Source organism: Mytilus californianus, unplaced genomic scaffold (genome assembly GCF_021869535.1).
Source record: "Mytilus californianus isolate M0D057914Y unplaced genomic scaffold, xbMytCali1.0.p SCAF_1, whole genome shotgun sequence".
Lineage (NCBI taxonomy): Eukaryota > Metazoa > Mollusca > Bivalvia > Mytilida > Mytilidae > Mytilus > Mytilus californianus.
The window spans coordinates 120,262,967-120,326,925 of NW_026262581.1; the positions used below are offsets into that span (position 1 = coordinate 120,262,967).

Consider the following 63,959-nt stretch of genomic DNA (forward strand, 5'->3'; position numbering starts at 1 on the left):
TATGTCGCCTCAACATAAAAATGTGGCTTTATTAGATTTAATCAAATTTATATTTTTCGTGTCTCCTTGAACCGTTGCTCAAGTTTTTTTTCTTCATGAACATGATAATTTAGTCAAGTTCTGATTTGTGATTGACAATAAACTATACAAACAAAAGTTACTACCCAAATGTGATTTCATTTCCGTTGACTGAAATTGGCATTTGCATTTGACTCGTTCTGCATAATGATGATATTTTGAGAGATATTTTTTTAGTAAAAGTAATAAATCAAAGACATAACATGAAACGTTTGACTTCCACCAATGTTTTGTCAACAATACGCTTATCTTAAATACGTTGAAAAGGTTATTTATTTCTCAGCAAAAATGCGTTTTTGTGTGTATAGTGTGGTCGCCTTGAAAGATTGCCACGCACGATTCTCGTGAAATGATCATGCCATTTCCAATTGTTCATTGGCGCGTAAAATCATTGCGTAAATTACCCGAAATTTTCGGAAAATCGTATGTAGCACAAGTTAAAATACCACCGAAGCTTTTGTTATCGGAATCTAGTTACAGATAAATATGTCTCTGTAGTTCAATGTACGAGTGTTTATTTCATACACACACGGCCATTTCCGCGCATCCGACAAACAGACGCATATGTGACAATTATTCATTCATGCCGGGCACTTTAAGGATTATAATTTAAATGACCTATAGTACCAAACAGAAGTTTTCATTCCCAAATCTGAGGATGAATTTAATATAAAAAGAGGATATAGAGTAGATATTGTAAGGGGCGGATCCAGGATTTTTGAAAGGGGGGGCGTAATTCCATAAAACGCCGGGATTATATACCAAAAGATTTTTGATTTTTGTGAAAAATATGACATAATAATTTTGTTTGGCGATCAAATGGAAAAAAATATATAAAAAGTGTAAAAATTAAAAGTTAAGTAAAAATTGTAAATTTCATTAATAGAAGAAAAAATTGTTATTAACTTAAAGCAACCTCATACAGGCATGCACCAGAAAGTAATCCTCAAATAGTTGATGGTATTCCGTATCTATAAAGAAGAGCTCCCTTCATCTGCCACTGACTGCTACCGATGATCCGAACGAGATTATCTTTACTTGAAAGCATCTGGAAAGACACATATTTCAGATGTCGAAAGTAAAGAGGCTCTCATTTTCTAAAAGGTACTGAAATCTAAAAATAAACTCAGTAACAATCAAAGACCGAGCATACCAAGCCCTTATCAGGCCAAAACTAGAATACTGCTGCACTGTCTGGGACCTTTACACAACAGAGAACATTAACTCCATAGAAAAAGTCCAAAGACGTGCAGCAAGATACGCCGGTATGCTCTAAATACCAATATACTGAAAGTGTAACAAACATGCTTGTAACTTGGATGGAGAATTGTCTCATTGGCACTCATACCACATCTTCCTATATCTATTAACACACTTCACTGGCCATCATTACAAGAAAGAAGACTTAAAAGCCGATTAGATATGTTCCGTAGAATTACCAACAACAAAATTGCCATACCATATACTGACATACTAATTAAAAGCAAATCAAACACCAGGACTAACCACGAACAAACATACCGACAAATTCGATGCAGCAAAGACAGTTTCAAATTTTCTTTTTTCTGCCAAACTATTAAAGACTGAAACAAATTACCTGAACCAATAGCCTGCAGCACCACTACTGAGTTCTTCAGGGAGAACTCACCAGAGAAATTCTCCTTGACACTTACAAATACCTACATGTTTAATCTGTACTTTGTTTTCATCTTATACCAAAAATAAAAAATAAAAATGGAAAAATATTACTAACATATATATATAAAAAATTGAAAACTATTATGAAATTAGAAACTTGAAATAGATTTTTAATTATTAACAATACTGTTAAACCAGGAATGCGCCAGAAAGTAATCATCAACCAGTTGATGTTCTTCTGTATATGAAGAAGAAAGAAGAAGAAATTATTTGCGAACTGTACTTTGAAGAATTGCAGTGTAAGGCGTGTTGATGAAATTTAAATACGTTTGACGACGGAAACTTTCCCATAGGATACCGGGCCGCTGATTAGTTTGCAATAATTAAAAACATTTGACAGTGACAAATATGTAACATGCATACTTTTTAAGATTATGAATAAAAAAGGTTTATATAAACAATAAATATTAGTTTAAACAGCCAAACAAAAATGCTGTCATTCGTTTAGGTCAAGGATTTGTGTAGTGAGATTTAACTTTTAAAACTATTCAACTATCTAATTTAACTACCTCTAAGGAATATCAGAGACATATATACACGGTCTCTGGGAATATCCAGTGCATGGTAGGTAACCTATTTTGCATGTTGTTGTCATATCTTTTAGAAAAAAAATCTTAACGAGAATATTATGCCCCACATTGAACAACAGTTACATGAATAATCCATGTCTTATTTTAAAAAAAGAGGTACAAAATCGGATGCATCTTTATCTCAAAACAATTATCAGATTGTTCAAACCTACCTGGCATTTAGGTTCACGATAGCATTTCTCTTTGTTTTAAAGAAAGCAACTGGTTCATATGTTATATTCGTGTGAATTACTTATCAGTTCTGGCCAAGTTTGAAACTGCACAATTTGCATAATATTTGCGGAAAAATAGATTTCATCACCAGCCAATCAGATTTAAAGGAACAAGTACACCCCTTGTTTTTCCCACAGCTAATGCGTTACTTCCCTTGTTACATTGTATTTGGTTTCCTGTAAAAAACCTATGTAAACGACAAAAAAATCAGCACACATAAAGCAATGTAGGTAACTAATTATGAAGAGGAGGAATTGAAGCAGCCAAGGTAATTTAAAATTTCATACCAGATTATGTCCCTGTTGCATTAGCGAATATTGATTAAGCAGCGGAGACACATGATACATTATACAATGAACGTTTATCTGCTCGGCTAGGAAGGTGGAACCACTTACCCCCCCCAAAAACTATATCCAGTATAAATTTTTATTTTTGAAAGAAAATATGTAGAAGTTCGAATAATTGGATTTCCTTTACCTGGGTGATCGCGATACTGTACAATACTTGAATATAATTGTGTTCCAGTGTTGTAAACATTTAAAAAAAAAAACGACTGCAACTACTGGTATACCAGTATGATTTCCAGTATTGTATACAATACTAATCAGATATTTCCTCAGCTGTGCAATACTGGACATTATGATGAATCAAGGTAGTATGGGTGTCTTTCGCCATCTTGGACTGTAAAATAGCAGAACACAATAGATCTTAGCCTTAGGCCAAAAAAAATAATTTATATGTCTGTTTACGGTTACCGGACCTGCCCTGCTTTTGAGCGCTGACCCTAAGTCATTTTATTTCCGTCGTAAAGTGAAGAAATTAATTGAACTTGTGTCAAAAGCGAAGTTAGAGTTGCCAATAAAAGAAATCAATTGCCTGATACATCCTGATAGATATAAGAAGATGTGTGGTATGAGTGCCAATGAGACAACTCTCCATCCAAGTCACAATTTGTAAAAGTAAACCATTATAGGTCAAACACGGAGCCTTGGCTCACAACGAACAGCAAGCTATAAAGGGCCCCAAAAAGGACTAGTGTAAAACCATTCAAACAGGAAAACCAACGGTCTAATCTATATAAAAAACGAGAAACACGAAACACTTATTAACCACATCAACAAACAACAACCACTGAACATCAGGTTCCTGACTTAGGACAGGTGCAAACAAATGCAGCGGGTTTAAACGTTTTTAATACGTATAATAGGCGCCAACCTTCACCCTACCTGAAACAATAGCGTAACATCACAACATAGAAAGACACACTATAAAATATCAATTGAAATGGCTTAACTACATTGTAAATCAAAAGACATATTAACAAAAACAAGTGAACATACACTGAACGATGTTCACAATTGTGAATATGACAGCTGTTTTAAGGAAATTCACGACTGTGTGATGAAATAAACACTTTGCCGCCATTTTGTTCCAATCAATAACAAAGGGAAATAATCCAATCATTAAAAATATGGGTAAACTTGCCCCACAGACAACTCGGACCACGGCAAGACAGACCGCACGACTCATAATCATGTCGCAAAAAACAAAATAAAATGGAAATACCGACCTCCCTACCCTATTTTTTTCAATGATGTAACTTTAAACAGACATATTTTTTTTTTGGCCTTATCACCATGATCACTATTTAGGAATCTGCGACACGAACTATTGACGTCATACAGCAATCACCTTTCCTTTGTGGCGTCAGATATTTGCTTTTAGGATGTCAAAATTTTACAGGAACCTTTGTGATGTCCAGTAATTGCGGACAATTAGCGATAAGGTGTATGGGATTTCAATCAAGTCAGCAAAATTCTATGCAGGAATGCAATTGACTAATGACAATTTATATTTAAATGAACAAATAGGCCACTTCACGGTTATTTCAGCCATATTGAATAGGGAGCAGATTTTTTTGATAGAGGTGGAAATGGAATGAAAGTATGGGAAATCCTATTCATGTTTTCAAGCAACTGGTCTGTTTTAATGTCATAATGATGTTTTCCCGTATTTTCCAAACCATTTTTACCTCCTTTACGAAAATCTGCCCCCTATTCAACATGGCTGCACTAACCTTGAAGGGGCCTATTTATTTGATTTTATTCTTATAATTACATGTACTAATATTTTTACAAAAGATGAAAAGTAGATTATTTTGGTTGAATTCAATTTTTAAAAATCTATTTAGCATATAAAGGGGAGATACATGTACATTTGTAACTCAGAAATAGTACGTATAATTTACAAAATGTATGGAGGAATTTACCCAAAAAATTTCTATTTTTTCATGTTTACATGTATGTCTTAGCAGAAAAACTTTCTGTGACCCATTTTTCTCCCCCATGTAATGCGTCGCCGGGGACATGGAAATACCAGGCTACCGTCCATCTGGGCGTCTGTCCGTCTGGTCTTGTTAGGGCTCTCACATGTATAATTCTTGCCAGATTTTTATGAAACTTATATCATAGGTTTATATCAAAAATGTCTTGGACGAGTTTGAAAATCAGTGCCGATCAATTATTTTTAAAAGAGTTATGCCCCTTGAACACATTAATTTTATGGAAAATTGCATCGTTAGCGCTCTCGTGTACAATTCTTGCCAGATATTAATGAAACTTATATCGTACATGTAGGTTTATATTAGCAATGTCTTGGACAAGTTCGAAAATCAGTGCCCATCAATTATTTTTAAAAGAGTTATGCCCTTGGAAACATTAATTTTATGGAAAATTGCATCGTTAGCACTGTCATGTGTTCAAATCTTGTCAGATTTTTATGAAACTTATACATTTGTATCATAGGTTTATATCAGCAATGTCTTGGACGAGTTCGAAAATCAGTGCTGATCAATTATTTTTAAAAGAGTTATGCCCTTGGAAATATTAATTATATGGAAAATTGCCTTATAAGCCCTCTCAAGTGAACAATTCTTGCCAGATTTTTATGAAATTTATATTATAGGTTTATGTTATCAATGTTCTTGCAGAGTTCAAAAATCAGTGCCGATCAATTATTTTTAAAAGAGTTATGCCCCTTGAAAATATTGATTATATGGAAAATTACAATGTTATCGCTCTCATGTGTTCAAATCTTGCCAGAATTTTATGAAACTTATATCATAGGTTTATATCAGCAATGTCTTTGACACTTTATTTTGTATGTGCTATCTTGCAAGATCCTGGTGGCTGTCAGACAGTTTTCACTTGACCTCGACCTCATTTCAATGATCAGTGAACAAGGTTAAGTTTCCGAGGTCAAGTCCATATTTCATATACTATAACCGATAGGTCTACTATATTTGGTGTATGGAATGATTGTAAGGTGTACATGTCCAACTAACAGGTGTCATCTGACCTTGACCTCATTTTCAAGGTTCATTGGTCAATGTTAAGTTTGTTTCTTACATGTAGAATACCATATGCAATATGTCAACTATATGTGCTGTATGGAATGATTGTAAGGTGTACATGTCTGTCTGGCAGGGTACATCTCACCTTGACCTCATTTTCATGGTTCATTGGTCAATAAAAAAAAATGTATGGAATGATTGTAACATGTACATGTACATATGTATTTCTGGCTTGGTTTATCTGACTTTGACCTCATTTTCTTGGATCATGTTAAGTTTATGTGATACTTGTAGTAAAGCTATATATACATGTATTTAGAACTATCAGTATCAACATCAAATCAATGGTCAGTAAAGCACTGCAGGCGAGACATTTCAGCATGTGCACTCTTGTTAATACATTGTAATAATTATACATGAAATAAAAAGAAGTTAAGAAAAGGTGATCCTTCCCTTTTTTATTCCAAGTCTGGATGTGTTGGCTCATTTGACACATTTCCTTCATTATCAGTGTTCTTCATAAGCTACATCTACCAAATTTGGGTCAGTTTGATTTACTGATAAATCATTCAAAGATAGGAAATACAAAATGTACTGACTTTCTAGGTTAAAAAATCTGTCACTGTGAGTAAGTGTTAGTGATTATCAATAATCTTTTTTCCTCTATACATTGTACACGTACATGTATATTGTATGTACTTACATATATGTATATATGTACCTTGTATTTCCTTGATTGATGATAAAGTATGTTGTTGTTTGTTCAAATGATTTTTTTCCGAATTAAGGCACAAAATATTGCTACTGGAAACCAAACTTTGACCTTGTAAATATTAGACTAAAAAGTTACACAGGTGATAAGGAAGAGAATCAAGCTTTTAATTTATAAATTTTGTAAGGACCAATTCAAAATTCAACTTCCTTCCACATAAATTAATAGATTAATCTTTGTTTTGTCATAAATGATATCTGTCTCTATAGAAACAAATGCATGTAAACTTGATGAAAACCTTACTTTCGTGGTGTAGACTTCTTTGGATATATCAGTCATGATATACTATGGAAAATATGTTTACCCTGCTAACATGGACAAAATGAATTTATTTTGTTGTTAGAAAACAACTACATATAGATGTATATAACATACTTGTTAAAAATACATTGTATAATTGTTCAAAATCCATGATACACATTATTTCATTGCTTTCTTCCATCACATCTTAATTTCAATATTGAATGTTTAAAATAAAATTTAAAAACATACATGTTTAGAAAGTTAAAAGGAACTGGGGAGTAATTCAGACTTTCCATTCCCTTTCTTATACCTCCAGATGAAAGGAAAAACTTTGTTTTTGAAGAATCATTTTTGCAAGATCATCTCATTAAACATATACTCTGATAATGTACATGTACATGTATATGTGGCTTCTGGTGATGAGTCAAATGTTCCCCATGTTGTACTTTTCTTCCCAACTTTGTTCTTGTTTTCTTAAATTTTCAGTAGAAAGTTTTTCAAGCATACATGTATTTGAGCAAAGAGCAAACTGAATAGTAAATTTGTAAGGTACATGTACATGAAGGTTCTGTTAAGTGAATGGACCGTGATGCAGAGCCCAAAATTTTAACTGCCAGTCCAAAAAGAAGACCATTTATTACTAGGGCTGTGGATATGTTGACATTTTTGGCAGACAATAGATCTATGTATACAACATAATACATGTAATATACATGTAATACAGACAACAATTTAATTATTAATGCACCATATCCCTCCTCTTAAAAAAAATCCATATTTGCATTTAGGAGTAAGAGCAAAGACAGCCATGATATAGCCATTAGTGCTAAAAGTGAAGTTAATCCCCAACAATCAATTTATCTTCAGGAACATCTTGTTACTATGATAGAGATATTTTATGTTTGTGTGACTTATCACAAGGTGTTTGTGTGACTTATCACAAGGTGTTTGTGTGACTTATCACAAGGTGTTTGTGTGACTTATTACAAGGTGTTTGTGTGACTTATCACAAGGTGTTTGTGTGACTTATCACAAGGTGTTTGTGTGGCTTATCACAAGGTGTTTGTATGACTTATCACATTTCTGTTCTACATGTTCTTACTTTTGTTCCACTTTTATACGCCCTTTATGGGACTATTATGGTATACTGTTGTCCGTCTGTCGTCAACATGTCGGATAATAATTCAAAAACCAATTAACCAGTTTTCATGAAAGTTTGGTGAATTGTTCATATCTATTGAGGTTAGCTCCCATTGGATTTTTATAAATTTTAGATTTTATGTTTCCGAGTTATTGGATTTTACATGTATTTATAAAAAAAGGGAGGATTTTCCAGTTTTCGGACAATAACTCAAAAATGCATTAACCAATTTTCATTAAACTTTAGTAAATTGTTAAAAACTATTGATGTAAGCTCCTTTTAGAGTTTTATAAATTTAAGATTTTATGTTTTTGAGTTATTGGTTTTTATTTATAAAAAAGGGGGGATTTTCCAGTTTTTGGACAATAACTCAAAAATGCTTTAAGCAGTTTTTATGAAACTTTGATGACTGGTTTATATCTATTAAAATAAGCTCCCTTTAGTTTTTTTTATTAATTTCTGATATGCCATTGAGGAGTAATGGAACTTTATTCTTTGAAAAAGCAACGGATGTATAATGCGCTCATGATCATGGCACAGCTCTTTATTAATTTTGAGGAAGGATCATTTGCATTGTATATCCCTAGTTTTATCACACTTCCTTATGCTTAGATGGCTCATAGAGTTCCTTCTTTTTGATTGTTTAAGTTCCAAGTAGACTGTGCTACACATTTTCAGTCTAGTATTGACAATTATTTACTTAGGACCTAAAGTTCTTATTCAGCCCACTCCCTGGCCTCTTTTCAATGGTTTAAGTCCCAAGTAGACTGTGCTATACATTTTCAGTCTAGTGTTGACAATTAAGAACCTAAAGCTCTTATTCAGCTCACTCCCTCATTTTGATGGTTTAAGAGTGCAAAGTATCTTATTGCTACACATTTTCAATCTAATAATATTATGGGTACAGTGATTTTTTTTTAAGTCCCCCTACCGACGAAGTCAAAAGGGACTTTAGGTTTTCACTCCGTCCATCTGTCTGTCTGTTCATCCATCAGTCCGGCAAATCAGTTTTCCACACTTTTTATACGACCACAAAAGTATATTGATATGACGTCAGCGTCGCCGTTGTCCGAAGACACATTGGTTTTCTCACTCTAACTTTAGTTTAAGTGGATGGATCTCTATGAAATTTTACCATAAGGTTCAATACCACAAAAGGAAGGTTGGGATTGATTTTGGGGGTTATGGTACCAACAGTTCAGGAATTAAGGGCCAAAAATAAGCATTTTTGTAACTTCAAGACATAACTTGTGTGTTAGTGTATGGATCTCTCTGACATTGTACCACAAGGTTCCATATCACACAGGGAATGCATGGATTGATTTTGGGAGTAATGGCCTCAAAATATTAGGAATTAGGGGCCTAAAAAGGGGTTAAAAACAAGCATTTTTCTAGTTTCATGACAATAACTTGTGTGTAAGTATATGGATCTTTCTGAAATTGTACTACAAGGTTCCATATCACAAAGGGAAAGCTGGAATTGAGTCTGGGGGTAATTGCCCAAAATGTTTAGGAATAAGGGGCCAAAAATAAGCATTTTTCTAGTTTACAGACAATAACTTGTGTTCAGGTGTATGGATCTCTCTGAAATTGTACTGCAAGGTACCATACATTTGTACTACAAAGGGAAGGCTGGGATTGATTTTGGGGGTAATTGCTTCAAAGTTTTAGGAATTAGGGACCAAAAAAGGGGCAAAAAACAAGCATTTTTCTAGTTTCAGGACAATAACTTGTGTGTAAGTGTATGGATCTTTATGAAATTGTACTACAAGGTTCCATATCACAAAGGGAAAGCTGGGTTTGAGTTTGGGGGTAATTGCCCTAAACGTTTAGGAATTAGGGGCCAAAAAGGGGCCAAATAACAAGCATTTTTCTAGTTTCCAGACAATAACTTGTGTTCAAGTGTATGGATCTCTCTGAAATTGTACTGGTACCATACCACAAAGGGAAGGCTGGGATTGAGTTTGGGGGTGATGAATGATAAGGGGGTTCAAAAAATTTGGGGGGATTTTTTTTTCTTTAAAATTTTCCATTTTAAATTGGTTATTTCTGATTTATATATAAAAGCAAATAATAATGATATGGTTTGAACCGGTAAATTAAAAAATTTTAAGTTCTTAGACCACATTCATTCTGTGTCAGAAACCTATGCTGTGTCAAATATTTAATTACAATCTAAATTCAGTGCTGTATCAAGCTTGAATGTTGTGTCCATACTTGCCCCAACTGTTCAGGGTTCGACCTCTGCAGTAGTATCAAGCTGCACCCAGCTGAGCATTTTATTTTCTTCATGCTTGAAGATATTAATTTGATATTTGGTATATTGTTTTATCATGACAAGTTACAGATCAAGTTTGAATTTTGTTCTGGTTAGATGATTTTGTGCAGAGTTATGGTCCTCGGATTTAGAAAATTCACTCAAATAATCAGTTTTCCACACTTTTTTTAGTTATGCTTGAAAAAATATTGATTTGATAATTGGTATATAGTTTTATCATGACAAGTTACTGATCAAATTCGAATTTTGTTCCAGTCTGATGATTTTGTGAAGAGTTATGGTCCTTGGACCTAGAAAATTCACTCAAATAATCAGTTTTCCTCCCTTTTTTTCATCATGCTTAAAGATATTGATTTGATGATTGGTATATAGTTTTATAATGAAAAGTTACAGATCAATTTCGAATTTTGTTCTGGTCCGATGATTTGTGCAGAGTTATGGTCCTGGATTTAGAAAATTCATTCAAATAATCAGTTTTCCACACTTTTTTTCGTTATGCTTGAAGATATTGATTTTATAATTGGTATATACAGTGTATCTTGAATATTTTAATAGATAGAGATAAACTGTAAACAGCAAAATTGTTCAGCAAAGTAAGATCTACAAATAAGTCAACATGACTAAAATTGTCAATTGACCCCTTAAAGAGTTCTTGCCCTTTAAAGTCAATTTTTCACAATTTTTCGTAAATTTTTGTAATCTTCTCCTCTAAAACTACTGTGGCAAATTAAACCAAACTTGGCATAAATCATCCTTAGGGTATCTAGTTTTAAAAATATATCCGATGACCCCGCCCATCAACCAAGAAGGCCACCATGGCTAAAAATAGAACATGGGGTAAAATGCAGTCTTTGGCATATACATGTATCTCTGAAACTAAAGCATTTAGATCAAATCTGAGGAGCTGTAAAAAATGTTCATGAGGTCAAGATCTATCTGCCCTGAAATTTTCAGATGCATTAGACAACCTGTTGTTGGGTTGCTGCCCCTGAATTGGTAATTTTACGGAAATTTTGCAGTTTTTATACGACCGCAAAAAAAATTTTGTGGTCGTATATTGGTATGACGTTGGCGTCGTCGTCGTCGTCTCCGGCGTCGTCCGAAGATACATTGGTTTTCGCACTCTAACTTTAGTTTAAGTGAATGGATCTCTATGAAATTTTACCACAAGGTTCAATACCACAATAGGAAGGTAGGGATTGATTTTGGGGGTTATGGTACCAACAGTAAAGGAATTAGGGGCCAAAAAGGGGACAAAAATAAGCATTTTTGTAACTTCCAGCTATAACTTGTGTGTTAGTGTATGGATCTCTCTGACATTGTACCACAAGGTTCCATATCACAAAAGGAATGCTGGGATTGATATTGGGGGTAATTGCCTCAAAATTATAGGAATTAGGGGCCAAAAAAGGGGTTAAAAACAAGCATTTTTCTAGTTTCATGACAATAACTTGTGTGTAAGTGTATGGATCTTTCAGAAATTGTACTACAAGGTTCCATATCACAAAGGGAAAGCTGAAATTGAGTTTGGGGGTAATTGCCAAAACGTTTAGGAATTGGGGGCAAAAAAGGGGGCCAAAAATAAGCATTTTTCTAGTTTCCAGACAATAACTTGTGTTCAAGTGTATGGATCTCTCTGAAATTGTACTGCAAGGTACCATACCACAAAGGGAAGGCTGGGATTGATGATGGGGGTAATTGCCTCAATATTTTAGGAATTAGGGGCCAAAAATAAGCATTTTTCTAGTTTCCAGACAATAACTTGTGTGTAAGTGTATGGATCTTTCTGAAATTGTACTACAAGGTTCCATATCACAAAGGGAAAGCTGGGTTTGAGTTTGGGGGTAATTGCCCTAAACGTTTAGGAATTTGGGGCCAAAAAGGGGCCAAAAAACACATTTTTCTTGTTTCCAGACAATAACTTGTGTTCAAGTGTATGGATCTCTCTGAAATTGTACTGCAAGGTACCATACCACAAAGGGAAGGCTGGGATTGAGATTGGGGGTGATGAATCATAAGGGGGTTCAAAAAATTTGGGGGGGGGGATTTTTTTTTTTTCCTTTTTTTTCTTTTTTTCCTTTTTTTTCTTTTAAAATTTTCCATTTTAAGTTGGTTATTTCTGATTTATATTTAAAAGCAAATAATAATGATATGGTAGGAGATACACACCAAACAGGATGTGTAAATTATTATATAATAAGTATTGTGCAATAGCAAGAAATTTTCAATTGCACAGTATTGCACAATAGCAAGAAATCTTCAATTGCACAGTATTGCGCAATAGCAAGAAATCTTCAATTGCACAGTGTTGCGCAATAGCAAGAAATATCCAATAGCACAATATTGCGCAATAGCAAGATATTGTCAATTGTACAGTATTGCGCAATAGCAAGAAATATTTAATTGCACAGTATTGTGCAAAAGAAGATACTTCGTATAAATTGCTTATTTCTTGACCAATTTCAATGGGGTTTTATTCTTGAATTCTTGGGGTTCTTTAATATGCTGAATCTAACCGTGTATTTAGTTTTTGGATTTTGGGCCCCGTTTTTAAATTGGTCCACATTGAGGTCCAAAGGGTCCAAATTAAACTTTGTTTGATTTCATCAAAAATTGAATTATTGGGGTTCTTTGATATGCCGAATCTAACCGTGTATTTAGATTCTTAATTTTTGGTTCCGTTTTCAAATTGGTCTACATTATGGTCCAAAGGGTCCAAAATTAAACTTAGTTTGATTTTAACAAAAATTGAATTCTTAGGGTTCTTTGATATGCTGAATCTAAACATGTATTTAGATTTTTGATTATGGGCCCAGTTTTCAAGTTGGTCCAAATCGGGGTCCAAAATTAAACTTTGTTTGATTTCAACAAAAAATGAATATATGGGGTTCTTTGATATGCTGAATATAACCATGTATTTAGATTTTTGATTTTTGGGCCCCGTTATCAACTTTGTCCACATTGAGGTCAAAAGGGTCCAAAATTAAACTTTGTTTGATTTCATCAAAAATTGAATTCTTGGGGTTCTTTGATATGCTGAATCTAACCATGTATTTAGATTTTGGATATTGGACCATAATAGGTGAATGTCCAATTAAAATTTTTAAGTTCTTAGACCACATTCATTCTGTGTCAGAAACCTATGCTGTGTCAAATATTTAATCACAATCCAAATGCAAAGCTGTATCAAGCTTGAATGTTGTGTCCATACTTGCCCCAACTGTTCAGGGTTCGACCTCTGCGGTCGTATCAGGCTGCGCCCTGCGGAGCATTTTTTTGGTTATTTTCTTGAATATTATAATAGATAGAGATAAACTGTAAACAGCAAAATCGTTCAACAAAGTAAGATCTACAAATAAGTTCACATGACCAAAATTTTCAATTGACCCCATAAGGAGTTATTGCCCTTTAAAGTCAATTTTTCACAATTTTTCGTAAATTTTTGTTATCTTTTACAAAAATCTTCTCCTCTAGATCTGAAACTACTGGGCCAAATTAAACCAAACTTGGCATTAATCATCCTCAGGGTATTTAGTTCAAAAACGTATCCTATGACCCCGCCTATCAACCAACATGGCTAAAAATAGAACATAGGGGTAAAATGCAAGTTTTGTCTATTATTTTGTGAACCATTATATAGAGAAAATCTGAAAGGAGCAAAAATGTTCAAAATGATGAGCTCTGCCAATTGTCCATATATGTCAAAACTGTCAGACAAATTCTTACAGGATTTATTGCCCATAAATGACAAATTTTACCTTTTTTTTCATTTTTGCCTTTTATTATGAAAACTATGATATTTAGAGAGAAACATTTTTTTTCCCGTTATGCCTTACATAATTTAAATTATAATAGATAAATAGACACCTTGAATCACAAAAATGATCAGCAAGGCAACATCTATTAAAAATTTAAATTTTGCCGATATAGTTAGTAGACAGCTGTCACTCTTCATAGGAGTGATTGCTCTTAAATAAGGATTTTTTTTACCCTTTTTTGTGTTTTGAACAAAAACTAAAGAAGATAGAGGGAAACTAAACAGACTAAAAGATCAGTAATACAAGATCAACAAAATAGACATTTTTGTCACGAAGTCTATTCTCGTCTACAATGTTGGAGAGTGTCCTTTGTTAGATATGCACATAGACCAAGGTGAGCGACACAGGCTCTTTAGATAAAGAGCCTCTAGTTTCGTCATTCTTGAAGATATTGACTTGATATTTGTTATATAGTTTACACCATGACAAGTTATAAATCAAGTTCGCATTTTTTTCCAGTGCAATGAATTTTTAACTGGTAGGGGACTATGTATTGCCATGCAATACTCTCAGAATGCTTGTTTGCTTTACTCAATAACAAAACTTATTTTTATAGAATTAAGAAATTTCATAGGAACAATGTCCCATTGCTTTGATCAAGATTAACAACTATTGCTGTCGGAATCAAAGGATATGTTAGGTTGAAAGAAAGGAATTTCAGTGACGGTTTTCATCACATTTTTATTTATAAATGTAGTATATACATACAGCTAAGAAGTGAAGTTGTGCACAAGAAAATTGAAGACATACCATTATTTTGTTTATACATATAAAGGTTGTTAAACAGATTACTATCTAGTGTGAGATGTCATTGAAGATAATTATTGGATCCCATAGGGAGTAAAGTGACAGCTGCTTTTCTATTGATCCTTATTGATTCTTAATAAGTTATCAGATACTTGATCTGTCAATATTTTAATTCGGTAAGTTTTTTTTGGTTTTACATATACATAAAATTTAGAATGGAAATGCATATGTATAACATAGAGTTACCATATTTCATGTATTTACTGAATATTTTATAGCATGCACTGATGTCATCATCATGATGAATGAAAGTTGAAGAGTTATAGTGCACACAAGTTTTGCTGATGACAACCATTTAAATACAGTGACTGTCAGTCATTAACAGTACATTCACACCAAATAAAATATATTAATGATGGGTTTTGGATATTAATGACATTCTCTTTTTTAGCTCACCTGGCCCAGAGGACCAAGTGAGCTTTTCTCATCACTTGGCGTCCTTCGTCGTTGTCGTCATCATCATTAACTTTTACAGAAATCTTCTTCTCTGAAACTACTGGGCCAAATTAAACTTAACTTGGCCTAAATCATCCTTAGGGTATCTAGTTTAAAAAATGTATCCGATGACCCCGGCTATCAACCAAGATGGCTGCCATGGCTAAAAATAGAACATGGGGGTAAAATGCAGTTTTTGGCTTATATCTCTATTACTAAAACATTTAGGGGGTAAAATGCAGTTTTTATACGACCGCAAAAAAATTTTGCGGTCGTATATTGGTATGACGTTGGCGTCGTCCGGCATCGTCGCCGTCGGAAGACACATTGGTTTCCGCACTCTAACTTTAGTTTAAGTGAATTGATCTCTATGAAATTTTATCACAAGGTTCAATACCACAAAAGGAAGGTTGGGATTGATTTTGGGGTTATGGTACCAACAGTTAAGGAATTAGGGGCCAAAAAGGGGCCAAAAATAAGCATTTTTGTAACTTCCAGACATAACTTGTGTGTTAGTGTATGGATCTCTCTGACATTGGTACTTCCATATCACAAAGGGAATGCTGGGATTGATTTTGGGGGTAATTGCCTCAAAATATGAGGAAAAAAGGGGCAAAAAACAAGTATTTTTCTAGTTTCAGGACAATAACTTGTGTGTAAGTGTATGGATCTCTCTGAAATTGTACTACAAGGTTCCATATCACAAAGAGAAAGCTTGGTTTGAGTTTTGGGATAATTGCCCTAAATGTTTAGGAATAAGGGGCCAAAAAGGGGCCTAAAAACAAACATTTTTCTAGTTTCCAGACAATAACTTGTGTTCAAGTGTATGGATCTCTCTGAAATTGTACTGCAAGGTACCATACCACAAAGGGAAGGCTGGGATTGAGTTTGGGGGTGATGAATCATAAGGGGGTTCAAAAAATTTGAGGGAGGGATATTTTTTTCTTTTTTTTCCTTTTTTTTTCTTTAAAATTTTCCATTTTAAATTAGTTATTTCCGATTTATATATAAAAGCAAATAATAATGATATGGTTTGAATAGGTAAATTAAAAAAATTTAAGTTCTTAGACCACATTCCTATTGTGTCAGAAACCTATGCTGTGTCAAATATTTAATCACAATCCAAATTCAATGCTGTATCAAGCTTGAATGTTGTGTCCATACTTGCCCCAACTGTTCAGGGTTCGACCTCTGCGGTCATATAAAGCTGCGCCCAGCGGAGTATTTTATTGGCTGATTTTATTTATTTATCTCTGAGACTAAAGCATTTAGAGCAAATCTGACATGGGATAAAAATGTTCATCAGGTCAAGATCTATCTGCCCTGAAATTTGCAGACGCATCAGACAACCTTATGTTGGGTTGCTCCCCCTGAATTGGTAATTTTACGGACATTTTGCAGTTTATGGTTATTATCTTGAATATTATAATAGATAGAGATAAACTGTAAACAGCAAAATTGTTCAGCAATGTAAGATCTTCAAATAAGTCAAACATGACCAAAATTGTCAATTGACCCCATTAGGAGTTATTGCCCTTTAAAGTGATTTTTTCAAAATTTTTTGTAATTGTTGTTATCTTTTACAAAAATCTTCTCCTGAAACTACTGGGGCAAATTAAACCGAACTAATCCTAGATTATCCTTCGGGTATCTTGTTTAAAAAATTTATCTGATGACCCTGCCCATCAACCAAGATGTCCGCCAACATGGCTAAAAATAGAACATGGGGGTAAAATGCAGTTTTTGGCTTATATCTCTGAAACTAAAGCATTTAGAGCAAATCTGTCATTGATGAAAATGTTCATCAGGTCAAGTCCATCTGCCCTGAAATTTTCAGACGCATAAGACAATCTGTTGTTGGGTTGCTGCCCCTGAATTGGTAATTTTAAGGAAATTTTGCAGTTTTTGGTTATTATCTGAAATATTATTATACATGTAGATAGAGATAAACTGTAAACAGCAATAATGTTCAGCAAAGTACCATCTACAAATAAGTGAATATGACCAAAATTGTCAATTGACCCCATAAGGAGTTATTACCCTTTATAGTAAATTTTTCGTAAATACACATGTATTTGTAATTTTTTACAATTCTCCACTTATGCTACTGAGCCAAATAGAATTTAACTTAGCCACAATTTTCAATAGGGTATCTTAATTGAAAAATGTATCTGATGACCCGGTCATCCAACCAACATGGCCGCCATTGCTAAAAATGGAACATAGGAGGTTACTATAGAATTCTAAGGGAAAATTGTAAAAAAAAACAATTTCAAATGGTCACAACTTGAAAAATAATTTAAATAATGATAGGGGGTCTTCAGTAACTATTGTAAGACTACAATGGGATGACCTGCTTTTAATTTGACCACTGGGCCAAATTAAACCAAACTTGGCCTCAATCATCATTAGGGTATCTACATGTAATACTATTAATTATGGTGAGCGCCACATGCTCTTTAGAGCCTCTAGTTTATAAATATCTGCCCTTCCCCATGAACTCTGTTATGCTGTTTTTGATATTTTAATTTTTAGTGATATTAGAAACACACGTTCACCTTTTCCCTAAGTTAAAAGACTTACCGGTAGATGAACATTCAGTGTACCTTTTTTATTGACTTTTTATTTATTTTTTAAGTAGTAATACTGTACAGAAATGGTCATAATGAATGTTATATGAAATTGTCAACACTTGTTTATATCAGAACAGGTGGTCTAAATGTAATTAGCTTAGATATGTTTACATTTAATCCTATAATTGTATAAATTGGATATACTCTGGTCTTTTCTTCCATTAATTTCGTTAGATACCCATTCTGTCCGGACTAAAGATCTCTGGCCTGTAACAGAATATTTTCCTAATATTGGACTTTGACAGAGGTTTCAGATATTTTTCATTATATTTAAACTGTAAAAATCTGTTGACATTCATGACATAATTTTAATGTGGTTTAACTGATTTAGATATTTTGTGTTAAGTTTGTCTTGGCTGATAGAATCATTGATAGCAGAGAGGAACAAATTTATTTACATAGATGTTCATAAAGTTTTATAGATTTGATTGATGACTGCTTTACACCCAGTGGCAAATATTACATGCTTATTCAGGATGATAACATATCAGTGTGAAATTAATTATATGCTTTGAACTATATACATGATGAGTAGGCTTTTTAACATGCTAACTCACAAGGCTTAGGGTTACACAAGGTTGGGCAGTAAATACCGCCTCAGTAATTTACTAGTATTTACTGCACTAGTATTTACCAGATTTTTGACAACCTTGCAACGGTACAGTCTACAAGAAGACATGTCATAGTAAGCCTTTTAATTTTAGCCAACTTTATTTTATAGTATATATGTACATATGAAATTTCTAGAAAGATTTGAAAATACATCGCAGAATGTTGTATATGAATTTTACTTCAGCTTTAAATTTTAAATATTTAGTACTATATTTTATATAGTGACAGACAGTTTCATGAGTTTATATGTGCATGGTACCATCATGTTTTGATGATTAACAATTGCATGTAATAGTATATACAAGTAGCCATATATAGTAAATACAAAAACATACAAAAGGTGACCATATATGTGACAGACAGTTTCATGAGTTTATATGTGCGTGGGCCCATCATGTTTTGATAATTAACCATGCATGTTTCAATATATACATGTACATGTAGTAAGTATAAAAACATACAAAAGGTAACCTGTAGTTTTCTCTATCATACCACATCTTATTTTATATTATGAAGAGTTTATCAGTTTGTTAATACATATTCACTTTTATCAAATAAAAATATTATATCATTTAAAAATAAGTATTTGTGTTAAACTAAAACTATATAAACAAAGGCGTGAACATGTCTACAGCTGTTAAATTTAGTTATTTTTAATCAATGTCATTAGGGTTTCATTATGAAAGTGTAATTATAAGTAGTAATTAATTTGTCTATCACGCTATATTAACATTTCCAACCACGTTTTTAGAAAACGTGTGGACTGGGGGACTTTTTTCCTTTGTTTATTGATCACTATATTTTTATCTCTTTTGTTTTGTCACATGACTATGATGACTATAGAAAGTAATGTAACTGTAAACATACTAGTATTATAAACTTTCAAAGGTAAACAGTGACTCCACATGTCAAGGGAAAGTTCAACAGAACAGGTAACATAACTGTTATTGTCTTATTCAGTATTGTGAAATGTATTCTGAAAATAATTTTATTTCAAATACTTATAAATGTACATTTTTGGGGTATTTTTCTCAAATTTTAATATGAATTAAATTACTATACAAAAAGGTATTTCAAATGATTTATATATATGTATATTTTTTTTTTAAATTTCATGCATTCATTAAAAAGTTTGTTAATTGAAATTTCATTTCTGGTAGATACATCATTGTAATCTTGGTTCAAGGTTTTTTTGTTCTTTATATTCTTGGTGTAATTTTTTAATAAGATTTTAATTTTTGATTGTTCATGTTTGTAGAAGTGACAATTACTCATGATTATTGTGGACCATGGATTCTGTCTAAGAATTTTTTTTAAATGAGCACATCCTAAAAGTTATAACCTTTTGTCTTAAATCAGGTACACTCAGTAAGATTTTATTAAAAATGTACTATAAAATTAATGTGTTTACACCTTTATAACATTGTAATACAACATTTGAAAAATCGTAATAAGAATAAAGAATTGTTGTATTTCATATAACAACCTTAACCTATCTTCAAGGTAAAACTATGAAATAACGTAATTCCAGGAGCTCAGATGTCAGTATAGGTATACATATATTAAAGTCAAATGGTTTTTACATGATTGTTCATGTAAAAGTAAATATTATTATACCACCGCAAATCGTATATTGGTATCACGTTGTCGTCGTCCGAAGACATTTGGTTTCCAGACAATAACTTGAGTATTAGTGAATAGAAATCTATGAAATTTAAACATAAGGTTTATAACCACAAAAGGAAGGTTGGGATTGATTGTGGGGGTTATGGTCCCAACAGTTTAGGAAAAAGGGGCCAAAAAGGGGCCCAAATAAGCATTTTTCTAGTTTCATGACAATAACTTGTGGAACAGTGTATGGATCTCTCTGAAATTATACCATAAGGTTTCCATACCACAAAGGGATGGTTAGGATTGGCTTTGGGGGGTTATGGCTCAAACCATTTAGGAATTAGGGGCAAAAAAAGTGAAAAAAAACAAGGGTGTCCTGGTTAATGGACAATTACTTAAGTACAAATTACAGTGTAAGGGAGGTAATTCAAACACAACTTTGAATTACCTCCTTTACACTGCTTTTAAATTAAGAATAAAGAATTTTTGTATTGTCTTGAGGTGATTAGCTGTCAATTCATTTTTAGAAGTTACTATTTTAATAATTTTAAAAATGCTGATTAAGGTAAAATAATTTTAGCTATGATTATGTATGTCATTTTTGTCGAGCCTGCGACTTTTGTCGCAGAAAGCTCGACATAGGGATAGTGATCCGGCGGCTGCGGCGTTAGCTAACTTCTTAAAAGTTTTATATTTTAGAAGGTAGAAGACCTGGATGCTTCATACTTTGTATATGGATGCCTCATGTTACGAAGTTTCCGTCAGTCACATGTCCATTGTCCTTGACCTCATTTTCATGTTTCAGTGACTACTTGAAAAAAAAGTTAACATTTTTTGTAATGTTAAATTCTCTCTTATTATAAGTAGTAGGATAACTATATTTGGTATGTGCGTACCTTGCAAGGTCCTCATGCCCGTCAGACAGTTTTCACTTGACCTCAACCTCATTTCATGGATCAGTGAACAAGGTTAAGTTTTGGTGGTCAAGTCCATATCTCAGATACTATAAGCAATAGGTCTAGTATATTCGGTGTATGGAAGGACTGTCAGGTGTACATGTCCAACTGGCAGGTGTCATCTGACCTTGACCTCATTTTCATGGTTCAGTGGTTATAGTTAAGTTTTTGTGTTTTGGTCTGTTTTTCTTATACTGTATGCAATAGGTCTACTATATTTGGTGTATGGAATGATTGTAAGGTGTTCATGTCTAGCTGGCAGGTGTCATCTGACCTTGACCTCGTTTTCATGGTTCAGTGGTCAGAGTTTTTGAGTTTTGGTCTTTTTTTCTAATACTATATGCAATAGGTCAACTATATTTGATGTATGGAAATATTTTATGATCTATATGTCAGTCACGCAGGTTTTATATGACCTTGACCTCATTTTCACGGTTCATTGCTCAGTGTTAAGTTTTTGTGTTTTGGTCTGTTTTTCTTAAACTATAAGCAATAGGTCAACTATATTTGTTATATGGAAGAATTGTTAACTGTACATGTCTGCCTGGCATGGTTCATCTGACCTTGACCTCATTTTCATGGTTCATTGGTCAATGTTTAGTTTTCTTGGTTAATGTTAAGTTTATGTGACAGTTGTAATAAAGCTTTATATTTAGGACTATCAACATAATATCAATGATTAGTAAAGAAGGCGAGACATTTCAGCGTGTGCACTCTTGTCTATTTTAAGACTTTTATATATGATGTTTTAAAATGGGTTATTATGGTTGCAAACTCCATTGGAAATTTGAATTGAAATTATGACCATGACTGAGGGAAAGATTTTTTTTGTAGAGCCTGTGACTTTTGTCGCAGAAAGCTCGACATAGGGATAGTGATCCGGCGGCAGCAGCTACAGCGGCTGTGGCGGTGTTAGCTAACTTCTTTAAAGCTTTATATTTTAGAAGCTAGAAGACCTGGATGCTTCATACTTTGTATATAGATGCCTTATGTTACGAAGTTTCCGTCTGTCATATGTCCATTGTCCTTGACCTCATTTTCATGGTTCAGTGACTACTTGAAAAAAAAAAGTCAACTTTTTTTGTAATGTTAATTTTTTTCTTATTATGAGTAATAGGATAACTATATTTAGTATGTGCATACCTTGCAAGGTTCTCATGCCTGTCAGACAATTTTCATTTGACCTCGACCTCATTTTATGGATCAGTGAACAAGGTCAAGTTTTCGTGGTCAAGTCCATATATCAGATACTATAAGCAGTAGGTCTACAATATTTGGTATATGGAATGATTGTAAGGTGTACATGTCCAACTGGTAGGTGTCATCTGACCTTGACCTCATTTTCATGGTTCAGTGGTCAAAGTTAAGTTTTTGAGTTTTGGTCTTTTTTTCTAATACTATATGCAATAGGTCAACTTTATTTGGTGTATGGAAATATTTTATGATGTACATGTCAGTCTCGCAGGTTTTATTTGACCTTGACCTCATTTTCACGGTTCATTTCTCAGTGTTAAGTTTTTGTGTTTTGGTCTGTTTTTCTTCAACTATAAGCAATAGATCAACTATATTTGTTGTATGGAAGGATTGTAAGGTGTATATGTCTGTCTGGCAGGTATCATCTGACCTTGACCTCATGTTCATGGTTCATTGGTCAATGTTAAGTTTTCATGTTTAAGTTTGTTTCTTAGATACATTGTACTATAAGCAATAGGTCAACTATATTTAATGCATAAATTGATTGTAAGGTGTACATGTCTGTCTGGCATGGTTCATCTGACCTTGACCCCATTTTCATGGTTCATTGGTCAATGTTAAGTTTTCTTGGTTAAGCCTGTTTCTTAGAAACTATAAGCAATAGGTCAACTGTGTGTTTGGTTTATTGAATAGTTGTAAGGTGTACATGTATTTTTCGTTTGGTTTATCTGACCTTGACCTTATTTTCTTGGATCATGTTAAGTTTATGTGTTACTTGTAGTAAAACTTTATATTTAGGACTATCAACATAAAATCAATGGTTAGTAAAGAAGGTGAGACATTTCAGAGTGTGCACCCTTGTTTTGGAAAAGGGGGGGGGGGGGGGAGAGGTTAAAAAAAATTTGGGGGAGGGGGTAAAAAAAATTGGTGGTGGGGGAGGGGGTAAAAAAATTGGGGGTGGGGGGGGGGGACAATTTTTTCTCCTCAGGATTTCAGAAATCAAAAAGAAAATCCTTCAATTTTTTTTTTTTTTGAAAAAAGGGGGGGGGGGGACTGAATTCTTATATAAATGTTGTACCAGTGCTATGTATAAGACTGTAGCATGCAGTCATGAAAATCTGACAATAAATAGTGAAACCAAAGACAGTGTTCTGGTTTTATCCAATTATGTTTAGAGGTTTGCAAAATACTGATAACTTGTCCAAAAATTCTGTACAAATTTAAGAGATGTGGTATGATTCCATTAAGACAACTATCCATAAAGACAATTACAAGTCACTGTATGGCCTTCAACAATGACAAAAACCCTTACTGTATAACAAGCCTTAAACTGTTTACTAGGAAATGGGTGTTTACTTCATATCAGGTCATATTTTTTTAGGTTATATATAATTATCTTCTTTTCCCTTATTTATTTGTCCTTCCTTTTTTCTTTCCTTTTGTTTGTTAATCCTTCTGTCATGTTTCCTTTACAGATTTTTTAGTGTATGAATTATATGTACAGTGGTATGAAATTTGTTCAAGTTGTGATATATATCATGTATATGGTTCCTGTAGAGTTGGGCAATGTACAAATCTTGAAAAATAAAATTAAGCAGAAAATACTTTTTAAATGTCTACTTATTTTTATCAGATTACTTACTGTAAATTCAGAAATTATTGCGTGCATTTATTATTGCGATTTTTGAAGAATGGACAAAAATGCGAGATTAATTATTGTGATTTAATGGAAATCTGCATTATAATAAATATGTATTTGATATCAGAATGTGAGTTCTTATTATTGTGATTCTAAACCAGTCGCATTATTCGCATTAATAAAAACCTCACAATAATTTCTGAATTTACAGTAAACGTTTTACTTGAACTGACTTCCAATGCACTTCAATATTCACCTTTTATTGACTAACCAGAATCTATATTTTGATCCCAAAAGTGTATTTGATATATTACAAAACACTTAATATCACAATACACTTAATATCTTTCTATATTGAGTTCTCAGAAACTAATCAATTTTAAAACTTCCTTGAGACATTATACAATCAGCATAGTTTTACCGTTCCCATAGTTTGGTTGTATAAATTCTGAGAATAATTCTATTTCACCATTGATTACCTATACATGTTAATACATGTATCATTGTGTATAATTTTATTGTAGTGGAGGATGCTATCTTAATACTACTGTAATAAAACTATGTAGAGGTTAATTTTTTATTGTGTAAAATTCATGGTTGTAAGGTTTAAAGTATTTATCAACATTTTTCTTCATTCAGGTGAATTAATTTGGAAGTGTTGAATTATTTCATTATTAATGTTAAATATCTCTAGTTAAGAGTAAATTATTCACGCTTAAGTTTGTTCTTGATTATTACAAGTTTTCAATTATAGTGAAAGTTTAGTTGCTGATAAACAGTACTGGTTGACATTGTTAAAAAATTCATTTCTTTTGTAATAAATTTGAAAGGTAACACAGCCTAATGGCTTGGCAAATCAATGAACTCCACTTATTATTATATGGTAATCAGTGGTTTTTAATTGCCAAATTGCCTTCCAGTGGTTCATGTTTTAACTGTATGAAAGTATGGTATATACATGTAGTGCTTAAAGTTATGAATGGTTCTGCTAAAAATATTTGCAATTTTTTTTTATTTCAGCAATTTTTGTCTCGACTGTGACGAAAGTCATGCAAATTGAGATATAAGGATTGCTTTTCCGGCTGCGGGGAAACGCTTCAACAATTGTTAAGTTTTCTACTTAAGTTAGTTTGATAGGAACAACTTGTGATAGATCATTGATATTTGATATAAAGTTGCATTACTATCAGTACATATCAGTTTGGCGACTATTTCAAGGCCCTCCCCCTAGGTCATGGTCCAGTGACTTTGAATTAATTAGCAATTTTTAAAAATGTTAAGTTTTCTGCTTAAGTTAGATTGATAGGATCTACTTGTGATAGATCAATGACATTTTGTATGAAGTCTCATTACTTTCTGTACATATCAGTTTGATGACTATTCTGAGGCCCTGCCCCCTAGGACATGGTCCAGTGACTTGGAATTAATTAGCAATTTTTTAATGTTAAGTTTTCTGCTTAAGTCAGTTTGATACTTGTGATAGATCAATGATAATTTGTATTAAGTTGCATTACTATCAGTACATATCAGTTTGACAATTATTTTCCATAGGCCGATCCAGGGGGGGGGGGCCCTGGGCCCCCCCTTTTGTGGGAAAAATTTGGTTGATTATATAGGGAATCACTGAAGCATGACCAGAGCGGGGCCCCCCCTTAGGTCAGTCAGTGGGCCCCCCCCTTATGAAAAGTTCTGGATCAGCCACTGTTTTCAGGCCCTCTTCACTTTGAGAGCATTCTTATAGACTTAGGGGCCAGCTGAAGCCCACCTCCGGGTGCGAGATTTTCTCGCTGTGTTGAAGACCCATTGGTTGCCTTGGGCTATTTTCTGCTCTTTGGTCGGGTTGTTTTCTCTTTGACACATTCCCCATTTCTGTTCTCAATTTAATTTATGAAATAGAAGAACGATTTTGTTTCAAATGGACAGCTTTTGTTTGGTTTGCATGAACAGTTGAATATTTTATAAAAACAAAATCTAATTTGATAAACCTGAAATAAACAAAAGTCGTTCTTAAAGTTGTGAGTTCGAACCCTGCTTGTGGCAGGTGAATTTGACTTTGATCTTGATTAACAAGGATGCCAGTTTTCTTGCAATAGTATGTTAGTTATCTCCAAATACTCCAACTTCCTTCACCAATCAAACTGGCAGCCATGATATACCCAATAATGCTGAAAGTAGCGTTAAACATACGGTGAATTCAGAAATTATTGCAATTTTTTTATTATTATTGTGAATAAATCTGGGTAAGTATTGCAATAATAAGAATCTCAAACATATATGCATATGCAGATTTTCTGGAAATCTCAATACTAGTAATTAATCTCACATTTTTGTCCATTCTTCAAAAATCACGATTATAAATGCAGGCAATAATTTCTGAATTAACAGTAAACAAACAATCAGTCAATTGCAAAGTTACCAAATTTTATTATTGAATGATCCAGAAATATGAATAAGAGGTAAACATAGGACCATCTATTTGTACAATCATGCTTTGCTCATATAAAGAACATTAATATTACAAAAATAAACTTATGACTGAAACATGTATTGTTTGACAAAGGTTATAGTACAAATTCACAGTTCAAGTTAGACCTAATCTAAGATGATCTAACTGGAATTTCACCACATTTGCATGTCTTTTTTATCTCATATGTGAAATAAAAACTACACAGCTTTTCTTACATGTATAACTTTGGCATTTGTTTTGCATCTTCAAGCATACAGTTTTAAAATATTTTTTTTAACTAAAATTAACCTATTTGGCCAATTCGAACTTAATTAATGAAACTACAATCATCCTAAAGGAAGTCTAGTTTCAAAATTATATCTAATGTTCCTGCCATTCTGACATTTGAAACATGATAAAGAAATAAATTTTAAAATCTTTAAAAAACCATTAATAAGTCAAATAGCAGTTTGTTCAATATTAGATAATTTTAAATTATTTCCTTGTGAAGCATTAAAAGTGTTTTCAGTGCATATTGTCGTTTTTCATAAAAACTCATCATTGAATAAGTCAGATGAGATTGAGAGACAAAATCAGTGTACAAAGAAAGATAAAAGCAACATGTTTATGTCTCCACATCATTTCACATGTTAGCTATATATATAGTATGGTCATTCACCAGTTGACAAGTTTAAATTCTCAAGTGTTTCTTCCTCCTATATCAGTTAGATGTTAGTAGATCAAAGCATTTGTAATCCAGTTGTAACATGTGACAATATATTGAAGTAAAGGACCAATTAGATCAAGGATGTTATTTATGTTCTATACCCTGTACATGTTTATTTTTTAGATTAAATCATAATACCAGGCTATACACAATATCACTATGCCAGAAGTTAATAATGTGATGGATCCAGTACAGTTACAGCCGTTTAGCCACCAGGTTGGTGGCAGCACTAGTGTGATGAGCTTTAATGATACAACGTTATGTAAACCACTGAATCCAAGGGAGCACTATTTCTATCTCAACATGCCTAAAAGTCTTAAAGAATTTACACCTGAATATAGAGGTATGTATTTTGTGCAAATTTTTAAATCAAATACTAGTTCATGTGACTGGAATTTACTACACTAGAATATATGCATTTATTTTCTCATTGAAGTTTGTGAAAAAAACTAATATATAAAGGAGAAAGGCATAAACATAAAGGTCTCTAAAACAATGATGTGCATGGGGAGAAAATTCTACAGAAGCAAATGTTTCTACAACAATTTAACATACTGTAAATTCAGAAATTATTGCGAGGTTTTTATTAATGCGAATAATGCGACTGGTTGAATATCGCAATAATAAGAACTTGCATTCTGATATCTTATACATGTATCTGTATACAGATTTTCCTGCAATCGCAATAATTAATCTCGCATTTTTGTCCATTCTTCAAAAATTGCAATAATAAATGCAAGCAATAATTCCTGAATTTACAGTATATGCTGTTTGAAATACATAGGCATGACATACTATATAACTATTGTCTGTTTGTTTTGTTCACGCATCGTTGTCAATATAATGGAATTTGATGCGACTGTCATACAAGTGAGAGGTTTAGCTAGCTATAAATCCAGGTTCAATCCACCATTTTCTACATAAGAAAATGCCTGTACCAAGTCAGGAATATGACAGTTGTTATCCATTCGTTTGATGTGTTTGAGCTTTTTGATTTTGCCATTTGAATAGGGACTTTCCTGTTTTAATTTTCTTCGGAGTTCAGTATTTTTGTGATTTTACTTTTTACATGTTTCAGTAATGCATAGTGTGTTAACATTTAGGTGGTGCTTCATAAAACATGGTTATTGTATGATGGATAACAAATTTATAAATTTAACTTGAAAATAGAATTTTATTATTAGACAGTTCCAAATTAAGGAGAAATTATGTGTCTATGTCCTCCCTCTACCATTTTAGTTTAAAAGTTTTAAAATAACTTCTTGTGAAATTAGTATGATGTCATATATGAAGGTTCAACATTGAATTGAAATTAAGATTTTGATATATAAAACATTTGTTGAAAGGACGATATGACATCAAATTTTATTGTTTAAAGGTCATGATTTTTATGTTTAAGATTGAGGTTAATATATATAAATAAGGAGATGTGGTATAATTTCCAATGATAAAACTATCCAGCAGGGACCAAATGAAGTGGACATAAACAGATAGAATTAGATTAAAATAGTATGTTGAATAGTTAACATGATGTCAACACGAAACGTCATACTTTACAATTCAAGTAAACTACTTAAACTTTATTTCAATTTAATTATTGAATATAGCAAAATGTATATGCTGGTGAAGAATTTGGTTAACTAGGTTTATGATATGATATTAACATAACATTTCACCCATCAGTACATATAGATGTACATTATGTATGTGAAAATTTTAAGAAAAAGATAACTGCCAAAATGATAGCATGATCGAATATGATGGCTTATAAATCACAGTAAAGGTAATTTAATATGATGTTAATATGGTGTCACCATGAAACTTCATTAAGGATAACATCAACAGCATTTAAGATTAGAAGTAGGGTATTGCTTACATGTCATGGTTCATTGGTTACATTTGTATCTTACATTATACAGGATGCTGTTTATATTCAATGTCTCTTCTTTTTAACATGCTATTATTAGAGCAGGAGAGGGTATCTAGCTTTTGTAATCTGTAACCTTTACAGCCAATTTCATTGAGTGTGTAGGCAAAGGTGATATCTTTGGTTAGCTTGCTTGATAGCTGAACCTTGGAGTCATTGTTAGGTTAGGTTAACTACCCTCCTTTGAGAGTAGACTAGTCCGACAGCTACTTGGAAAGGAGGGTAGTATACCTGACCTAGTAATGACTTCAAGGTTCAGCTAACAAGCAAGCTAACCAAAGAAATTACCTTTGCCTACACACTCAATGAAATCGGCTGTAACATTATTCAAACTTTGGTCCAATGCAGTGTAACTTTTTCATTTTAAGTGAAAAATAATGGTGTTCTGTTAGTCTTTTCATACAATGATGCAACAGTTTTCATCAAAAACAAACCTTAAGGGCATACAATACAGTTTTGATCCCATAATGAAATTTTGATGAAAATTTACATATAGGCCTGGCTATTTTTTACCTGATTAAATCAAATATGTAATAAAAAATATACCATCATGTGCTACTTTTTGAGTAAATTGAGGTTGAAATTTCAGATATTTCCTCAAAATTCGGATTTGTGGACGTATTTTTCCTTTCGACAGAAATACATAACTTGTTTGTTTTAAAAGATAAACACAAGCTGTTTTTTGTTAAATTATTTGTAATTTCTGTTTTATATAAATGTTCTATAAATTTGTACATTTTATTTTTAGAAATAACTCATATTTATCAAATGTTCATGAATGTAGAAAAAAAACGTAATTTTTTGCTGTATATTTATCAAATTAAAAAAAATTGCACTATTGACTTTTTCGTGAAAATTGGTACACATAATCTTCTTACGTATTCAAACCAAATGCCATTTTAAAAAAGAGGGGTCCATGAAATCGTTTTCAAGTTAAATCAGTTTGAATGATGAAAATCAGTCGAAAACTGCATCTTTTCCCGATAAGTCACAGTTTGACGTCGCGAAAATAACAATTTACGTTTGCAACGTCATTACCTCCCCTGTAACTGTATCGTATGCCCTTAATGATCACCACATCAAACGTAAATGCAAGGCTATGGTTTATAACTAACTTAAGATTATGTTAATTTTTTAATATTTTTTATAAATGATGTTCAAGTCAATTGCTGTTTAAAATTGAATATGTGTTTGAACTATGTTCAGATATCTACCAAAAAGAAATACAAACCCTACACAACATAAAATCTTGCAATATTTACTTATGTCTGGCTTCAATGCTATGAAATGATTTTGGTCTGAGAGGGTTCTTAAATCATTGTACAATGAAAACAACCATATTCATGTTTTTTGATTGGTTATACCTGACAATTGACCAAATTCTTATTCTTAAGAATTTTTAATCTTTATGGCACAGAAACTTGTGTTATTGGCCAAGACATGGTTTTTGGTCTTATTTGATAAAAGATTGGTATATAAGGTCATACTTATGGCTTCTGCTTTACTATCTATATTTGCAGGTTTAATAGAAGTGAAGTTACAAGAGGATAGTGATGGTTATATTACATATATGGGTTACCCCTCAGATACCTCGGATCACAAGAAATCCCCAGTATCAAGTTGTCGGTCTTCTCCAGAGTCCAGTAGTAGTGACCAGGATATTCCTGTTATACTAAGAGATAAGAAGAAAAAAGATAGTGACCCTGATACAAGGTATGTATTGTAACATTGTATACCTGACGTTGCTCTCTCAAATAGTACACTCATGTATTGATATTAAATGACTGCCTTAGAGGAAGTTTACTTTTAAAAGTAATCATTCAGGTAAACAGACAAATTAAAATCAATGTTTCCTTATTTATCTATCACATGCAATAATTGAATAGAAAACCAAAAAGGTGAATTTTTTCTTACAGCTTTAGAGCAGCCATAACAGCTAGTTAACTCGATATGTTGTATTTACTCTCTGTAGTTGTCAGCTGTTGTATTTAAACTCTGTAGTTGTCAGCTGTTGTATTTACTCTCTGTCAGCTGTTGTATTTACTCTCTGTAGTTGTCAGCGTTTGTATTTACTCGTTGTCAGCTGTTGTATTTACTCTCTGTCAGCAGTTGTATTTACTCTCTGTCAGCTGTTGTATTTACTCTCTGTCAGCTGTTGTATTTACTCTCTGTCAGCTGTTGTATTTACTCTCTGTAGTTGTCAGCTGCTGTATTTACTTTCTGTAGTTGTCACCTGTTGTATTTACTCTCTTTAGTTGTCAGCTGTTGTATTTACTCTCTGTAGTTGTCAGCTGTTGATATCACTTGACATTCTGTTTCTATCAATAACTCCTTCTATTACAGTTTGACTATGTTGATCAGCTTAGTACGTTTCTGATTGGTTGTTCCTAGTTTAATTGGTTTGATGTTTACTAGTTTGTCAAAAATGCTGATTTCATTGGCTAAATTTTATAGAATCTTGTCAACTGCTTAACCAGTTCAAAACTAATATAAGGTAGAAAGAATCCTTAGAAGATATATATCTTACATTGATATTTGGTTAATAGCTGTAACATTCTGTAATATACACAAAGTATTTGAAACCTTATGTACAGCAAACAACAATTGACAGCTGCAAATGAAAAAGAAGGATAACATAAACAAATTGGTTTCAATTGGTTCTAAAATTAAATAAGTTTTCTTTTAAATTTCTCCAATCGTAAGAATCAAATGTTGAATCATTGTACTATGGTGAATTTTGAAGACCCGCATAATACCCAAAATGTACCTTGAACTTTGCATTGATCCATGTAAAAAGTCCACTAAAAAATGCTGAATGTCAGGCATACTGACCTTATGTTGTGATCTTGGGTTGATAACTTTTGTGTACTGTAGTTATACAAGAGATCTTGTAAGATTGGAAAATAGGAAACATATTACGGCTAAGAAGTATTAAATGATCAAGAGATTTTAGTCATGTGAATTCAGCAAGCCAGCAATATTAATGATACTGAGGTGAAAAAGATAATGTGTTGCAGACTCCAGTGAGCTTCTTGTTGATCTTGTTCACATATAGTAAGTGTGATTTCTTTAGCATTCCATAGAAAAGATTAAATCAACAATTGACATGATGTACAATATGCTTTATTTCAACGTAAACTATATGATAACCTATAGATAACTCATATTATATATGTGTGTCGGTTTATTTTAGTGCAAGTATCCGTCTATTACGTAGTGGTAGTGTAGAAGTTAGTACCCAGACAAATACTATATTCCATGCTGTGGATCCAGGAAAGTCAGGGAAAACATCAGGAGTTAATCCGTGGAGTGTTAAATGTCAGAAAAGATTAATTTCTCAGATGAAGAAGATAGATAAAGATAGTAGAAAATGCAGTATCCTTTTCTGTGAATATATATCATTTCCAGTGTTGAAACCATTATAAACCTATGAAAGCTGAATAATTTTAAGTTTCAATTTTGTAATAATCAAAATTATCAACTGTTTTTATTATGGTCATATTTCTTGATTTTTATAATCTAAAAAAGGACAGGATGATGAATGCACATACAAATGCTGTTGTTGATAGTGTGGTATTTAAATCCAGTGTCAAATATTACATAAATATCAGGACTAGAACATGTTAATTTGATATAAATATGAATATAAAAAAGAAGATGTGGTATGATTGCCAATGAGACAACTCTCCACAAGAGACCAAATGACACAGAAACTAACAACTATAGGTCACCGTATGGCCATCAAAACTCTGCTTTGTACTGATACCCTACTTAGGGTTTCCAAGAAGATTTTTATACCAGCTTGGTAAAATATATCAAAGTTAATTTTTTATAAGCCTCTGTTATATATATGCATTTCAGGTATCCACTTAGAATCACAAGGCAAGAATTTTTGTTTAAAAACTAGTTGTACTTTGATACCATTTCTAATGAAAGCAAAGGTTTGGAAGTGTGGAATATCAAGAACAAGTTTACTTTCATTTGAAAAGAAATGATTCTTTAAATGGATTAATGACTTTTTGATGATTAATTTGCTCTTTGCAAAGACTAACTGTTTCTAAGCCCTCTTATTTCCCTTTGTCAGGGCAGTCCGTTGTTCATTCTGTCACTGAACTGAATTCAGTGTAGGTATTATAACCATATGAACTGCTGTGGATCTCTTGAGGTCTTTTGTATGCAAAATGTGAGGAGCCTTTCAGTTAACACATTAATAGAAACAGTAAAAAGTCGATGCATTTATCAGGTTATTTTAATTAAAGCTGCTACAAACAAGTTTTAAAAAGTATATCTGACAAATAACAATATTGATCTGTTTTAGTAAATTATTAATTAATTTTTACCCCTGTTGACCTTTATTTAACCTCTATGGAGTTAATGTATGACATTGTATTTATCTACAGCAGTATAAATAGGGGATGCATATATGAAAGTCACTGTTATTGAAAGTTATTTCTTCATTATATATAATTATACATTGATTAAACCTTATATAGAAGAGATTTGAAACTAAGAATATAAACATTATTGATTATATTGGAGTATTATGTCAGGAAATTAGTGGTAATCTATCTGACAAAGTGATTACACAATTTGATTGCCTTAAGTAGAAACCTTCATAAATCTTTAATATGATAGTTAACAGACGTTAAGAATATTGTCTTACACTTGTCCACTGACATATTATAGTAGTAAAACAGGAATGACAGGCACTGACTTTAAGCTAACATTGTAAGCTCAAACTTTCAAAACATAGCAACACCATCATTATAAACATACATAACAACACCATCATTATAAACATACATAACAACACCATCATTATAAACATACATAAGAACAGGATAAACAGATAACTGTTGTTGTATAAATCTAGTCATTAGTTTTCTTTTAACTGTTTCACATGGGGGTTTTATAGCTTGCTATACAGTATGGGTTTTGCTAATTGTTTAAGGTCTTATGGCTACCTGTAATTATCTTTTGTTCTTCAATGGTAGTGATCTAATTGGCAATCATACCACTCGCACCTCCATATTTTTACTGACCTAAAGTAATAACTTACAGTTGTTCCTATCAATAAGCTTGCAAAACATGTAAACACTTTTGTAGGGATCCAAACAATGTAAGGGATTATAATAACCAGATTCTCTCTGTTTTTAGAAATACGTCAGCTGCTGGACATGATGTCAGCCTTTTCACTCGTTAGGTGATATCACTGGCCAGAAAACTGCATATAGAAACAAACTTTGAACTGTTTCATATTTTTCATGTCAGGGCCTTTTATAGCTGACGATAAGGTATGGGCTTTTCTCATTGTTGAAGCCGTACGGTTGCCTATAATTGCTTACATCCACTTTATTTTAACTTTGATGGATGGTTGTCTCATTGGCAATCATATCACGTCTCCTTATTTTTATAATAGCAGCTGCTTAAATATCCTTATGCAGAAAAGCTGAAACTGAAAGTAAAACTATTTACTTAGTGAATGATATAAAAGCTTAACACATACTTTGACAGTCCTATATACAAAATCAAAATAATTGAAACCTTGTTTTGCAGTGTTGGCTGTTTCAACATAAACAAGATATTTTTCATGTCAGGGCCTTTTATAGCCAACTGTATGTTATGGGGTTTTCTCACTGTTGAAGGCCGTATGGTTGCCTATAATTGCTTACATCCACTTTATTTGAACTTTGGTGGATAGTTGTCTCATTGGTAATCATACCACATCCCCTTATTTTTATATAAATAAGGTATGACTGTTTTTTCTTCAATTTAAAAACTATTTTATATTCCTTTTTATTTTGATTTAGCTTGATCTTTAAATAGCTGAGAATTGTTTGATCTGATTAAATTGCTTAAGTACATCTTATAACTGGCTTTCAATTTTTACTCTGTATTTGATTTGATTTTAATATTACGTTAAAAGAGTATCTGCTTTATTATGTTTTAATGCTAATCTGATATAGAACTTTAGACTTGTTGCACTGATGCATTGCCAATAACTGTTTTTTATCATCAAAAATTTATTAAGCATGCTGTTAACAAATTTCAAATGCTGTAATAAGAATGTAGGTGGGTTGAAGTTGACAAAAGTATATCATTTTAAGTAGGAGTTGTGTCCAAGTCTATCGCCTGCTAGTCATCCTTCATTTACTGTTAATTTTATATCAATATTTCAGTTTATGTACTTTAAATGCATTTAATATTGTATCTTACTTAGGAGTTTCTGATGTGGAAAAGTAAAGATGTGCATATAGATATTGAAATAGAAAAAAAATATTGAAATTATTTTAGAATAAAATTTTGAATATTTAGGACCAGTTATCATGGTTATAAACATATGACAATGTTAACAATTTACAATATCATCATTTAAATATATAAAGATTTAGTATCAAAGAAAACTTGTAGATGACAACACTTTTTATATTTAATTTTAAATTTAAATCTAATAATATTTTGTATATTGTTGTAAATTTGATAATAGTTAGTATTAGGAATCTCTCTACAAAATCTTTAAGACTAAAAGTACACATCTAATCTAGTACATGTATGATTGTAATATACAATTGTACTGACATTAGGATTAATAGTATGTAAGGTAATTACCTCTTTCTAACTATTGGTTAATTGCTTGATTGAATAAAGGAAAGACCTTAGTACATGTACTTAACGTTGAACAATAAGCAGTTTAACTACAGGTAAACATACCACTTTTACCCTGATATAACTAGTAGGTACTATGTACTGACCTTCAGTGTTTCTGTAAATTGGGGTAATAACCAGATATAAGTGGTATGATATGTAAATAGTGTAAATTAAGACCTCTAGTGTCTATTATAATATAGGATTTCATCCCTTATCTCAGGTGGAAATGTACCCATTGTATTCATTTAAAAACACATAGAATGTATCATTAAGAACTAGAAATATTTTCAGTTATGAAATTTTACCTTTTACTTTGAAGCCAAAATACAGATTAAAACTCCTGTGCAATGCACATAAATTTAATTAAAATGTTTTTGTTGTGCAAAGAGTGTTTCATTTGACAAATAATATGAATAATGTATGTTCTGTTAGACATTTTACTCTGTTCAGTGAATAGAATTTAAATTTGTTATGTGCACAGAAGATTTTTTACTTTAGGAAATAATTACAAAATCTAGATAATTAAGAATAATTCCAATTCTGATTAATACAGTGTTTAGTATACTGAATAATCTAACACTAGTTTGATTGTGGTCATGACTGATTGATCTAGAGTAATCAGTTATGGATACTTATAATATATAAATACCTTTCAATTATAGTCCTGACAAGATTTTGTGGGGGAGACAAATCCAGCTTTAAAATGATCAAATGACTTTTTATGTGCAAAAATAGGCAGATCGGTCATATTTTGACTTTATTTACTCAGTGCTTTTTCTTAAGGTTAGATTTGAATGACAACAGCTTAACAATACTGAAGGATGCTGTTTTCTGTTGAGACACATAAGCTTTTTACATTGCATATACTGTAAATTCAGAAATTATTGCGTGCATTTATTATTGCGATTTTGTCATTTTAGACTAAAATGCGATTTTAATTTTTGCGATATTGAGAAAAATCCTGTTTAATTCATATAAAAAATTTCAAAATGCAAGTTCAAATTATTGCGATTATAACCCAGTCGCATTTTTCGCAATAATAAAAACATCGCAATAATTTCTGAATTTACAGTATACTTCAATGTTATCCCTCTAATAAAAACTTTTTCTAAGAATAAAAACCAAAGATCTATAAAAGTTTCTCAAATTTCTGAATAATGCAATACAATGTATTTTGATATTGTAAAAAATCTCTGTATTACGGTATTTCGTGAAAAAGTAAGAACTGACAGAATGAACCTTTCATACCTTTTGTTTCATTGATAAAAATAACATGAACTCACCAGTGTCCAGTGTAATAGTCATTTAAATATCTAAATTACATGTGTTTGTTAATAGAAATGCAATTTAACCTGATAGACATGATACATTGTATAATTATATTTTAAAGGCATTCAGATTAGCCTGTTTCTTCTCTCTTTGTCTTGAACATTCACACAGGGCCGTCAATAACCTTCCTGTTTCTTCTGTCTTTGTCTTGAATATTCATACAGGGCCATCTATTATCTTCCTGTTTCTCCTCCACTTGTCTTGAACATTCACACAGGGCCATCTTTTATCTTCCTGTTTCTTCTCCACTTGTCTTGAAATTTCACACAGAGCCATCTATTATCTTCCTGTTTCTTCTTCACTTGACTTGAACATTCACACAGAGCCATCTATTATCTTCCTGTTTCTTCTCCACTTGTCTTGAACATTCATACAGGGCCATCTTTTATCTTCCTGTTTCTTCTCCACTTGTCTTGAACATTCATACAGAGCCATCTATTATCTTCCTGTTTCTTCTCCACTTGTCTTGAACATTCACACAGAGCCATCTATTATCTTCCTGTTTCTCCTCCACTTGTCTTGAACATTCACACAGAGCCATCTATTATCTTCCTGTTTCTCCTCCACTTCCTGTGATGTACAATTAGCCTGTTTCTTCAATCTTTGTCTTGAAACCTTTATACTGGGCCATCTGTTATCTTCTTTGGATGTTAAGTAAGCCTGTCTCTTCCATTTGTTTCATAAACATTGATAAGGTAATCTGTGTTCTTTGTGGGATGCATAGATGGCCTGTTTTTCCATACTGGTCTGGAAACATTTTTACAGAATATTTTGTCTCTTTGACTACAGGGCCACAATTACATCTGACCTTGACTGTTTTAATGATTTTTTGATTCAACATTTTAATCAGTGGTTGAATTATCTTTTTAATCAAGTAAAATATTGGAAAGTTTTACATGTTTGAAATTCTCTTTTAAATTTTCACATGCACTCAAAAGACTTTCAACATAATGTTACATATTATTAAATCAAAATCAGTAATTCTGATGAGACATATTGCAGTTTGTCAAATCCTGCTGTATAGTAGGTTAACATGATGTTTATTTCTAACAGATCTTATAGACAACTACCCAGTCTTTTAACTATCCTCTAAATTATATAATACTACGTATGTAAAGTCAACCATATTGCAGATGCAATGAGGGAAACATTATGTTCTTGCAACTGCACTGAAAATTACAGAGATGATTTTCCTAGAATCCATTTTCCTATCGCTTATGAAGGATTCAAAATGTACAATAAATTGAGTAATGAGGTTAAGAATTATCAGTTTTGATATAATCATTAATAGTTAAAAGTCATGCAAGTCTGATTGAAATGTCAAAGAATCCTCTTCAATATTGTTATGTAATAAGGCTGTGTGTCCTCCAGGTTTAAATGTCAGAGCAATATAGAAGATAAACGAATTAGTTTGTATTGTCTACTACCAATATCAGCTTTGTAAATAGATAAATGGTTCAAATAGGTGTATATTTTTCATTCTGTACATTTGATGGGAAATTTCATTTAATTTACATTAAAGAACCGACACATTTAAATTGGGACAAAATTTTATTCATTTTTTATACCCAACATAATGAATAGTAAAGGATAAAGGAGGGAGTTATTACCTCAGGTGATCTTGTCTGTAATGGCACTGTTGTTGCCTGGATACCACCTTTGTTTTTTACTTATTCTTGCACTAACTAAATCTTTGAAGTGTTTGATTTTCAGTACAATTAATATTATTAGTATTTTTGAATAGGAATGTTTACGTGCTCTCCCCCCTGGTTGATAAGTTTCTGAATGATGGCTATAAGGCATGTGCTGAAGACAACAATATTTTCACTCTCTTTTAAATTGCTTATCCATTATGAACCCAACACAAGTCATTGTTTTAAAAAATTCTTCATGTGGTGCCAGTTGTTTAAATTTGATTTTTTAAAAAGATGGCCAACAGAAGCACATATTATCCTGTTTAATGAATTTTTGTATTTTTTTTAATTCAACTTTAAAAAGTAAGGGATTTTTATATACAATGTAAATGCAAGTTAATTAGTGTCTGTAAAATAAGCATGAAACTTACATTTTTGTTTTGACTGCCTATCTCAAAAACACTAGGAATTATGGTATTTTAAATTTCCATAAGTAAAAAAAAATCACTGCTAAAAACTAAAGTTTAAATATCTGTTGTATACTGAAAGAAATTCTTTTAATATTTGTTCTTAACAATGTTCAGAATTTATACTGTTGGAAAATGTAGCAGAAAAATTTCAGAACCCGTGTGTATTAGACATGAAGATGGGAACACGACAACATGGTGATGATGCTACAGAGGAGAAAAAACAAAGGTTTATGAAAAAATGTCAGACATCTACCTCAAGTATAATTGGCAGTAGACTTTGTGGGATGCAGGTTAGTGATACATTTATCAGTAAAATCTAAATACATTATTAGAATTAGAAGATGTAGTATGATTACCAATGAGACAACTCTCCACCAGAGACCAAATGACGTAGAAGTTTTCACAACTATAGGTCAAGATACAGCTTCAACAATGAGCAAAACCATACTGCAGTGACAGCTATAAAAGGCCCCGAAATGATGTTATAAATGTGAGAGTCTACTTATTTCGACATGACATTTGTTTTAGACTCTGCCTTATAAAAAAGAAGATGTGGTATGATTGCCAATGAGACAACTCTCCACAAGAGACCAAATGACACAAAAATTAACAACTATAGGTCACTGTACAGCCTTCAACAATGGGGAAAGCCCATACCGCACAGTTAGCTATAAAAGGCCCCGAAATGACAATGTAAAACAATTCAAACGAGAAAACTTAACGGCCTAATTTATGTACAAAAAATGAACGAAAAACAAATATGTAACACATAAACAAACGACAACCACTGAATTACAGGCTCCTGACTTGGGACAGGCACATACATACAGAATGTGGCGGGGTTAAACATGTAAGCGGGATCCCAACCCTCCCCCTAACCTGGGACAGTGGTGTAACAGTACAACATAAGAACGAACTATAAAAATCAGTTGAAAGAGGCTTAACTCATCAGATGGATAAAAATACAAATACTACAAATACAAGTGGACGTGGCCGGGTACTTGTACATTCAAACAACAAAAAGACACTAAGTACAGATCTGAGAGTACTCGCAGTTACTGACAGCTAGTTCTAAGCCACTAGCAACTAATAAAAAAAATCATGCATCTAAGACTAAATTATCAATCCGTACACATCCAACATCTAATGGATTTAGTGTAAAGAAGTCATAAACTGTCAGATAAAAACATGACCTTGTGCAATGCCAAGATACAGGTATCGACAGATTGTAGATCCATGAATGTGTATATGTATATAACAATAATATTTAGGTTGCTTTTAATTTACTGATAACAAAATCAATATCAGTACCAATAAAAACAATATTTAATGATCTAATTACAGTGTAGAATTGGTAACCTTTTAGAATAAGTTTATTTAAAGGTTTGATAAGTTTACCAGGATCGTTTCTAAATTTTCCGGGCACGGTAAACAATATTGCCGTAAAAATGAGGATGTGCAATCCCGTTTTAAATAAGTTTTCTACAGGTACAACCAAACTTCAAGACCAAATCTTTATATCTGTGGAAGAATTTAGTAAAGGTTTTAAGTAATTTGTGGTAACGAAATCCCTGGCTTAATAATTTTCCAGTAATACATAGATTACGTTCGTTAAAATCAAAAACGTCACAACAGACACGGGCATAGTGAACGAGTTGTGAAATATAAACACCGTAAGATGGTGCCAAAGGAACATCACCATCCAAAAAGGGAAAATTAACAATAGGGAACGAAAAATCGTCCCTTTTGTCGTAAATTTTAGTGTGGAGTTTCCCGTGTAAAACCCAAATATCTAAATCTAGGAAAGGACAGTTGTTATCGTTTAAATTTGATTTATTTAAAGTAAGTTCCTTTGGGTAAATTTCGGCAGTATATTGAGAAAATTCTTGATTATTTAACGAAAAAATATCATTAAGATAACGGTAAGTGTTGTTGAATTTATCAATTAAATGCAATTTAGACGGGTCTTTACAAAGTTTGGTTATAAACTGTGATTCATAACAGTACAAAAACAAGTCTGCTATTAAAGGGGCGCAATTAGTGCCCATAGGAATACCTACAACCTGTCTATCTGTATATAAGTACATCTGAACCAGTGACAACTCTACGACAGATTTTATCCATCAGATCACCAGTGATGATGATACAAGGCTGAAAACACATTCTGTATACATATTTCGTCTAAATAACAGCCCAACAATGTTAGATCTGTAAATTTGCTGAAGCAATTTTTTTGTTCTTCCCTGGCCTGGATTCGAACTCATGCTACTGAGATATCGTGGCACCAAATCACCTTGCACTATGCCCGACGCGCTAGACCACTCGACCAAAAATCAAGCTTTTGGTGGCCGGGTGTTACTTTTCCTCATCAGTTTTTATCTAGAGTCGTAACACAGTACATGATATATAAGGCATGAAGATGGAATATTACAGATCAGCTGAATTATCTATCATAGAGGATCTTACAAATAGGCAATTTGGTGCTACAATATCTCAGTAGCATGAGTTCGAATCCTGGCCAGGGAAGAACAAAAAATTTGCAGGAAAAAATCTAACATTGTTGGGTTGTTATTTAGACAAATTATATATATATATATATATAATTGTCATAAGCGGGATATGGTGTACAAATTTTTGCACGTCATGTTTGCGGTATACCATCTTCTCTGCAAGTTTATTGTTTTCTGTTTGGTATTAAATTAATAATTAAGATCCATGTTACATCTCGTGATCAATTTATTTGGCAATCGTGAATGGCAGTCAGCAGGGTTTAAGAACATCAGTTGTTCGACCGGTTAGTCAAATGCGTTTTGTTAAAATATACTTTTCACTTTTTTGGTCTTTTGGAAAATGTTGTTTGTTCTGTATTTAGACCCCTCTAACAAGAAATTTGTTTTTTTCAATGCATCTATTGACGTTAATTGTCTTGATATTTAATATATTATATATATGGTTATTTATGTGTCCGTGCAATTGATCGTTTTTTTTGCACTAGGCAAAGGGGCATTAAGGTTTACTCTTGTATGTTCTAAAATTTGTTTCAGTTTTCTAACTTAAGTTAGCTTCAACCATGAAACTTAAAAACAGTGCTTTTTGCCACCAAACACAGATTAATTTCAGATTTGGACGTGTAACTTTCACTGTTCCTGAGTTATGTCCCTTTATAAATGGGAAAATTTCTGAATTTGCTGTTTCTAAAGTCTTACTTTACCTTGCCTCAACCAAATATTATGAATCTTATTCACAATGTCTATTACAATCAAACACAGATAAATTTAAAAATAGGGTTGCATCACTTTCACTGTTCTTGAGTTATGTCTCTTTATAAATGGATAAAATTGCTGTTTCTGCACTGTAACTTTACTTTGCCTTAACCAAATGTTACAAAACATATACACAATGCTTATTACCACCAAACACAAATTAAATTCAAATTTGGGTGAAGTCACTTTCAGTTTTAGAGTTACCCCATTTCTTTTGTTATTGAACAATGACAGCACTCAAACCCCTGAGCAATCTTTAATTACAACATACAAAAACAAATGTCATTAAGTTTTAAAGAAAACAAAATGTCAATAGGTTTGAATTAAACAGGCTATTATTTGAACTTGGAATTATTTTTAATTATGGAATTTGCATTATTTCTTGTGCTTGAAATTTTTAATGAATTCAATGTTTATTCTGTATTATAATGTTCTGTGCTGCGCACAACACTTTCTATTACAAAGAAGATAGCACATTTTCAAAAGAATGTACTGTGCCGCACACAACACTATCTATACAAAATACATTGTGTGGAAAGTGTTATGCACCGCTCAAAACATAATAATACTTAATAAACATGGAATTTATCAAAAATTTCAAACACATGAAATTATGCAAATTCCATAATTAAAAATTATTCCAAGTTCAAAAAATAGCCTGTTATTAGTACATTGACTCTTGCATATTTACAAGTGGAGGTATCTGTGTCCTATAGACAGATTCTCCTTTTATTTTCTACTTTATATAAATATTATTTTAGGGGTTCATTGCAAAACTTGAGCATTCTACATATGGGAGTATACATCTTATATTCATAATTCCTTCTCAACAATTATTCTTTTAACTCCTCACTTAGTAGGATTGCTAAAGCTTAAGAGTTCCATCAATTTGTATTTACTCATCCTTCTTTTGTAGGTTTACCAAGCCAAAACAGGGAAATATATTTGCCATAATAAGTATTATGGGAGATCTTTAACATTAGAAGGATTTAAACAAACACTGCACCAGTTTCTACATAATGGTTATGAACTTCGTACAGATGTTATAGATGGTATTATTAGTCAACTCCAAAAATTGTCTCGTATTCTAACTGAGCAAGATACATTCCGTTTTTACTCAAGTTCTTTACTGCTTATGTATGAAGGACACTGTTCTCAGAATGATAATGACAAAGGTCAGAGTTCATCAACTAATGGACCAACTAAGGGAGGTAATTGCAATTGTGACAATAATCAAAAGGGAGAAAAGCAATGTCATAGACCAGACAACTGTAAAATAGATATCAGAATGATTGACTTTGCTCATAGTACACATATAGGTATACAGGATGACAAAACAGTACATAATGGGCCTGATTCAGGATACCTTTTTGGTCTTAGACATCTTATTGACTTGTTTACAGAGATAAAAAAATAACTTTATATAGTTCTTGTATTGTAGAATGTTTAAATTGTTATATTTTCTAAGTTTTAATATAGTAAACTACAGTAAATTTTTACACTGTGGAAGTCCACAACATAATTGTGTATTCCTACATTTATCAATACTAAACGGCTTAAGTAGAAAGAATTGCAAAGTGATTGGAAATTAGGCAACTTTTTCCTTCAATCTTCTTTTTTTTTCTTCATCTAATTTGATACATCTATTAAACAGTAAATCTTACCAATAGAATTGATCGCAAGTTATCCTGAATTGATTATGAGTTACAAATTATATTTTTAGTTAAAAAAATGCTTTTTTTTTTAAATAGTTACATATTGCAGGTTTCTCATAAACAGTTACACTTCTCTTCCCTTTGTTTGCCCCCTGTGCAGTTCATTGCTGGGACATAAAAATACCGTGTGTCCACCCCTCCATCCATCTGGTCTTGTCAGTGCTCTCACATGTGCAATTCTTAACAGATTTTTATAAAACTTATATCATAGGTTTGTATCAGCAATGTCTCGGGTAGCGCTCTCATGTGTACAATTCTTGCTGCATTTTTATGAAACTTAGATCATATTTTCATATTATCAATGTCTAGGACAAGTAAGAAAGTCAGTGCCGATAAATAATTTTTTAAATTTATGCCCCTTGGAAATTTAATTATATTGAAAATTGCATTGTCAGTCAGGGGTACTACTTGTACAAGTAATCTTTATTTACTTGAAGAAGTAAATAAAATAAACTTATATAAGTTAATTATAATGTTTGAATAATCTCCCCTTAATTTTCTCAAAAATTTACTTGTATAAGTAAATTTTTTTACAATCCCACAAAAATTCTCAAGTTTTGAGATGTAAAGACATGCCTTTAACAATTTTTCTCAGGTTAGCTCATAATTTTTTATTAGAGTTCAATGTTTCATCTCATTAATTCAATAAAGAAACTGATTGTGCAAGGCCTTCAAAAATTGCACCTTGGGGGCTTGGAAATGAGCAGTGTTCTAATGATAACAGACAAATTTTCATTTGAAATTACACTTAAATGATTAGTAAAGACATCTGCAATGGACAGACAAACAAAAATTCTATTAGGGCAAAGAAGTCCTAAGAATTCAAGAAAAGAAGATAGGATGACTTTTTACTTGTATAAGTAAAAATCTGAATGTCTAAGGGACATAACTAAGCCCATTTTTTTTTTTACCTGTACAAGTAAATAAAATACACTTTATAAATATCCTACAAATTTACTTATATAAGTATTAATATTTACTTCTTCAGTAAATAAAAATTACTTGTACAAGTAGTACCCCTGACTGATTGTAAGTGCTCTCAAGTGTACAATTTTTGCCAAATTTTTATCAAATGTATATCAAAGGTTTAAATCAGCAATGGCTTGGACAATTTTGAAAATAAGTGCTGATCAAATGATTTTGAAAGAGTCATGCCCTTGGAAATATTTATTATATTGGAAATTGCATTACATAAGATATTTATTGGACAGATAAAATATGTGCAACACTGTGGACATTGAAACTCTTGTTGTTTTAGTTTTTATCTTTTGTACTATCAAATGCTAAATGCCCCTGCATCTTGAACATCAGTTTTTATACGACCGCAAAAAAAATTTTGTGGTCGTATATTGGTATGACGTTGGTGTCGTAGTCGTCGTCGTCGTCCGAAGACACATTAGTTTTCGCACTCTAACTTTAGTTTAAGTATATGGATCTCAATGAAATTTTACCATAAGGTTCAATAACACAAAAGGAAGGTGGGGATTGATTTTGGGGGTTATGGTACCCACTGTTAAGGAATTAGGGGCCAAAAATAAGCATTTTTGTAACTTCCAGACATAACTTGTGTGTAAGTGTATGGATCTCTCTGACATTGTACCACAAGGTTCCATATCACAAAGGGAATGCTGGGATTGATTTTTGGGGTAATTGCCTCCAAATTTTAGGAATTAGGGGCCAAAAAGGGGCAAAAAACAAGCATTTTTCTAGTTTCATGACAATAACTTGTGTGTAAGTCTATGGATCTCTCTGACATTGTATCACAAGGTTCCATATCACAAAGGGAATGCTGGGATTGATTTCGGGGGTAATTGCCTCCAAATTTTAGGAGTTAGGGGCAAAAAAGGGGCAAAAAACAAGCATTTTTCTAGTTTCATGACAATAACTTGTGTGTAAGTGTATGGATCTTTATGAAATTGTACTACAAGGTTCCATATCACAAAGGGAAAGCTGGAATTGAGTTTGGGGGTAATTGCCCAAAAAATTTAGGAATAAGGGGCCAAAAAAGGGGCCAAAAAATAAGCATTTTTCTAGTTTCCAGACAATAACTTGTGTTGAAATGTATGGATCTCTCTGAAATTGTACTGCAAGGTACCATACCACAAAGGGAAGGCTGGGATTGATTTTGGGGGTAATTCCCTCAAAATTTTAGTAATTAGGGGCTATAAAAGGGCAAAAAAACAAGCATTTTTCTAGTTTCAGGACAATAACTTGTGTGTAAGTGTATGAATCTTTATGAAATTGTACTTCAAGGTTCCATATCACAAAGGGAAAGCTGGGTGTGAGTTTGGGGGTAATTGCCCTAAATGTTTAGGAATTTGGGGCCAAAAAGGGGCCAAAAAACAAGCATTTTTCTAGTTTCCAGACAATAACTTGTGTTCAAGTGTATGGATCTCTCTGAAATTGTACTGCAAGGTACCATACCACAAAGGGAAAGCTGGGATGGAGTTTGGGGGTGATGAATCATAAGGGGGTTCAAAAAATTGGGGGGGGGATTTTTTTTTTTCATTTTTTTTCTTTAAAATTTTCCATTTTAAATTGGTTATTTCTGATTTATATATAAAAGCAAATAATAATGATATGGTTTGAATAGGTAAATAAAAATTTTTAAGTTCTAAGACCACTTTCATTCTGTGTGAGAAACCTATGCTGTGTCAAATATTTAATTACAATCCAAATTCAGTGCTGTATCAAGCTTGAATGTTGTGTCCATACTTGCCCCAACTGTTCAGGGTTCGACCTCTGCGGTCGTATCAAGCTGCGCCCCAGCGGAGCATTTTATTATAATGGTGAAGTTGGATAGGATAGATATTGCTAATGTGAGTTCCATAACTGTATTTAAATCTTGTATTTAAAAAAGGAATTAGGTACAAGAAATTGTAAAAACAGATTTAAAACCCCTGGGTGAAATATTTAATATTATTATAAGCTTTGAGAAGATATAAAATATATGAAAAAAATAATTTTAGCTTTAAATTGCTTTATTTCAGGTTTATATAAAATTATTTAGTCATATCTGTACATGAAATAACTATATACTTTCAGAATAAACATTTGTGGAAGGCTTCTTTTATGATAAGATTTACAGAGTTTGAAGAGATAATTCAATTATTATGAGTAATGGGACAGCTGTTTGGTGTTAAGAATCATTGCAAAGCATAAAAGTCAGTTAGAAAGTGTTCACCTGATCTTTACCTGATTTCATGGTTTGATGATCAATGTATGTTAAGTTTTTGTGATTTAGTCGTATTCTCCCAAAATGCTAGTGTATATATGTTTGTGATGGAGTTTATCTGACTTTGACCTCATTTTCATGGTTCGTTTGTCAATGTTAATATTTTGTGATTAGTAATGTTTCTCACATACTATTGAGTAAAAGGTTAACTTCATTCAGTGTTGTAGAATGATGGTTAGGTGTACATGTCTATCTTAAATGGTGTTCCCTCACTTTCATGGATCATTGATTAGGTTAAGTAAATCTGATGCCTATAATGAGTTTAATGATCTCAGCATGAAATTTCATAATAATCAGCGTGAAGAAGTGGATACATTACAGCATGTGCATTCTTGTTTACAAACTTAGGAACTTGCTAATTTAAGAATTTCACTCCTTACCATAGCATTTTTTCCTTGTATGTTTAGTTATATGAATGTTCTGTAAAATGGATTGTTTGAATTAAGATTTTATTTGTGTCATATATATTTCATGTTCTTTATTTGTGCATATTGACAAAGTTGTGATTGGATTTGGATGAATATAATATTGTTAACTTTATATCATGTTATGTTTTTATTGTAATTTCATTCAAAGAGGCATTGAAGTGGAATATTTACCTTGTGCATTTATTATTAGGAAATTACATGAAATGTTAGAAACTGTATCATTTCAACTTCACTTCTATTGTTGTTTAATTTTTAGGCTCCTCGAAAAATTTCAGAGTCATATAGTAATCTCTATGTCTGTCTGTCTGTCCTTCCATTCATCCATCTGTGTGTCTAAAACAAATGATTTCTGGATGTGTCTGTGTAGATAAATACAGCACCACGATAAAGTTAAAGGGCAGCATTTTGAAACAAAGTAAAACCCCAGAGATAGAAGTAGGCAAAAAACGTTACAAGATTAACTGATACTTAAGTCAGAATAATTGTATATAAGGATTTTATTAGTTTTGTGACTAAAAGTTATCTACTAATCCTAACTCTAGTGAGTTTTAACAAAATCAAGCATTCTAAATTTGATGTTTTTAGAATATTTTTTCCCAATTAAGCTTCATGAGGAACTTTTCCAGCTATAAACACTGAATTCCTAAGAGGACAGAAAAAATACCCACAAAAAAACCTACAACGCTGATGTGAACAAGGAAAACAACTTGACTCTGGAGGGATATTTTAACTTCTAGCTGGCTTGAATTATATCATCAGTGTTAAAGCACAGATAATTGGACAATTGCCATCTCAATAGACTGGCATGTTTTTGTGAAATAACAACAGACCAAAAAGACGGGATTACATTCCAATTCTCTCAAGTTTAGGTACTTTATTTCCATTTTTAAACATGAAGAAGTTATAGGTGTGTCCATTTTTTTCATTGTAGTGTATATTTTTACTTTTTGAAAGTAGGTTTCTTCTAATATGCCTTTTACTGGTTACTTTAAAAGGCTGCCTCCCACTTAAAAAAATAAAAATGAGCATTTAATGTATACATATATAAAATGCAGTCTATACTAATAGAGAAACATTACTTTAAAGGACAATGTCATACTTATCACTGACTATTTCAGCTATTGATGCAGCTAGTAATATTATGAAAAAAGTTTTGTATATTTATGATCCAGATTATTCATGTTATATATGGATTATTGCAGCAACTTCTATGAAGTGTAATACCTCAAATAGGCAAAATAAACAATGTTTAATTCGCCATATTAAATGTTGACTTAGCAACACAAATTGACAATGATTAATGTAAAAAATATTGTTAATTGTTGTTGACTGTCCAGTCACTCATTAGTAATAGAAAAAGTTATATTTTTTGTTTCTTTGTGAATTTTATTTTGATGTTGTGAATTTGTTTTTTTCTCAAAGACAAACTAACTAGATTGTAAAGAGGAACTTATATTATTATTATCATATATGTTACTAAATCTGTAAGGTTCACACTGACCATTAAAGTAAAACAATATTCCAATCTTAAGATTGTTTTTACTTTTTTTAGGATAGTTTATTACAATGTATTTACCATTATTTAAATTTTCAAAGTAAAATGTATGTAAGGCAAGGCTTCGTTTCATGTATGTATTTGGTTATTCCGTCAATAAGAGAGGTTCAGAAGGAAGTCTTTCGGTTTGTTTAATGTAATATTGGGTTTTGAGTCATATTAGTTTAATTTTTTTTATGGGTGCATAAATTTAGAAACACTGCCTTGCTTGCTTGTATTAATATTATATTCACCTTTTTTCTAGAAATCACTATAATCTAGATCCTTGCTGTTTAACGACAGAACCATTTACTGTGACAGAACTACAAGCAGGAATCAGTAGCAATATACTGTACACCACAGACAGTATATGGTGTATTACTGGTTTACTGTCTTGAAATTCTTTTCCTGGTTAACAGTAGTATCCTATATATAGGGAGATATGGTGTTGTGTGTAATGAAACTATACCTTGTAGATAACATGAAAATGTTACAGCTCTTTTTGTGTATGTCCAGTTGCTGGTAGGTTTTGATTGTCTGATTTTAGAAAAAAAACAGTCATATATATTTTTCTTCAGGAAAATCCATTGAAAATCAACATGATAGGATTTTTTTGGGGGGCATTTGATCTCTAGTCATATGTATGTCCAAATTAATTTTTTTTGTGCAATTCAACACATTGTATAATTACGTGTAGTTTGATTTTGATGTTAAAAAATGGCATATTTTAAATTTATATTATGTCTTTTCTTAGGGCGGCTGGTAGGTTTTGAAAAATAGACATGCCCTGATCACACTTTGCAAATAACATCTATAAAGATAATATAAAAGATTTTTTGTTCAGCCTGTGGATACAATAGTTCTCAATATTTAGCAATGGAATATTACCCATTTATCAGTGATTAAATGTAAAATTGTGAATAATTTACAGATAAAACAAATGCATCCACTAAATGCTGAATGTGTACATAGTTTTTATTTCTAATTGTCATTTAAAGTAATGTTGCCTCTGTTACCAAAATATTTTGATCTCAGTCTTGATAAAAGTGTTGAATGACCTTGATAATTTATTTAAGAGGAATCGATTTTGTTAAGAACTATGTTAAAAAAGTCTAAAAGTCATCCCAACTTCGTTTTTTAAAACTATAAACCTACATGTTTCATGGTATTTAATAAAGTCAAGTTAAAGGAATTAATTGGTTATCTTTTTTGTATCAATTTCTTGTCATAGCAAGGATATAAACATCACTAAAAAAATATGTGTAATTTTTGCTTTTATTTCAAAGATATTCATTTTGTTAATTCAAAACAAAAAATTTTGTTAATTCAAAACAAAAAATAGGAATGTCACCAGTTATTAACAGCTTTCCTTTAGAATTTGAATGGCTGCTAAATTGTAGGTTTACTAACTTTAAAGGTTTCACTTTGAATGAAGAAAGTAAAAAGTCTATCCTTTCATGTGACATAGTATCTCAGCTGTAAACTGATAATTAGATTCCATTTCACACAAGAAGTTGATGATTTGTATTCAAATGATTTTGTTACATATTGTCTTTATTTATTGTTTTGTGTATTGTTATAACCATTTTTGTCTCTTTTACATGTTGCATTATTTTAATTGTTAAATTATTAAGATGAAGACTGTTCCAGAATAAAGAAATATTTTCATGACGGTTGTCTGTATTTTATTCAGTACATTTACACCAGTACAAATCATCATTTGTTAGATAGTCAGAGATATTGCCTAGGTAATTTAATAAAACTAATTGACGACAGGAAGTAAACCCACAAAGGGCAGATAGGAGGCAGTTAGCCTGGCTGTAAACATCATGTTACTAGGCTTTTTATACATTTTCTTTAAATAAGGACATTTAAAAGGAATATTTCATTATGAAGGACTTTGTAAAAAAAAAGAAGGTAGCTTGCCCAGTTCTTTAGTTTATGATCAATTAACGATTTCCTGTCATTCAGTAATTCACATTTCAGTTATGGCTTGCATCTTATATATCAGTAAACATCATGTTACCAGGCTTTTTATTCGTTTTCTCTAAATAAGGACATTTTAAGGGAATATTTCATTATGAAGGTCTTGGTTAAATTACGTCAAGGGCAGATGAAAGCTGATAATTATGGACATGTACATTGACCATTAGAACTAGCAGCTATAGAAGTCAACTCAGGACAATTCATTTTACAGTAGTCCCTGCAACCATTATATCTCGACATCTGTTTTTGCTAACAAGACCACAGAAGCTACTTGACATTTTACAGTATAATCTGGAGCAGGTGTTAGAAATACCAACCTTTTTTAGCTGAAACATGAAAAAACCTTTTCAATGACAAAAAGAGAAAGTAGCTTGCTCAGTTCTTTAGTTTAAAATCAATTAACGATGTCCTGTCACTCAGTAATTCACATTTCAGCTGTGGCTTGCATCTTATATATCCCAGTCAACTTGACATTAAGGATTCTAATGGAAAATAGAGGTCTGCTTGACATCTATATTGCTACCTTAAAATCGATGCAGATTGACGACTACAGACCATGATCTATGACAAACGTTACGATTTCAGATCTCCCAACATTAGTAATAACTGTCAAAGATTGGTCAAATATTGGTATACCCTCTGCCACATCGTATGACGTTTACATCTTTCAAGCGATACGTCGGGTTAACACCGGTCTGCTCCTCACCTAAAAACACCTCTAGCAGGGTTACGAGGAAGAATGCCGATATCGACACCACACAAGTTTAGGACACTAAACTAGTCTTCTGATCTTTCAATTTACCGATTGTGTCTAATTGATTATCGAGACATTTTCGACTGAGTCTGGAATTTAATGGCATTTGCATTGCAGGAGACGCTAACCCTGCAAAAGCACGGTCTTGTCCTGTTTTGAGTTCTTACAATTCCCTCACGTTTGTTTATCTTGATTGTATATTCTAATGGATTTTCGAGGTTTTATGTAAACTGCTGTTGCTGTTCATTTTCTAGACACTTGTTCTTTTGACAGCTCCCTACATATCTTCATGTCAAATGCAAACTGAAATATAAATAATTAAATAATACAATAGAACGTCATTTTTACTTATTTTTATGCTCCATTTATGGGCATTATGTTTTTCGTTCTGTTCGTCCGTCCGTCTGTCCCGCTTCAGGTTAAAGTTTTTCAGGTTAAAGTTTTTGGTCAAGGTAGTTTTTGATGAAGTTGAAGTCCAATCAGCTTGAAACTTAGTACACATGTTCTCTATGATATGATCTTTTTAATTTTAATGCCAAATTAGAGTCTATGGATCTCTATGTAATTGTACCACAAGGTTCTATACCAAAATGGGAAGGTTGTGATTGATTTTGGGGGTTATGGCCATAGGAATTAGGGGCCAAACACAATACTTTTCCAATACTTTGCATAAATTGCTTATTTCTTGACCAATTTCAATGGGGTTTAATTTAAAGTCTTGAATTTTTGAGGTTCTTTGATATGCTGAATCTAACCGTGTTTTTAGATTCTGGATAGGCTAATGTCCAATTTCAAATTTTAAAGTTCTATGACATTAATTCTGTGTCAGAAACCTATGCTGTGTAAAAAGAGAGGCGAAAGATACCAAAGGGACATTCAAACTCAGAAGTAGAAAATAAACTGAAAACGCCATGGCTAAAAAAAGAAAAAGACCAACAGACAAACAGACAAACAGACAAACAACAGTACACAAAACAAAACATAGAAAACTAAAGACTGAGCAACACGAACCCCACCAAAAACTGGGGGTAATCTCAGGTGCTCCGGAAGGGTAAGCAGATCCTGCTCCACATGTGGCACCCGTCGTGTTGCTCATGTTAGTACAAACCCGGTAATAAGTCTTATACGGTAGGTCACATTCGGGGAAAAGGGGATTATCCAAATTTAGAGCTGTATCAAGCTTGAATGTTGTGTCCATACTTGTGAGTGATTGTAATATGAAGTGCACAATTTATAGAAATTGTAAGTTGATTCATAGTTAAAAATAGATACAGCATCAAATTCTAATTTTAGAGAAGAAATTATGTATAAATATAGTATGCAATTTATTAGATACTTCGGAAAAAAATAAAGGTAAGTTTTATAGATTTTTTAAGACATTGCATTAATGATGAATGGTATGCTGGAAATTGTTATTTCATTTTTTTTTTAATTTTGAAGAAATTCTTGGTTTGTTTTTTGTTATTCTATATAAATTAATTTTCAGAACGCTATACATATATATTTTTTTTTTGATGAAGCGAACCCCTTTAAAAACTTAGCTAATATTGTCAATTAATAAATTAATAATAAAATTCATGGTTACTTGGATATGCTGAATCTAACCGTTTATTGAGATTTTGGATATTGGACCATAATAGGTATAGTCCAATTTCAATTTTTTTAGTTTTTTTACCACATTCATTCTGTGTCAAAAACCTAAGATGTGTCAATAATTTAATCACAATCTAAATTTAAAGCTGCGGCAAACTTGACTTGCCACAACTGTTCAGGCTTTGAACTTTGCGGTCGTATCAAGCTGCACCTCGCGGAGCATTTTATTTCTTTTGGTGGGGTTCGTTTTGCTCCGTCTTTAGTTTTCTGTGTTTTGTAGACTGCAGTTTATCTTTTAGTCGTTTTTCGTTTTTTGCCAAGGCAATGACAGTTCGTTTTCGACTGATTAGTTTTAATATCCCTTTGATATCTTCCGCCGTATTTTTATAGTTGAACTATTAGATAATAATGATTCGTGTAATATGTCTATGAACAGAAAAAAAAACTGTTTAAAAACTTGATTGGTATTTTATTGTTCCTTTGGTATCTTTCGCCTCTCTTTTATTGATCAGCAACCATTTTAAGAGAGCTGGTACGGCATACATTGTTTGCTTCATGCTGCTGCAATATCTAAACAGCAGCTTGTGTTTACTTATTTATAATATACTTTTTTATAAATGCAAAGGTCATGATTCCACAACATATTAATCATCTAGAAAAATAATTTAGCTTTATTATATAATTATGATAATAACAATAACAGCGTTTTGCGGCACATGGATTCAACAAACACACAACTTATTTAAAACTTTCATATAGTACACTATCTTAACTTTACTAACTGCAATGCTTCTCTGAAAATACTGAATTAACGGCGCAATAATATGATTGTCCTAAACACCACTGTCAATCGGTATTTGTGTTGGGTCTATCGTAAAATATATTTGTGAGATTATTAAAATTCTTGTTTCTCAAAATGTCTTACATGGAGAACCAAGGGATGGTTTATCAAAGCTGTCCTGAGATATGTCTCAAGATATACCCTACTCTTAGGATATAAATCAAAATAATGTTAGGATTGTCTAATGACATCCATAAGAATGCACATTGAAGCTATGTTATGACTTATTCAGCAAGGATATCCAAACCATTGTCCTAAATGTTCATGTTTAAGAGGATATAAAAGGGGGAAAATAGATATTAAGATAAAATGCATCAGATTAACTAATCAAAATAATAGAAATGATGATGAGGATAGCGATGGTTATAATGATAATGATAATTAGATAAACATAACAATAATACACGATAATGCAAATGAATAATATAAATATTTAATTTTATGAAACTAAACAAAACAAACATGTAACTACGTCTTGTATAAATTGATAATTTTATGGAAATGCAAACAAGACAAACACCGTGTCTGGACCTGCATCGCTGAATGTAATTGATTGAAGTAACATGTGAACTGATCATTTCCCTTCATTGAAGCCAATTTTTACTTGTACAATGCTGCCATACGAAGTTATCAAGTTGCAGACCAATTATAAAACCATTCCCTTGCATAGAAGCAATGATAATATTCCTTTTACAATAAGAGTAAAATTTCAAACTATCGACAAACAGGACGTGGCTGCACGGCAGAAGTAAAAATTGCTTTCACGTTACAACTCAACATAATACCAAAATTTAAGATAAAAGAGATGATTTTTCATTTCGTATTGTTAATTATCCATTTTTAGATAGTGACGTTCCCTTGTCGCCATCTTATGGTGTTTATATATCTAAACTTGTTCGATTCGCTCGTGTATGTAACAACGTATTTGATTTCAACGAAAGAAATCTCTGTATTACTGAAAAACTATTACACCAGGGTTTTCGATATCGCAAACTAAAATTTTATCATCGGTACAAGGACATCATTCGTAAATATAAATCAACATGCAGACATCTTATACGTTCAGGTATTTCACATCCAATATTTTATGGTAATATTCTTTACAAAGCACAAAAATGTCGGCATTCACCTCAAAAGCTAACCAAACCTTTAAACAGACTTATTCGGAAAAGATATAGTTACGATACTGTTGTCAAGTCATTAAGGATTGCATATTTTGGTATTAATATTGATTCACTCATAGGGTCTTTGCATCGGAAATAAACACATTTATTCTAAAACCAGTTGTTGGCATGATACGGGTTATGTTCTTCTCATATATTTTATGATGGTATGATACTAAACCACTAACGGGAGGGATTGTACTTGATTTTTATATGATGAAGACCTAATCTTTCAATCGGTTTAATTGAGGTTTGGAACTGGCATGTCAGTAACTGCTAGTAGTCCTTTGTTCTTTTATGTATCATTGTCATTTTGCTTAGTTTCTTTTGTTACCTATTCTGACATCGGATTCGGACTTCTTTTAAACTGAGTTTTACTGTGCGTATTGCTATGTGTTTCTTTTTTCTACATCGACTAGAGGTATAGGGAGAGGGTTGAGATCTCACAAAACAGTTTTAACCCCGCCGCATCTTTGGCCTTTGTTAGTCTTGTATGTTTTTTAATTTTAGTTCATTTATATGTTTTGGAGTTTAGTGTGACGTCCATTTTCACTGAACTAGCACACAATTTTATTTAGGGGCCATCTGAGAACCACCTCCGGGTGCGGGATTTTCTCGCTGCATTGAAGACCCATTGGTGGCCTTCGGCTGTTGTCTGCTCTTTGGTCGGGTTGTTGTCTCTTTGACATATTCCCCATTTCCATTCTCAATTTTTTAGTCAAGCTGTTGAATAATTATAAAATCACTTCTTTGAAGCTATGACTTTTGACTTTAATATAAATCTCATAGGAAACTATCTTAACTTTGACTGACCGTAATGCTTTTCGGAAAGTACTTTTTACTGGCGCAATTATTTGATTGTCTTCAACACCACTGTCACCCGGCTTTTGCATTGGGTACATATGAGTATCGCTATAAGTGATTCTAAAAATCTGATTTCTGAAAATGTTATGCATGTAGAACCATTGGGCGGGTTGAACTGAGGACACAGATTAGGAAAACCTACGGACTGTCTTAATGACATCTCCGCTAGAATATCCTAACAGATGACCTTAGTATTGGTGTGTAAGTAGATAGCAAAAGAAAAAGAAAAAAACGAACAAACAAACAAACGAACGATTGAAAGAAATCATATATTGATAAAAATGCATCAGATTAACCTTCATCAGGTTCGCTCAAACTCAAATATTTCAAAGTCAAACATGTATAAATCCCTCAAAACCTTTGGATCTATATGCCCTAAAGGAGCTAAAAATTATAGCCAAATTCACCCAAAGTCAAATTTGCCTGAGGGAGTTTGAACCAAGTCAATGGATCATAAATCACAGAGTTAAAAGGCAAAATTCATGTACTCGTATCTGTCATATGAATCGGATTAATTCAGCCCTCAAAATATTAGAGTGATAAGAAATAAAAAAGCTCAGCAAAGATACAACAGAATACTAGGACTGATATTAGCAAGAAACAGAATCATAAATTACTGAGCTATAAACTCTTTTGGTTAAAATGGAAAAAAAATATCTTTATACTAAATTCAGGACCATCAAAAGACCATCTTAAAACACTTAAATTAGTGTCATAAACTAGATCATTCAACAGTTATCAAAACCCTTACCTTAAAGCAAAATGTAAAAGACTACGAAATGAAAAATGTTAAACAATTGAAACAAGAAAACTAACGGCTTGATTTATGTACAAAGCAATAAACAAAAAACAAATTTGATATTGATATACACAACAAACCACAACCACTGAATTCCAGGCTCCTGACTTGTGATACACACATACAGACTGTGGCAGGGTTGAACATGTTTGAGGGTGCCCAACCCTCCTCTTACCAGGGACGAACTAGGGACAGTAGTGTAACAGCACAACATGATTACAAACAAAAAACATCAGTTGAAAAGGGCTGAAAAAGAAAGGCGGAAGATACCAAAGGGAGAGCAAAACTCACAAATATAGCAATAATATTTATTGATTACAAAATCAGTATTTATACCGATAAAACAATATTCAAAGATCTAATTACAGTGTTAAATTGGTAACCTTTTAGCATAAATTTACGGGCTGGATAAACAACACCACTGTAAAAATTAGGATGACCTATTCCATAAAAACAGTTTTTTTTAGAGGTACAGCCAAACTTCCAAACTAAATCTTCGTATCTATGAAAGAATCTAGTAAAGGTTTATAGTAATTTTGGAAAATCCTTGACTTAATAATTTACCAGTAATACATTGATATCGTCCATTGAATTCCAAAACGTCACTACAGACACGGGCATGGAGAACGAGTTAGGATACGTAAGATGAAGCCAGAGGAACTGTCTAAAAATGGAATATTAACACTAGGGAACGAAAATAAACCCTTTTATCGTAAATTTTTGTATAGAGTTTCCCGTGAAAATCTGAAATATCTAAGTTACTGCTGTTTATATAAATCGAGTACAGAACGCATCAAAACTAGTGATATATGCAAAACTTGGCAATGGATTACTCGACGAGTTTCAAGCGCGGGAGTTGAGCAAAAATCACGTCCTAACGTTAACATGATATTTTTCATGAAATGCTAAACTTCACTTTCAATTGATACATAAATGAATATCATTCATGCAGCATGGAAACCCTTTTTGCAGTGAATCTTGTAAGTTCGTGTGTCCAACCTTTGAAAAATCACCAGATTGGAACAGACTTGATTTAAACTGTAATTATCTATGATGTACTTTTACATTAACATGAAGTTTAAAAAAAAAGCATACGGGGAAGTTATATAAACGACAATGCTGAAAGACGAATAGAAAGAGTGTAAACATACAATTTGATGGTAAGATGCTACTACACACACAATTATGTTGCATATAATCATAATACAGTGACAATTTTTATATATTTGTTTCTTCAGGTATTTTTCTTCTTTAACTATTTGAAAAGTAATTAAATGTTTTTACTAGTTTTCAAATTAAAAAAAAATTAGCAATTTTTACCTTTAATATCGCAACAATACTTAATAAAAACAAACCACATTCTATTATATTTTTCTGTCTTCTAGCTATACTTTCTAGTACAAATTGCGCCTAAAATTAGACATACGATAGCGCCAATGGTGAGAGAAAAACTTATTTTATTATGAAAACAATGACTCCCATGTTTGACTTCTTTTGTCATGTTTTTTTAACGTAAGGCAGTTGTAAGGAGAGATACTATCAGTATGCGTTAAAGATGCGTCCTTTTGCACCACTCGTTTTCGAATTACCCAGTATCATTTATGCAAATAAAAAAATATATGAATGCGCCGACTTTTAGATAAAACCTAATCTTATCATGAAAACAAAGACTCCCAGCGCCCCTTCTCTTATCGTGTAAGTTGTAAAATTCTTCACTTGTTTCGGGTCTTGTACATCCTTGGCTTTCCCCCTTTTTGAATTTATCTTTGAGTTCGGTATTTTTGTAATACCTTTTTTCATATAGGACACCGTTTGCATAGTGTGTATATCAAATGAGAATAAAATTTGATAAATTTTGTGCGTCTGTAGCGCTTATTTGGAATTACCTCCACCAGGAACGCTCGACAAGAATAGCCGAATGACAAAATCAAGGAAACCATAGACATGATTCCTATTTTCAAATATGTTATGGGAAACATAGAATTGTGTTGTATTTGATCTCTTTCTATCTGTTTAGTTTTTTCTATCATTTGTGCTAATTGAGGCCTATTTTAGCTGTATTGCTAATAGCTATGTGGTGTTGCCAATTTTCTCCTTTGGCATTTTAGTCTGAACAGAGTATGTTTGTGAGAAAATATCAAGTTTTACTGCTGGTGTACATGCTAATGTTTATTTTAATGAGCTACCAATAGTCACCCGGGAGGGGGGATCTTAACATAAAAATTTGGTAACAGACGCCCGGCAGGGGTTTAAAAACGAATCCCCATTCATATATTACATTTTGCGAAAATCCCCATCCATACATATATTTCAAAGGAAAATCATCACCCATTCATATATTTCCCAGCTATCAGCTAGATATACAATCGTTAAGTGACATCGTTGTTACAAGTTAATCACAAAGGACACAGTTTTTACAGACATCTTAGCAGATGATGAACATTTATAACCCATTGACATATAAATTTCTACACTTTGTTATATAACCGCCGTGAAATTGCACCCCGTTGATATATTTGACGATCCGAAAAAGGTGGCACATATCAGTGGCACGTCTGTGTATACCTTTACATTGGAAGAGACCCCCCGTGCCAATAGTAATATGGCATAATAGATGAAGTAAATGAAATGACCAATTAGTTAATGGATGTAACTTAAACTGATTTTATACTTTTTCAGATTATATGTAAATAGTCGGTTATATAAGATATTATATGAATAAGAATAAGAATAAGAATTTTATTAGTTTAAAATCCAAACAATAGGATTGTTACTAAATAAACAAACCAATACAAAACCAAAACAAAACAAACAAACAGACAGACAGACAGACAGGCATATTCATGACAAAACGATAGACATTAAACAATACAAACATGTAGCATTGAAGAAAAAAAAATAAAGATTATTAATATTAAGTATTATACTATTTTTGACAGCATGCCTCCTCTATAAAATTATCAATTCAAATATTATGTTTATATATAACATTATAAGTTAAGCCACCAATCACACACAGTTCATATACTGACATTATAATTGTTTCTCTCATTATACATTTCACTTATATTGTTAACAATGATAAGTAAAATATCACATTCTTCACAAGAAAATATAAAATCAAATTTGTTTTCTTTACTCATTATATTAAAACTGGGGACAATACTAGAAATTTCATTAAACATTTTGATCCTAGTTTTATTAATTTCTGTACATGTTATGATGAAATGGTATTCATCTTCCACCTCTTTATGGCATAAAGGACATATTCTATTTTCCAAGGCTGTTTTGTTGTATCTACCGCGTTCAACAGCCAGCATACTATTACTTATTCTTATTTTGGCATAATTTTTTGTAACATTTTTATCTAAATTCAATAAAAGGTACTTTTCTAGTTCATACTTTACTTTAAATTTTCTGTAGGTTCTTAGTTCATTTCCATTTATTGAATTATCATCATTAAAGAGACAATTTTTCCAAAATATAATGTAATTTTCATTGAGCTTCTTCACGAGGGCTAAAAGTAATCGTTTTTTAGAAAAGGTACATTGATTTTCCCAAACATGAGTGAAATTCAATTTTGATAGTAGCATTTTAATTTTTGAAGCAAATCCATCATTTAACTGCTTGTTAACTTTATAAACATTATATAATAAAGACTCATTTTCATTTGAATTTAAAATATGTAACCAAAATCCTACAGAAGACTTAAGGGCCTGTATACCAATAGGGTACATTCCCAATTCAGCTAATACAGCTGTATTTACTGCCTTTGAATTAACATTAAGAAGACTTTTCGCAAATTTGATCTGGAGTTTTACTGATTCCATTGATAAGTATTGAGATTCAAGAGTTTTGTTGTTCTTCACAATATTTAGTGACCATATCTCACTACAATACAATAATATTGGACTATCACAAGAATTAAAAAGTTTCATATGGGAAAAAACATCCATCTTATCTGAGTAAAGGATTTTTTTAATACAAAACAATGCCTTTGAAGCTTTTTTACAGAGGAGATTTACAGCATTAGTGAAAATTCCTGATGGCTTGAATAGTATACCTAAATATTTATATTCTGTGCAGCATTCGATTACTTCATTATTCAATACAAACTTGTCTTTAGTAAGTTTTTTACCACTTTTATTAAATATCATTGTTTTCGTCTTGTCAAGATTGACAGTCAAGTTCCATTTTTCACAATAAGTGTTTAACTTGTTTAGACAATTTTGTAAACCTTCTGAAGATTCTGATATTAATACTAAGTCATCAGCATATAAAAGACTAGACAATTTTATGTCATGTAATGTTACAGGATCACATGAGTTATCAAACATGGAGGTTAAATCATTTATATAAAAAGAAAATAAGGTAGGGCTTAGAATGCAGCCTTGTTTTACTCCAACTGTGGAAGGAAACATCTTAGTAATGCCTTCAGTGACTTTAACTGCAAATAAAACTTCTTTGTACATATCTTTTAGAATATTGAGGAATGGTCCATTTATGTTATATTCAGCAAGTTTGTGTAATAGGGCCTCTCTATTTATAGTGTCAAAAGCTTTTTTAAAATCAATAAAACATGCATATATTCTTTTGTTTGATTTAAAAGCTTTATCAATAATAGTTTTTAAAGTTAGAATGTGATCACTAGTTCTGCATCCTTTTTTGAATCCAATCTGTTCACGACAAATAATTTTATTAGTTTCAGAATACTTTTCTAAACGATTATATAAAACTCTTGAGAAAAATTTTCCTAAGCAGCTAGAAAGTGCTATACCTCTGTAGTTTGAGGGGTTATTAAAACACCCTCCTTTAAAAACTGGTTTAATGTAATTTTCTCTCCATTTAGAAGGATATATACCTGTAAAAAGAATTAAGTTAAATAATTTTACATACATGTTGACGTTCATAGTGCAAGATATTTTCAACATTTCATTTGTTAACCCATCAGAACCACATGATTTCTTATTTTTCAAGGCTTTCATAGCAAGCAGCACTTCCTCTGAAGTTATCCTAACATTTAAATTTTTGTTACAATTATTCAAAAAATTACCATCAGTACATGATTTGATATCAGAATTTTTGTTATGGGTAGTATTCATAAGATTTTTGAAGTATTCAAACCATTCTTTAGCTTGAATGTTTGAACTAGGATCATTCAGTTCTTTTTTCTTTAAAGTTTTAACAGTTTTCCAAAACTCATCTGAAGAATTATTTGATTCCAAGATTTTAGTCAGCATTTTATTTCTAAATTGTCTATAATTTTTCCTTATCAATCTATTTAGTACCTTTTTTTTGGACATAACTTCTAACCTTAGTTGCTTGTTCCATGGTTCTTTACACAATTTCCTAGTATGGTGTTTTAAAGCTCTAAATTGGGCTTCACATTCATTATTATAGTAGGGTTTTTTAACTTTTCGGAATTTACTTTTGTTATCCCTGAAAGTGGTTCGTTTTGGGCCAAGAAAAGCAGCATATACAATAAAGATGACATATTAGAAACATTTTCATTAATTTTTTCTTCCATACTGGATACCAAGTTATTTTGAACTGGGATTTCTGCTAAGCTTTTCTATTTCAGAAATAATTGGTTGGAAGTCAGTTTTTAATAAGTTTAATTTAAATGTATTTTCATATTCATTATTCCATTTTATGCACTTTAAAGGAGTTTTTAAGTTTTCTGGTGGTTGCTTATTTATTTGAGACATGATATTTACTGTTATTGGACAATGATCTGATACTATTGGCTCAAATTTATTAACTGAAAAATTTATGATACTTGGCAAGAACCCAGAGCTGCAAATACAGTAGTCATCAATAGAAATTCCATTATGATTAAAAAATGTAACTTTTCCCTTAGAATCTCCTAAAGTTCTTCTATTTAAAATTCTTAATTGAGCAGAAATGCATAACTCTATTAATTGTTTACCATAACTGTTGGTGTTTTGTGAAATTTCAGTACTTCTTGATTTGAGCACAGCATCTGCTATGTAATTAATAGGGAGAAAATCATCTAGGCTGTCATCAATTTCATTTGTAATATAGTCAGACTCACTAACATTGATATGGGCATTCAAATCTCCAATTAAAGCAATATTACCCTCTGAAGAAAATTTTGTAATATCTTGCTCTAGTTTTTCAAACATTTGTTTATCACAATTAGTTCGCATAGTGTATGATGAGTTACTGGGGGGTATATACATGGAGCAGATGAATAGATTTTTCTCAAAGCCAAAATAATTTTTGTCAAGTTTAAACCACATCATGTCACTCATTGTTTTATCAATTAATTTAACACCTTGCAAAATTTCCTTTTTAATAAAAGTGGCTAAACCAACCCATACTCTATTAGTTTCAGACTGTCTGCAGTTAGTAAAACATTTGTATCCATTATAAAATAAAATATCCTTTGAGGAGGCATGTGTCTCTGATAAGCATACAATATCAGATGTCATTATTTTACTAAAATTTTCATCATCTAGTTTACATAACCTGTCTCCACTTAATTTTCTAAATAAACCATTTACATTCCA

At 32.1% G+C, this 63,959-nt stretch overlaps 1 protein-coding gene and 1 long non-coding RNA gene across 4 annotated transcripts; both read left to right on the top strand.

Annotated features, from left to right (window-relative positions):
* Positions 1–2,740: 2,740 nt before the first annotated feature.
* On the top strand, positions 2,741–51,097 carry LOC127732570 (inositol hexakisphosphate kinase 1-like). 3 transcript variants are annotated; one of them, XR_007996316.1, is made up of 7 exons: positions 19,557–19,602; positions 27,367–27,586; positions 30,691–30,883; positions 32,364–32,545; positions 39,366–39,541; positions 43,431–46,157; positions 46,483–51,097. XR_007996316.1 is itself a non-coding variant. In XM_052241644.1 (6 exons), the coding sequence occupies exons 2-6, from the start codon at positions 27,403–27,405 to the stop codon at positions 43,929–43,931; spliced, it is 1,236 nt and encodes a 411-aa protein (XP_052097604.1). In that variant the 5' UTR covers positions 2,741–2,847; positions 27,367–27,402; the 3' UTR covers positions 43,932–51,097. The 3 variants fall into 3 exon arrangements, 2 of the variants coding, with proteins under 2 accessions (XP_052097604.1, XP_052097596.1); XM_052241644.1 differs by lacking the exon at positions 19,557–19,602 and adding an exon at positions 2,741–2,847 and having other exon boundaries at positions 43,431–51,097; XM_052241636.1 differs by having other exon boundaries at positions 43,431–51,097.
* On the top strand, positions 9,158–51,097 carry LOC127732688 (uncharacterized). The gene is made up of 2 exons (XR_007996387.1): positions 9,158–9,249; positions 45,708–51,097. It is a non-coding gene; the product is annotated as an uncharacterized LOC127732688 (long non-coding RNA).
* Positions 51,098–63,959: the final 12,862 nt, after the last annotated feature.

Bases quoted from the DNA above. Each gene is read 5' to 3' on its own strand.
- LOC127732570 (XM_052241644.1), top strand. From the start codon at position 27,403: ATGCCAGAAGTTAATAATGTGATGGATCCAGTACAGTTACAGCCGTTT. The intron at 30,884-32,363 runs GTATGTATTGTA...GGTTTATTTTAG, and splicing joins GATAGTGACCCTGATACAAG to TGCAAGTATCCGTCTATTAC. The intron at 39,542-43,430 runs GTTAGTGATACA...CTTCTTTTGTAG, and splicing joins GTAGACTTTGTGGGATGCAG to GTTTACCAAGCCAAAACAGG.